This window comes from Lactuca sativa, chromosome 3, assembly GCF_002870075.4.
Source record: "Lactuca sativa cultivar Salinas chromosome 3, Lsat_Salinas_v11, whole genome shotgun sequence".
NCBI classification, from domain to species: Eukaryota; Viridiplantae; Streptophyta; class Magnoliopsida; order Asterales; family Asteraceae; genus Lactuca; species Lactuca sativa.
Genome location: NC_056625.2, coordinates 28,763,089 through 28,835,177, shown reverse-complemented (window position 1 = coordinate 28,835,177; position 72,089 = coordinate 28,763,089). Strand labels below are relative to the sequence as shown.

Here is a 72,089-nt window from a genome sequence, read left to right as displayed (position 1 = left end):
CCAATGTATTCCTTTCGACTGAGGGAGTCAGCTACCACGTTGGCCTTGCCAGGATGATAACGAATTTCGCATTCGTAGTCATTTAGTAACTCAACCCATCGTCGTTGTCGCATGTTGAGTACCTTCTGATCGAAAATGTGTTGAAGGCTCTTGTGATCGGTGAAAATAGTACTCTTTGTTCCGTATAAGTAGTGTCTCCAGATCTTCAGAGCAAACACCACTGCTCCTAACTCGAGATCGTGTGTCGTATAGTTCACTTCGTGTGTCTTAAGCTGTCGGGAGGCATAAGCGATTACCTTCCCTCTCTGCATAAGAACACAACCAAGTCCTTGATTTGACGCATCGCAATACACTACGAAGTCTTCTATCCCTTCGGGGAGGGATAGTATCGGTGCGGTGCACAAGGCCTGTTTTAGTGTCTGGAATGCCTTTTCTTGTTTCGCTTCCCAGTCAAAGGCCATGCCTTTCTGGGTTAATGTAGTAAGGGGTTTCGCAATGCTAGAGAAGTTCTTTATGAATCTGCGATAGTAGCCAGCTAGACCTAGAAATTGACGAATTTCTGTAGGTGTCTTTGGTGCCGACCAGTTCTCAATGGCCTTAATTTTGGAGGGGTCCACGTGTATACCTTTCTCGCTAACAACGTGGCCTAAAAATTCGACTCTTCGAATCCAAAATTCGCATTTAGAGAACTTCGCATAGAGTTTCTCCGTTCGCAGCATTTCTAGGACTTTTCGTAGGTGATGACTATGCTCTTCCTCACTTCGGGAGTAGATAAGTATATCATCGATAAAGACGATGACGAACTGATCCAAGTAAGGACGGCACACCCTATTCATTAGGTCCATAAATACTGCTGGTGCATTGGTTAATCCGAACGGCATCACTACAAATTCGTAGTGTCCATAACGAGTTCGGAAAGCTGTCTTTGGAATGTCCCCCTCTAGAACTCGTAATTGGTGGTATCCGGATCGTAGGTCTATCTTTGAGAACTAGTTCGCTCCTTGAAGTTGATCGAATAGGTCGTCAATACGGGGTAGAGGATAGCGGTTCTTGACAGTAAGTTTGTTCAGCTCTCTGTAGTCGATGCACATACGGAACGATCCGTCTTTCTTCTTTACAAACAAGACCGGTGCTCCCAAGGTGAGAAACTTGGTCTTATGAATCCTTTTTGAAGGAGTTCATTAAGTTGACTGGAAAGTTCCTGCATCTCTGCTGGTGCGAGACGATAAGGCGACTTCGCTACTGGGGTAGCTCCTGGAACTAAGTCGATTCTGAACTCGACTTGGCGTTGCGGTGGTAATCCTGGTAGTTCTTCTGGAAAGATATCGGGAAAGTTGCGTACTATCGAGATGTTCTTGATGTCCTCCAGTTCTTGACTTGTATCAACGATGTGCGCTAGGAATGCTTGACAATCCTTCCGCAAGCACTTTCGAGCTTGGATGCACGAAATGATGCGAAGGTTTGTACTAGATTTGTCGCCGTAGATAACTAATGTTTCGTTGTTAGGGAGGTTAAGACGAACTACTTTTTCAAAGCACATGATGTCGGCACGAAGAAGACTCAAACAATCCATGCCGACTATGACGTCGAAACTTTTAATTTGGACCGGCATGAGATTGATTGGAAAAGAATGGCCGTCTAAAGTTAACATACAGCCCATGTATATGCAGTTAGTGTTTTCGGTTTTTCCATTGGCCATCTCTACAGTGAATGATTTTTCTAACTTGCTAGGTTTAGGTTTAAGTAAATGAATAAAGTTTTGACTCACGAAGCTTCTCTCCGCTCCACTATCGAATAATATGCATGCATATGAATTATCGAGAAGGAAAGTACCAGCAACTATAGTTGGGTCAGCTACAGCTTCGTCGTGGCCTATTACCAAAACTCGCCCCACACCGCCGGTGCCTACTGCCTTAGGACAGTTCCTCTTGTAGTGGCCCACCTCGCCACAACCGTAGCAAGTATGTCCTACACCCGCACCGGGAACTTGAGTGATTGGCTTTGCGGGGTCCTTGCAGAAACGGGCTGTGTGTCCCTTCCTATTGCAGTTGGCGCACTGCATTTCCTGACAAGGTCCATGATGGTGGTAATTGCATTTGGTGCACTTTGGTAGGTTACCTACATAAGGCTTTGTTGGGTAGGTATTTGTAGGAGCTGTAGTAGGTACAGTGGCAGCATTCACGGAAACCAGTTGTTTCTTTGCGGATTCTTGGGAAGACCCACCCTTCCCTTTATTCCACACTCTCTTTCTGTTATTGCTGTTGTTGTTGTTGTTGTTGTAGTTGTTGTTGTTGTTGTTTCCTTTCTGTGGTTCTGGTACAGAAGTGGTTGAGTTCTGATGACCTCTGTAGTCAATCAGAGATTGTGCCGGTTCCTTAGCACTTTCAAAGGTGTCAGGTTTGGAAGCTAACACGCTTGATCGCATTTGGGGCGTCAGTCCCCAGATGTACCTTTCTATTTTCTTGCTCTCGGGAGCAATCATATCTGGACAAAGGATTGCCAGCTCGCAGAATCTGTTGGTATAAGTAGCGATGTCGGTACCAACCATTCCGAGAGTCCACAGTTCGTGTTCGAGCTTTTGAATCTCTCCCCGTGGGCAGTATTCTCTCATCATCATGGCTTTCAGGCTCTCCCAGCTTATGGAGTTTGCCACGATTAGGGTAAGTACTTTAACGTGGCCATTCCACCAAGTTAAAGCTTTATCAATAAGGGTGAAAGTTGCAAATTTGACTTTGCTGTGCTCGGGACAGGAGCAGATTTCAAAGACTGCCTCCGTCCTTTCAATCCACTGCCTCAGGGCCATCACACCACCAGTTCCATAAAACATCCGGGGTTTGGCAATAGTGAAGTCCTTATAGGTGCATTCTCGAGGTGGTCCATGACTCTCGCCATGGTTGGATGGGTGTGTGCCAGATCCCGAGCCATTTGTACTCGAGTTATTGATCTGTGACATAGCAGCTGCCACCGCTGCGGTGACTGCTGCTTGGAACATAACAGCATCAAATTGAGGTGGTGGAGGTGGTGGTGGTACAGGTGCTTCCCCACCGTTGTTTCGCCTTGGATTCCTACGGTGAGGCATCCTTCAACTATAGGTTGAAAAGACAAGGATAAGAATTTCATAGAATAGAAAATGTATGTGTCTCATGAACTAAATCGTTATAGCTCAACAACAGATGATAGTATGAGTCTTAAAATAGAAGAATGAAAGTTATTTGTAAGACTGAAGGTATGAAACAAGTATTTGGTTTCACAAAGACCTTTCAAGGTTTGAACGAAATACTTAACATAGTAATAATAGTGTCACTTATATTAATATAAAAGTTGTTACAACGATCATGAAAATTTGACCCCTATAAGGGTCTCTGATTACAAAGTTCGAGAAATTTCAAGACTTTTAGCCGATGTCCTAAGCTATAACAAAATTTGAGTCCTTGACAAGCACTACTTGCGATGCAGGTTGCGCTTGGAGCTTGACTCTGCATTTGATTGCTTCGACTCCATTAGACGCCTATCAAAAGCGGCTTGTTGTTCCCTCAGTTCAGCGAGGGCTGCAATCATTTGCGTTTGAAATGCTTCGGTTTGGAGTTGAGCATTGTCTTGTATCTTGTCCAGCCTACGGATGTCAGAAGTGTGAACCTGCACTTCCACGTTGACATCTCGGAGTCGGCTAGCTTGAACTCTGGACTGATAGGACTGATTGGCTAACTTACCCACCATTACCGGGAGTGCTCGATCAGCCGAACCTCCGCCGTGGACATCATAGAAGTCCCGGCACATGCCGTAGGGAGGGCGTAGGTTTTGTTGTTGGATGCAATGGTGGAGGTGACTTCCCCAGACGGGATTCGGTCCTTGAAAGTTCCTTACGAAGACGGGAGGTTGAATGGGTGGTGGATAGATAACTTCCGGCTCTGAGTCGGTACCGGAGTCATCACCCACTTCTATGGGTTCCTCATCCTCTTCGGGATCATCTTCGATCCATCCTCCGTTGCCTTGGTTGGGAAAGTAGGGGTCGCCAGGGTGGTGAAATCCAGCCATTTGACTGTACGAGAAATAGGGTTATAAGAATGGAATAAAGTTGAAACATGCAAAACATGTAAGTTAAACTAGTTTAGATAGCAAATACTCCTATAGTATTTAAATTCTTGTGTTTGATTCTAGTAATGGTTTGGTAAGTTTTGACTTGTTGCCTACTACGATCATTCCTCGATATACGTTAGTCCAATCTCGGGCAAATATAGTTGATCACGCTATATTTGTCCAAAATCTGATTACATATATCGAGTCTCAATCGTAGTGTCAACTTGTCTAAATACTTGTATAGTTAGATAACATGAAAATAATTTGTGGTATGCATGTAATTGTACTTAAATGAACTATCAATTTAAGTTGAACGCAATGCTGCTCAAGCGTAAAAAGAAAATTTGTTTTGTCAGAGAGTATTAGTCCCTTAAGCATTTATAGTTTGTATATCTTATGTGGTTCGATATACTTAGTTCACTATAAACATTGCTCTGATACCAATCTGTCACACCCCCAAACCTGAACGGCGGAAACATTCGGGGGCGGATGACTTCATGTGGTAACGTAACAAATGAATACATAGTAAAGAAAGCAATACAACCATCATATATATAATTGAAAGTTTATATTTGTCAAAAGTTACATGTTCAAAACCAATTACAATATGATGTCAAAATACGAGAATAAACTGGCGCCGCAACATCCCTTTGTCAAAAGCAAAATGAATACCTGAAATTACTGATTTCCTGGGACATACAAGAAATTTTGAAAGAGTAGACCAGCATTTAAGCTGGTGAGTTTCATAAGTATTTAAGTGACAATTTTTGTATGAAATGAAATGTTTTGTCTTTGTTTGTTTGTGTTTAGAAAATCCTATATTTTCTACTAGTATAAAAGTGACCTTCACTCAAGACCAATGTTTGTTTCTAAAAATGTATGTAAGTGTAAAATAACCAATGTGTTTGAAAACCTTGTAAATCAATGCATTTTTAATATCCCATGTGAGTTTTATAACCATACTATTGACTCGGAATGCCTATACACAACGTTCTTCAGGCGTTGGAATGTTATGACGTTTGTCATCCCAAACGGTGGATTGCAACTAATAGTCAGGGTGCGGGTTGTCAAGCCCGTATAGATCTATACACAAACACCATGCTCCCCCTCCAAGGGATTCTGGTATATAATACAGGACTTGAAATGTGTACTCGAACGTACATGAAGTTAGTGTCTCACAAAACCGTGGCATAAAAACAGATCTACTTGTTAAAATGTTACGTTTGTTCTTGTATACGAAATTGACTTCTTGAAATGTTACGTTTGTTCTTTTATACATGCATTACGACAATTTATATTTCAAAAGATAGAATGCTATTTTAACATATGTTATATATATGAAACTTCCTTATAAAGTTTGTAAATCGCATGTGATTTGGATATATAACAGCATATAAAAGAGTTCTTTATGTAACACCCGATAATACTCGTGTGTTTTACTTGTAATCCCCCCCCTTGAAAGCATATAAAAGAATTTATAAAACATTTAAAAGGTAAATTAAGGGGTATGAACTCACTTGAAAGTTTGAAGATAGCGAGATGGAAAGCCGGGCAGAGTTTCGACTCGGGAAACGGATTTTTCTCGGGATTCTCGGGAATCTCGGGAGTAAAATCGACCCTCGGGACTTGAGCAAAAAGACCAGAGCTTCGGGTTTGAACGGGCACGGAAAACGAGGCAATATCGTGAGAGAAAGGAGAGAAATGAGCAAGTTTTTCGAAAGCCTTCGCATGCTATTTATAGGGGGGTCTGAGAAGCCTCGTACGCGGGGCGTACGCTCGTACGTAGCGCGTACGCGTACGCCATGCATGACCGAAGCCTCGACTGCCTCGGCTTTGGATGGGACGGATCAGTCTGGCGGGTCGGATGGGACGGCGGGTCGGACGGGTCGTTCGGACGGGCGGGTCGGTAGCCTCGCATAGGGCGACGTGGACGATCCGAGGCCAAGGCCCTCGGGTACGCAGGGCGTACAGGGGTACGCAGCGCGTACCTCGGATGAGGACGCTGACTCCTCTTCGGATAATGCTTGATTTTTGAATTAAATAAATATAATTTTATTTAATAAATTTCAAAAATTCATATCTTCTTCATACGAACTCCGTTTTCGATGGTCTTTATATCCACGCGTAGGTGAGACTACGCTCTACAACTTTCGTTTAGACTCCGTTGGCAAATTCCGAAACTATTTTTATTATTTATTTTATAACTCATCATGTTTAAGGAATTTCTTCAAAAATTCATAACTTCTTTATCTGACGTCGGCTTTTGCCAGACTTTTTACCGCTGAAATACCATTGTCGAGACCTTCGATTCCCGTTTAGGTCATTCCGGCCAAAAGTCGCTCGATCTCCGATTCGAGTTTTTAGTTGTCTGTTGCTAAGCTGAACTTGGAAAAAATCATAACTTCAATATATGAAGTCGGATTTGGGCGTTCTTTTTACGTACGATCATGGTTTAAAAACATTTAAACATAGAAGGAATTTAAATAGAACTATTTGGACATTTTATTATGAAAGGTAATTTTATTAACTCAAAAGTGGTTACAATACTTGACCTTTTAGGTCATTACAAAGAGTTGAAATATCGGGTTGTCACAGCAGGCAATTTTTTTACGAGAAAGGTACCTGAAGCGACATCAACTTCATATTTAGCAGCTTCCTGTGTCATCTGGAATGCTCTCGCCTTCGGCTTTGGCGGATTGTTGGGTCTAGCTGCCTCCTTCTTCTTCGGGCAGTCCCTCGACATGTGTCCCTCCTCACCACAACCATAACAAACTTTCTTAGTGAGGGTACATTCATTGGCATAGTGCCCTGGTTTTCCACACTTGTAGCATGTGGCCACTACCTCACATTTCCCATGATGCTTCTTCTTACATTTGTCACACCACTTGGCTTTGCCTCCACTTCCCCTCGAACCAGACTTCGAGAACGTGTTTTTCTTGTTAGACCCTGAAGTTCCATCGAACTTCCTCTTTTCACCAACATCTATCCTTTCCAGACCCTTTTCCTTCTGCTGGGCCTCCACATTCTTAGCTGCACGAACAGCTGTTTTCAGAGTAGTTGCCATCTTGACTGTCGGACCAAAGTCGGCAGGCAGTCCATTAGCAAACCTCTCAATCTTGGAGAGTTTCGTTGGCACTAGGTACGGAAATAACTTCATTTTCTCAGTGAATGCAGTAGCATAGTCTTCTATGCTCATCCTCCCCTTCTTCAAGTTTTGGAACTCATTGTTCAGATCAATCAGATCTATCTCTGAACAATATTGTACCCTTAACTGTTCCAAGAACTCCTCCCATGACATTTTCAGGGCTTCTCCTCGTGGCATAGTATCTGCCAACAACTTCCACCAACTCAAGACTCCGGTCTTCAGTTGTCTAACTGCAAAGACGGTCTTCTGTTTGTTGCTACAGTCACAACTTTCAAATACCATCTCCATTTTGGAGATCCAATCCATTATCTCAACAGGCTTTGGGCTTCCAGAAAGACTTGGCGGCTTGGCGTCCAAGAAGTTCTTGTACATTCGCCCATCCTTGTTGTTTCTCCTTTCCGGATCGTTCCTTCATTCTCCTTGAGTCCCAACTTGACTCATAATATGACTAATGTTCCCTTCCTCTGATTGCTCGGGAATCAATTCAGGTTCCTCAATAGGTATGATAGGTTCGTCCCTATTATCATGCAACATATGTCGCATCTCATCCCTTTGTTCGACTAACATAGCCCGAATCATGGCTTGCACCCCAACCATTGTTATTGGTTCTGGTGCTGCTGCTACAACAGGTACTTGCTCAATCACTGGCGGTTGATTCCTGTTTTCATCCGCATTTCCAACACCACTCCTTGTTCTCACCATTTTTGATCTACACACCGAATAAGGTGAAATTAGATCCTCATTCACGATAGATATTCAAATCATACTTATTAATCCAAAACGTTTACATGTTAGTTCTAATATCGTAGACATACGCTTAGAATCCTACACACATAAGGTTTCCAGATCCGGTCGGCAACAGACCATAGATCCGAACAAATAATATCATATATGGCAACATATAACATTTAGCATATAAAAGCATTTTAGGCAGCTTCCTAAAATATACTAGTGCTCGTGTCTATAATATATCAGACACACATATCACAATCTCCACTTAGCATTCTAAGTTTAATGTAGAAATCCTACAAATTCCTAGTTCGCTTAAACTAATGTTCTGATACCAATTGTGACATCCCCAAAATCACGGCCAGAAAAGACCGATTTCATTTATGCTTTTTAAAATAATTTCAGAGTAAATCCTTTTGATTTAAAAGTGTTGCGAAATTTGTTCCCAAAACAAAATATGATAGAATAATATTTATCAAAGCATTTCATCAAGAGATGCCTTTTCATTATATAATCAAAACTTGGGATGTCATATTCCGATAAAGACCATAAAGCATAAACAAAAACATTACAAGTCATTCAACAAATATATACATATACAGACTTGTAAACAAAACAACTTGATGATTCAACCATCTTATGCCCTCGCTCCACTACCTGTAATATGAATAAGACTGAGTGGGTCAGGCTTGCGAGCCTGGTGAGCATATAGGGTTTTCAACCCACAATAAATTATATTTAATTTCACCAACCAATCACTATCCCGATTACCCATTCCCGTTATCCTCACTTTATGTCCCTAAAACAACATCTATCTCAAGGGACCTAATCTAGGATTTTCATCGGGACGAACATTACTGCCACTCGATCTCTATTTCGATCTTCAATTCTCATTTAGAAATTTTTGGCTAAATGTCACTCGATCTCTATTTCGAGTATTCGAGCTGCATACCGCTAAGTCGAAACTTCGAAAAATCATAACTTCCTCATACGAAGTCAGATTTGGGCGTTCTTTTCATGCACGCTCTCAGTTTAAGGAACTCTACAACATTCGCTTAGATCACTAAGGCTAAATATCGCACTAACGTAAATTTCACTTTTTACGTCATTCAGCGTTGCCGGTTCTGTCGCAAAACTTCGACAGGTCATAACTTCTTCGTTAAAACTCGGATTTCGGCATTCTTTATATATTCGGAAACCTCATTTCAACTACTACAACATTATCCATAGATATCGGCTTTATCTAAAATTTCATTTTGACGCTTATTTTTTTATTCTTAATTAAATTAAGACACAATTAAGCAATTAAGCACGAAACACATAATACACAAATAATACACTTCTATTATTTCAAAACGGGTTACAAAGGTTAACCTGAACTACTATATCAATATTAATGACGAGCCCGGAAACACAGGCGTTACAGTTTGGATGGAGGATCAGGTTAGTTGGGAGTTGGAGAAACCTTCCAACCTTGAGTTTGTGTATTCATGTCTAGCGGGTGACTGGTTCGATGTCTAGCGGGTGACTGGTTCGGGAAACCAGGTCGCAGAGCCTTCGCCAGGTGCGAGTTTAGTTGGGATATAAGACTGTGGGGTAGACGCAACATTCCCTAGTAGCGAGTAAGTGAGGGAAATGATGTAAGACTACGGGTAAGTTGTAGCGTTCCTTAGCAGATTAGTTTACAGAGCGTGGGCGAACGCCCGTATCTCCTAGTTCGCGGAGTTTGGGCGGAGGCCCGTATCTCCTAGTCAGCGATGGGGATCAGGAAAGGCTAAGTCGTTGAGGTTTAGTATGAAGTCGTCCTGCATAGCCCTTGTTAGGTGCGGCCACTCCAGTATGCAGTTGGGTGAGACCCATGGGCGAGGCCTGTATGTTAGCAGCAGTATAGGTGAGACATGGGAGCAAGATTGCTCAGTAGTATGGTTTCGGTGGGACCCGTGGGCGAGGCCCGTGCGACAGTAGTTAGGCAGGTGAGACTAGAGGGGAGGACCGCTCTAGGATATAGTCAAGTGAGACCCGTGGGCGAGGCCCGTGAGATTATAGCAGCACAGGTGGGACCTGGTAGGGACCTTAGGGTCAAGATAGGGGATCGAGGATCCCAAGACCTGTAGCGCCGGATTGGCTAGATAGATAAAGCAGTTTAATTAGCCGAAGTTTCTTCGAAAGTCGCTGGGAGCGACTAAGAGATTGTGCTAGTTATAGTGACCGGTGAGTACCCGGTAACCTAGTTACCAGCAGGAACTGTGGAGGGACCAGGGTGGTCTCGGTCCATTCGGAAGGAGAATGAGAAACAGCATGACTTTAAGGCAGGGAAGTGACGATAGAGAAGTATGGTGCAGGACAGCTAGTCGACCGGGGAGTGCTACGCCTCTCGCAGCAGGGTTGGATAATCTCAGAGGGAAGGGTTTGACCCTGTTGCACAACTCTCGTTGGAGTCTAACCATTGCAGGGATGAATCTTTTACTCGAAGGATTATCTGATCCATACGTTGGGCTGGGTGCTCAACGCTAAGTTATAGTAGCATGAAGTGTTCGATTGGTATCGGCAGTAGAGATCAGCACTAGGAGTGGCTGGAGTAATGGATACCATGAAGGATATGTCCTTCACAGTGGTAGAGGAGGTGGTTCGTGGTGGAACGTTGCCTTGGGAAGGCCAGAAAGCGCGCAAGGACAAAGGGGGTGGACCCCTAGGATTTCAACATAAGTACTCGGGGAGTACTGGAAGGATTGTCAGTTGAATGAGTTGTGTGCTCAGGATTTATGGGATTAGAGTGCACGTGTGGATCGATAACTACAAGGACTAGTTTTTCTGGGTAACCGGGCGGAAGATCCATGGAAGTGGTCGGTCGGAGTTATAATCAGCAGGCAGGAGTGATGTGAGCGGATTGCAGGACAGTAGGCCGTAGCGGACTTCGAGGACGAAGGCTAGCTTAAGTGGGGGAGAGTTGTAACACCCAGAATCAGAAAGACCAAGAAAAGAAAGGAAAAGCTCTAATTCATAAGTCAACTCGTTGAGTCTAGGGAGGAACTCGACGAGTCAGAGCAGGATCCGGGGTATAAGTAAGTGACCGACTCAGCGAGTCGGCTAGTGGACTCGGCGAGTCTAGTATGGGTGAGAAAAACCCTAATCCCGGGAGTTGTGCACTATTTAAAGAATATTACACCCTTTCCCAACCTCTTTACTCCCTTTTGAGATCCAGAAACCCTAAATCGTGAATGAGAGTCCTTGGAAGCATTTTGGAGCTTGGATAAGGGGTTTTTGTGAAGAGATATTGAAGATCCAGAAACCCCTTTCCCCAGCCTCTTTACTCCCCTTACTCTGAGTTTTATATAACTTGTAACCATTTACTACTCATAGAAAGGATTATAGAGTCATTTTTACTTATCTTTCATCAAAGTAGGAAATATAGGATTTTCCATAGGAACAGGCGAACTTTTCTAAACAGAACTTACAACTTACTACATTTTACAACAACTTTCTACAACATACTTACATCACAAAAATCTTATGAACTCATCAGCTTAATTGCTGATCAACTCTTTTAAAATAACTTGTATTCTCAGGAGACTAGTAGACAGATACTTGCGCTGGGGATTCAGAAGATGGAGCATAATAGCTTCAAGTGTTGTTTTGTTATTTGCTTGTGTATTCTATGTTTTGTGAACACACACATTGTAAACACTTTCTTTCTAATAAAATGGTTGTTCATTACTTTGATTACTATGATGCATGTCTTGTGATACTAAACATGACATCCTCCACCCCGAACGTTTTCGCCGTTTCGGTTTTCGGGTGTGACAAATAAGATATTTATATATTCATATTTATATCTTAATAAGCTAGTTACAATTTATATAAAATAAGTTTTATAAAAATAAGATATTTATATATGACTAATTTTATATATATATATATATATATATATATATATATATATATATATATATTGGGAATTCTTTATAAAAATGATTGATTTTTATAAAGATAACATGTATGTGTATAAAAACTAGCCATAAGACAACCTTTGTCTTCTTTTGGACATGCCTTTTTTCGAAAAAAAAATGGAGGAGACAAGGCATTTTGCCATGCTTGGGACAAAGTTGACTCTAATTTTGCTTTATGGTCTCCCTTTGCTTTTTGGGCATTGTATAAGGGAAGGCATGGAAGGGTTTTGGATACACTTCTCGCAAGTCTTCTTCTTCCTTTTCTTAGAGTCAAATCTGAGAGCTCCATGCTCTCTAGAGGATTGCCAAATTTTGGAATTTGAAGGCTCTTCTTCTTCTCCATTCTCTTGCATTTTGATTCTAGACAAAGCCCCTTTGTTGATTCACCTTTGAATATATATTTGATATATATTTCAAAGGCTTATGAACAATAAATTACATGTGAATACTAGCATGTTTTAATGGTTCTACTCTTTCTTGGTGGATACTTCTAGAGAACTATTGTTTTAGAGTTTCATGCCACACTTCATCAACTTCCAACCTCTTATAAGGATCAAAGTCTTCAAAGGTTTTTATGCTTTCCCTTCTATGATTGTTTTAATCTTTCTAACTCCTGCAAAATTATCCTTGGTGGGTAAAATAGTTTTAATTTTATTCAACAGTTTTAAAGCTTCCGTTGCCAATCTTATCGGTTATGAAACCGGATTTTTGAATAAAAACCCAAAAAAACAAATCCAAACCAGAATGTTCAATAGCAGAGGGTTATGTTGGAGACAAAACTTTGACATTCTGCTCTATGTATCTTGAGGGTATGCAAACTCAATTCAACCGTGCTGATAGAAATGATGATCTCATCCTTCTAAAAAGGCAATTTTCTGTGTTCTCATCACAATGTCGAACAATGTCAGCTAAGAAAATCGCTGAACTTTGTAAAGAGGCCAAAAAATCATTGCATTGGTTTGTACTAAACAATTGCGATGAGGATGAGATGGGTAGCTACAAATCGTAAGTTTCTGATATTTTAACTATATTTTCTATAGTGTTATAATATATTTTAACTATTCTAATTATTTTGTCCCACATTCAGTGAATTCAAATAAGAATTTCCCGAAAGTGATTTCAAAATGGAATTTCCTTCATGGTTCAAAGAAAAGGTAAGTATGTTATAAATTTATAATGTAAAACTAATTTATTACTTAAACATACAATCTTATATTTCCTTGTAGATTTATTATCCCCAAAAAGATATGCCTTCGGATTGTACCGATGAATTAAAGGTGTTGGCACATGGTTTGTCATCATCTAAAAGAAAAAGAAAAGAGAAAACTAAAGTCATTTTGAATTGCATGCATATTCTTACACTGCGTGCATAGTAAATGGTGTTCGATTTGTCATGAATAGTCGTGATCTCCGACGCACTACTCAAAATAGTGGTGTTGTTACATTCGGAGAAGACGGTACACCATTCTACGGTTAATTAGAGGAGATCATAGAGTTGCATTATTTATATGGTAAATCAGTTGTACTCTTTCGTGGTAAATGGTTCGATGTATCGTTACGTAATGGACGTTTAAAGACTATAAATAATATGGTTGTTATCGATACCAATCATGAATGGTATGTCAGTAAAACGTGGTATGATGATCAACAATACATCTTAGCCATAGAAGCTAAACAGGTATTTTATCTCCAATATCCTACTCAAAACAGTAACTGGAGAGTTATGGAAGAGGTTCATCATTGAAAACTTTGGAATCATCCAAGTATCGGTGTTGTGAATGAGATAGATGTCGTGAATGACACTCAATCAACTGATTTTACCTTGGTTGTCGACTTAGGCACCTTGCCTATGCAGACGACTTTAGGTGAAGTTGGTGAATCAAGTGTGGTTGCTAGGAGGAATGTTGCTCTTATTATAAATGATGACGATTTCATTAACGATGACAATGACGGTGGTGATACGTACTCTTCAGATGAAGAAATAAATAATGAAAACTATCACAGTGATGATGATGTTATACATGTATATTGTTCTAGTGGTGAATCTGATTGACGGTATGTTTAGTTATTATATATCTTGATTGCTTATAATATTTGTTAAATTTTTAAATGTTGCTTATTTATAAGTAGCTTTATTATATAATTTGAATGTTTATAATATTTGTTAAACAGATGGCAGAAGTCGTAATGGGACATGGAGGAGACGGTAGGGATAGACCTCCACACGGGATCGCACGCGGTGTACCATCGGGTTGCCAATCTTGTAAGTTACATGAAATTCTTAAGTACTACATATATTAAAGTTTTAAATTTCTAAATTTCCAATTCAATATGTAAATCTAGCACAAGCAAAGAATGTGAATTTGTGTGGCAAAGGGAGAAACTTAAATTTGTACGATGAGTTTGAAAATAACAATCGTAAGCCTTTGGTTGTGAGAATTGATACCTTCGGGCGGACGTATCGATTCGTGGGGGACAACGGGAAAAAGTTTTTCAGATTAATCTCAAATCTGGTGGGATCAGAGGTACCTTTGTATTATCATACTTGTAGTCGTGTTCCTACCAAGTATAAAGATGATTTATATCCCGAGCTAGAAGTAAGTATACAATATATTTTATATGTATTAAATTTTACACCTATTAAATATTTTTATTACTAATCAAATATTTTTTTTCCTTTTGTAGACTTATTTTGATCTTAATACGTATCGGAGCATAGACTTGTGGGAACCCGTTCGAGCGAGTATCCAAGCAAATATGCAAAGAGCTTATCGAGAGCGTAAGTATCAGATGAAAAAACATTTTGATAGAGTTGATGGATATCATAATGTGGAAAGGGCAAGAAGTTGTCCACCGACTGATTGGACTGCCGAAGCTTGGAAAAAATGATTGATTTGTTGTTTTTGACTGATGAATATAAACGCACGTCGGTCAAAAATAAAGTTACTAGGTCGAAACTTCCGCACACAAGAGCTCACGGATGTAGATCCTATGCTCAACGACGTTATTTAAAGGTAATAAAATATATTAGTATTATTCAAAATTGTTATTAACATTTGTATACATATATTTATTGTTTTTCACTTATTATATGATCAAATAGGACTCAAACCGTAGCATATTGAGTGTTGAAGACAAATGCGCTTCAAAGAAGGTCCAGGTTGGTGTACAAGTCGAGCACAACAAGATTGGGTAAGTGATAAACGAAATGAATGTGTTGTTTAAATATATTATTATTATTAATTATAATTTTTGTTTAAGGTATATTATTATTATTTTAATGTTTAAATTTAGTTGTTTGTTTTAAATAACGTATATTTATTGTTTTCTTTATTTTAGGAGAAAATTCAAGAGGAATATAAGAAAATGCAAAACGAGGTTGGGGAAGGCGGAGAAGTAAATGAGGAAGAATGTTTAGAATGTGCCCTTAGGACGAGATGCGGGCATGCTCGCGGAGTGGGTAGGAGACCAACCGCCAACTTTGGTTTAATTCTAAATGAACGACCTTCCACTTCCAAATCGTCCTGATCTCAACCCCAATCTCAATCTCAATTTGATGCACAACAAAAGCAAGAATACTTGCAACAATATAATGCATCACTGGCGGCATGTATTCCGAACTTCGAACCACCACAATTTCCTAACTTTCTATTCAACTCTAACACAAAAGGTAGTACCTCTCAACAATTTGCCGAAAGGATAGAAGAAGAAGAAGAAGAAGAAGAAGAAGAAGAAGAAGAAGATGATGATGATAATGATGATGATGATGATGATAATGATGGTAGATGTTTTTTATTATCTCGAACAATGATAACTACTTATTGTAATATTAAACTTGAATTTGATGTTTTGAATTTGAACAATGGTAGCTAGTTATTGTATTTCAATTGATATATGATGTGAAGTTTTTAGATTTGTTAAAAATACAGGAATGGTAATGTACAGAATCTATAAAAACTATTAACAAAACAGTACTTATCCTGACGAAAAATCGTCGCTAAAGGTTTCCCGATGACATATCGTCGCCACAGGTAATTAATAAAACTTTTTTTTTCTGAAAATATGCCCGACGAAAGCTGTACCAACTACATGTCGTCGGAATAGGGAAAACCTATGTTGGCGACTATACTGACCTATGCCAACAGACCTATGCTGACGACTTATTGCCGACGACAAGTCATATGTATACCTTATGGCGACGAATTGTCGTCGGTATAGGGTTAGAAGTTGTCGTCGCCATAGGGTGTTAATGTTGTAGTGAAAGCTTCTTTCTCATATTCAGTCTAATGCTGTAACACTCCAACTCAGGTACACCTTTGAAACCCTTGGAAATGAATTAATTGGCAAAAATAGTCCTTATCGTACGTTGGGCGTACCTAAGGGTACGCTTAGCGTACTATGGGAGAAGGATCGCGAAGGAGCCTTGCGTACACGGGGCGTACGTAAGGGTACGCCAGGCATACGCAACAGAGGACCAAAACCCTAATATCCAGACTTAAGAACTATATATATATATATATATATATATATATATATATATATATATATATATATATATCCTTAACTCATTTGAGCCTCACCCTAAACAGCCACATTCACCTTCAAACATCTCTAGAAACCCTAATACCATTTTTAGTGCATTTTGAGCTTTAAGAGTGCTTTTTGGTCCTTTTTAGCGTTCATTCAAGGAGGAGAAGTTGTCAAGGAATCTTGGCGTGTCATTTGGCTTCAAGAATATACATATAGTCGACCTTGAGAAGCTTCTGGAGGTATAAAGCTTGGACCTTGCCATCTTATTCATTTGATTTAGTTAGGGTTTTCTAGTTTTGTCCCTTTTGTTGATTTTGGACCTCCTCTTGTGAGTTAAGCAACTCCAGAGGATGGAAATGATAAATCTGAGGTCCCTTGGTCTTTTGTCAACATAAAAATGGAGTCTTGGTGAATGTTTTGACCTCATGCATGGGTTGAGAACCTTAGAAAGGTCTTAATGGGGGTGTTGGGAGCATATGAAGCATGCAAAGGCATAAAGTTGCCAACTTTATGCTCTAGGTCGTCTTAATAAGCTTAGATATGACTTTTGGACGTAAAAGAATCAAGTATTAAGAACTTAATGGAAAAAGTGCTTAATCTGTTTGTACGCGGAGCGTAATCCAATGTACACTGCACGTAAGTCCCCAAACCCCAATACGCTGCGGGTACCAGGGTGGTACGGTAAGCGTACACATCACATATGGGATTAGATTTGTTTTGGGCCTTTGAGCTGTTGGGCCTCATTTGGTTATTGGACTTGGTTGCATTCTGATAATAGTGGACCATTTTATATGTATTAGGCCATTGGTGTTATGGTAGGGTCTTATTGGGCCATGTGGCCCATTAATGATTTTGGACAATGGACTTTGGGCCCATTAACAAAGAAAGGATAATTGGGTCTTTTTGGAAGGACTTGGGGTTGGGTTCCCTTTTGATTAAGCAAAGTCCTAACATTGATTAATATAATTATTCAACTCGGAAGGTTACGGACTGTTAGGAGAGCAGCTTTCGCATTCATCAGACAAAGGTGAGTCTTCTCACCATACCCATGAGTCTAAGGCACCAAGGCCGGCCCATTATGTGATTATGGTTTATGTGTTAGTCATTTCTGTGATTTGATATGCTATGTGATTGTGGCTTATTGCATGGAAGACCCCAGGGGGAGCCCGTGGCATTGGATGTAAGACCATGTGGGGTAGCCCATGGCATTCCTAGGTAAAGACCTTGTGGGGTAGCCCATGACATTGGATGTAAAACCATGTAGGGTAGTCCATGACATTCCTAGGTAAAGACCATGTTGGGTAGCCCATGGCACGAAGGTGTAATACCTTGGGGGGAGCCCATGGCATCCTTACAGGTTTATGTATGTATGGCTTTATGTGTTATATGTAGTTTTTATAACTAACATAATATGTGATATGTATACTGTAGTATGCTCTGGGAAACTCACTAAGCATTTAGCTTACAGGTTGTGGATTTGTTTCAGGTACTTCAGATCCCAGAGGCAAAGGCAATGTGTGATGGCGTGGCGTGTACTCTCTCCCAGGCGTTTTTATGGACACTATGATGTTTGGAATAAAAGTTGTATTTGACATATGTTTTGAAAACAATTATGTTTGGATTTCTTAAATCATGGAAATGTATTTGACTATTCAAAAATGAAAATTTTCATTGAAAAATTGGGTCGTTACAAATGCGTATTTTTTTAGACCTTTTTTTTGCCTTCTACGATTTGGTTGTGTTTCTTCAACTCGTTCGCCGTCGTCGTCATTATCGAGGTTTATAGGTTGGGATTGAGATAATAGAACTTGAGATGGTTGTGAAGGTTGTATTGAAATTGTTGTTGTTTATAAATTTGGGGTTAAAAGACTTGAAATTGGGGTTGATTGAATTGTGGTAGTGTTTGTTGTTAGCAGTAGTTTGGGTGGTATGGAAGATTGGTGAATAGAGGTTGTTGTTGGATTGGAGATGTTATCAATTGCATGTAACAAAGATTTGGAAATGGATCATTTGGAGTGTTTGGAGTGGGTGGAGTATTTTGATTTGGATTTATAGGTAGAAGATAAAAAATGTATGAGAATATTTTGTATTGTAAAATATTAATAAAATAATGGGTATTTATAGTTATAGTCGATAGGTTTCTAAATTGAAAAAAATATTTTTTTAATGTGTAACTTTATGAATTTGGTCAAAATGATTGTTGACAACTTTCCCTTTTTCACATTGGACGTTTCCATCCGTCTTCGGATTCATGTCACAACCAGAACACCAATCCTAGTGCTAGAGCAGTTTTCACGTATCTCCACCGGTGCCAAGTCAGCATTACACATAGGTTTCCTCTCATACTCTGGACCACTGTTTTGAAAACCGGACTGGACCGGCCGGTTCAACCGGGAACCGGTCGTGGTTCCGGTTCTTTCACCCCCGAAAACCGTTCGTATCTTAAACCGTAAAAAAATGCCGGTTTTTGTCGACTCGCGGTCCAACCTCCTCCAGAACTGGTTTTATTTAATTTTTTTTTCAAAAATCATCAGGGAAAAAGCAAACACTATCTCAATTGCGCATCCAATATCAACAGAAGGGAGAACCGTTTGCAACCCAAACTCTAAACCTAATGTCGACTAACACAAGAGTACCTCCGATTTTCAGTTTCTTTGATTTTCAATCGACTGTCACACCCCCAAACCAATGATGGCGGAAACGTCCGAGGGTGGAGGACTTCATGTATAGTATCACAACAACGAGTATAATAGTGCTCAAAGTAAATACAACCATTATAAATATAATCGAGAAAGTTACATGATTTCACAAGTTTACATGTTTCAAAATCGATTACAATATAATGACAAAATATATTCTTGAAGCCGTAGCGTCCCATCCTCAAAAGATGGTAGTTACCTATTTTACTGATTACTGAGAATACAAGTAGTTTTAAAAAAATGTCAACAATTAAGTTGGTGAGTTCATAAGTTTTTGGATGTAGAGTTTGAAAACCTTTGTTTGTAAATGTAATGTATACCCAAGAAAAATCCAATATTTTCTTTAATAAATGTTATGTAGTCTTAAATCCCAAGACCAAGTGTATGTATGTTTCACACTTGTAACGAGGTGTGCAGTTTTAAATAGATAAAGCCCCTTTTTAAAGTAGAAATTCCCGTAAACTATATGTGTGTCGTTATCTCCCTATGTGAGTCGCTATAACCACACTATAATAGAGATAACCTGCACGCGATGTTCTTCAAGCGTTGAAATAAATATGACATTTGTCACCCCCGACTGGCCGGTCGGGCTGTTGCAAGCAGCAATGGGTGTGGGTTGTCAATCCCAATATAGATCGATACACAATTATAATGCTCTCCCTACAAGAGACTCTGGTTATAACTAATAGACATTTTAACCCGTACTCTAAGAGTACAATGAAGACTAGTCTCACAAATTATGATAACGAGTTTACGTGTAGTGTGAGTGTAAAACCTTTTCTGTGTTGGGATTGAACCCCCATTTCGTGTAATATACTTGTAATGTGAAAACCATAAACTATACCTATTATAGTTTATTGTGTAGTAAATGAAACCCATTTGTATTGAGTGAAAAACCTTCCTTGTGTAAGTCGTAGTTTAGCAAAACATAACTATACTTATTATGTTTCATCTTGTATTGTTTGTAATGACAAAGGACTCTTACATTTCAGTGAGTAATTTCTGTTATATAAATGTGATTCAACAGAAACACAAGTAAAATATAATTTCATCAAAAAATAAACAATTTGCTCAACATGTTACAAAGTGTTATAAAAGTTGTAAGTTGTTTAACTAGTTTTTAACTTTTCTGCACTGTTTTAGAAGAATCACAGAAAACTCATACGAAGTCAAAAACTGAATCCGTAAACTCCTAGAGTTTAGAAAATATGTCTAGTTTGTTCATAATTTTTATTATGATTTTTAGTGATCTCTAACTTGTGTGAAAACGTTCATATTCACAGACTGGTCCGAATTCATAGCTACAGTGATAGACCGTTTTGTAAAAATCACCATAAATTGTAGACAAATCGTATGAACATGTGCAAGTATTCATTTTAAAAGTATAAAACTTAACTATTTTCATATTAAACAGTTTTGAAATACTTTAAGTTTAAGTTGGTCAGAACAGTCCGTGAATGGAACTAAACTTTCCTGTTGAAACCTGATGTTTGAGTTTAGTTAGGTTTTTGGTGTTTTAACTTGTATTCCCCCCGCCCCCTAAAACTTGAAGAAAACATGAAAATGTGGGGGTATGAACTCACCTTGAGTGATTTCCTTAGATGAATGCTAAAGAAAAGAGGTTTCCAAGTCAAGAACACTTGGTAAAAGCTTAGAGAGTTGAAGATCTAAGAACAAATATTGTGATATTTGTTATGAGAGAACCATAATTTAGTGAAGGTGTGAAGAATGTTCAAAAGTAGGATGAAAATACTTACCAAAAGTGAGTGAAAAGCTTAATACCTGCCTTGGAGTCTCGAGTTCTTAGAGAGAGAAAGTGAGAGAGATGTGTTTGCTTTTTGGTGAAAGAGTGAATAAGGTGGGAGGAGAGATAAGGATTTTCCAGCCTTTGATCAAGATATCTTGTTGAAGAAGAGTGTGATAGGACAAATAGGTGAATAGCTAGAGATGAATAGTGACTGGAGGTTGCCATAGAGTGAGTATGGGAGATATCTTGTGTCATTACTTTATGGAAAAGTGTAACGACGTAAATTTTAAAAGAACTTTTCGTTTTTCAACACAAATAAACTCATATAATATTCTCAAAATCTCATGTGTATCCAATGTCATCACAATAAAACATATCCCAGAATCTCAAAAACATAATCCTATGCCAGTGTGTACAAATCATGTCGGCGCCTTCCCGCGATCCCGAGAACAACCTGAAACACATAACACATAACATGGTAAGCACGAAGCTTAGTGAGTTCCCCAAAATACCACATATAACACATATTAGCCACTCGAGGCTATAAGTCTGTGGGCCCTCTGGCCCTAACTCTGTGGACCTTCCGGCCCTAACTCTGTAAACTCTGGAGTACACACAGCATAAATCAAATAGAAATAATGCAGTGCAACACATCACATACATAGCACACAATATACTCTGTCACATAACTCTAATTACCACTCAAGGTAAAGTATAGTGAGAAGACTCACCTAGCAAGCCAGCAAATAACAGTCTCATACTTGGAAATCTTGAACTAGCCTCTGCCTATCACATAGGATGAATATCTCTAATTAATGCTCTATTAACACTCGCCTATTCAAAAGGCTACCTGCTTTCTCTGTCTAACTCTTGAAGTGGATAAAAGGCCATCCTACCTCTCCATGGTTTCCATTACTCACGTTGACTAAACCCCAAAGTCAACAAAAGTTAACTCAAGTTAATAGTCCATGTTTGACCTGACTCGTCGAGTGCACTCATGCACCTCGTCGAGTCCCCTCATTTCCTCAGAAGTCTCTAGAAGTCCAGCTCAGCTCGTCAAGTTGACCCCCAAATCGCTGAGTTATCGCATGAACAAACTCATCGGGACAAACCCTAACTGACTCGTCGAGTCAGGCCATGGACTCGGCGAGTCCCTTCAATCAGATTCCTCATTCCAACGATTTAAGGCAGATCCATCACCCCAAACACTAGATCTACCATCCTAAGGGTCGATTGACACGTAAAGCTGCAAGCTTTACATTTAAACATGGCATATAGGTCTCATAATGCCAATATAACCCGAACAAGGATGATTAACCACAATAACTCTTGTATGGCTAAATAAAGCTATCATCTTTGGACTCTCTGGACCTCACAGAGTCCAGATCTGAAATCTAGACCTCAAAAGGGACCTTATGCATTTAAAGTCCCAAGAATGGTGGAAGAAACCCTAATCTTCCATATCAACAAGATCTAAGCAAAATAACAAGAAAGGTGCAAGATTTTACCTCTTACTCAAGCCCTTGCACGGAGGTACACCAGATCTATTGATTCTCTAGCTTCCTTGTTGGATGATCTCTTATTCTCCTCAAGAGATGCACTAGTCTACTCCAAGTTTTAGCATCCAAGACTCTCATGGCTCTCTATGCATGTTTAGGGTTTTCTCTCAAGGAAGGGTAGCCACAAATGAGGCTATAAGTGCCTTTAAATAGGTACCAAACCCGCGAAATTAGGGTTTCTCTGCCCAGTACCTACTCGGCGAGTCCCACCTTTGACTCGTCGAGTCCATTCATTAAATTCACGCGAGAAACTCGATTCAACTCAGCGAGTTGGACCCTCAACTCGTCGAGTCTCTCCTTCAATATCAAGATTAACATACACAATGATATCCCTGAAAATCTGGATGTTACAAAAAGTCAACACTCCAAATCAATATCTTACATAATAGATATTATTCTTAGGTAAAGATTTCCCTCAAAATTTGATTAAAATATGAATATATAGAGCCTTATATCCCAAAATATGAGTTTGGGAGAAAATCACATGTTAAAATCATGAAAAACGGGCTTAAAACGCGAAAGTGGTCGAAATTCGGGTTTGAGAGGTGAACCCGTGAGGGTTCAGTCCTTGAGAACCGATAGAAGGCTCGGTCCAAGCAGTGTTACAGGCGAAACTCGTAGAGAAGAAGTGAAAGCGAAGACAGGAGAAGGTGCACGAGAAGCAAAGGCGAAGGCGAAGCGGAGCGAGCGGAACCGAAATTGGGTTCGATTCTAGAAGGAGTTCGGTTCTCGGGTGGTTACGGTCCTCAACAATTCAGTTCGTTAGGGCATTTCGATCCTCGGGGTTTCGATTCACTTGGAGTTGTTTCGGATCGCTAGGGTTTCAGTCCGAAAGGGACCTTCGGCTTCGGCTCATAGTCACTTTGCTTCTTAGGGTTCGACTTCTAAGGGAGGTTCGGTTCTTGAGAGGTTTCGCCCCCTTTTTGCTGATTTCTGAATAATCTTCCCGTTTTGAGCAGTTTTTGACTAAATTAAGGGTCGGGATGCCCCGAGTGATTATAAAAAGTTGAGATAGGCTATGAGAGAGATTTGGGAGAGAGAGAGAGAGAGAGATAGAGCGAGAGAGATTGAGAGAGACTTTGTTTGTGACCTTTGCGAGTGTTTAGCTTCGAAATGCAAGGTTCGTAAACCCCATTAAGCCTCGTTATGAGTGTTATACGTCCCCGGAGGGTGTGTAATAATGTTTTATCGAGTAGTTCCATCATTTACCCTGATTAGGGTTTATATTTTCCGAACACGTGAAGACTCACAGTGATACTTTGCATTAAGATAGGGTGTTTTACAATAGTAAACATAATGTAAACCTTAATATACAAGGGTTAATTGAGTTGACCGGTTTGACTTGTTGACTTTATTTGACTTTGGCTTAACCGGAAATTGACGGTTGTCACAACCGAAAGGGAAAGGATTGTTGATTTCTCCAATTTGTGCTCTACTCCACCATCAGCGACTCGGTGAGGATTTCTGATTCCTCCGATTTCCACCATAGTCGACACTTCCATAATACAAAGGTAGGTAATCACTAGTTCCTATCAGGCTATAACTGTTTCAATGTTTCTCTTTTATATAGACTCAAACCAATATTTTATGATCTGAAAATAGTCCCAACCCCAACACAGGAGCCATATATAGGCGTTTAGTTTTAGTCACTATTTTGGAGCTTTTAGACAGTTAATAACTTAACGTTGATTCCAAACTGAGTACCTGACTTGCTAGCATGTTTTAGTCACTATTTTAGTTAGAAAGTATTATTTTCATAAATAATTTGGATTGTTTAGCATGTTTACTTGTTTATGATTGCTTAGGATTGTTTAGCATGTTCATTGTTTCTCTGTTAATATCACTTTTCTTTTATGATTATTTAGGATTGTTTAACATGTTTACTTGTTTAGGATTAATAACAATTTGATATAAATGTAACATTGGTTGTTTGTGTTTCTATTATAGTATATATTATGAGCACTCCCGGTTCAAGTTCCAATCCATCCAAAGAAGCATAGTTGAATATCGTCCCATCTGGTTTGAGGTATATTACTCAACTTGATGGTGGAGGCAGAAAAAAGGCATACTTTTGTACTTTTTGTAAAAAAAACGTATAACGGTGGAGGTATCAATAGAATGAAACAACACCTTACTAGAGTGCCAGGTGCTATTTCAGCGTGTCCGAGTTGTCCAGGAGATATAAATTTTGTCTTGAAAAGTTCACTAGATGAAAATGCCAAAAAAAAAACAAAAGAGAAACATGCTAGTGTGCTTACTGATACCTCGGGGGTGAATGTAGATAACATGTATGATGTTGATGATGATGATGATGACGTTCAAGTACTGACCCAACAATCAACTCAAAAAAAGATGGAAAGAGAAAAGCTCCTCATACCTCCCAAACACAAACCATGCCACCTTTTTTCAAACGAGGTATGCATGATCCTTCTCAACCATCGATTAAGGCAACATTGCAAAGTAAGGAAAGATGGCATGATACAGATTTAGCTCTTTCTATGTGGTTTTATGATTCTTGTATACCTATGAATGTCGTGAATTCTCCCCTTTTCCAAATAACAATGAGCAAAGTCGCTAGTATGGGTCATGGATACACGGGGCCTTCATATCATGCTATGTGTGTCACGTTGTTGAAAGATGCGAAACAGTCTGTACAACTTATAGTTGATTCTTATAGACGTTACTGGGCAGAAAATGGTTGTACAACTATGGGTAATGGGTGGCGGGATAAAAGATAAAGACCCCTTATCAATTTTATGGTGTATTGTGCAAAAGGGATATCATTCATCAAATCACTTAATGCATCGGATATTGAGAGTAATGCCCAAACATTATGCAACTTGTTTAGTGAGATTGTTGGTCATCGGAATGCCGTTCATTTAGTTACTGATAATGCCGCAAACTATAAGGTTGCAGGAAGATTGTTATGTGAGAAGTATTTGTCCATTGCATGGTCTCCTTATGCAACTCACTGTATGAACTTGATTATGAAGGATATGCCGGAGATGCATGAAGTCGCTGATTTGGTTACACTTGCATCGAGGGTTATAGTTTTTGTTTATAACCACAAATGGCCATTAAATTGGTTAACAAAAGACCAGGTTGGACATAGATTATTCGTCCGGGTGCTACTCATTTTGGTACTGCATTTATAGCATTGAAGAGTTTATGTGATCACAAACATGATTTGCAAGCTATGGTCACCTCCCCGGATTATAAAAAAAGTGATTAGATTAGAAAAAGCAAAAGAAGTTAAGCTTATCATATTGAATGAGAGCTTTTGGAATAATTGTGCTATCATAGTAAAGGTGATGACTCCAATGTTGAGACTTTTACGTATTTGTGATTCGGATGAGAAGTCGGCTTTAGGTATATATATATATATATATATATATATATATATATATATATATATATATATATATATATATATATATATATATTATATAATTTAATGATGTTTACAAATATATTATCATTTTATTATTTTAATTGATGTTTTTTAGGTTATGTATACGAAGGGATGTATAGGGCAAAAAAAGGAATTAAGAAACTTTTTCGCAACAACAAAGAGTTGTACACGCCATATACTAACATCATTAAAAATCGGTGGGATAGGATGTTGTGTAAGAGTCTTCATGCTTCTGCTTATTGGTTGAATTCGGTCTTTCAATGATCAAGAAAAAATTTCTAAGAAACCAGAGGTGGTTGGGGGGGGGGGGGGGGGGGGGGGTTAATGGATATGATTAAGCGTTATAGCAGTGCTGATACTGTGGATGGTCTAACTCTTATGGACCAACTAAAGTTGTTTCGTGAGCATGAAAGTGGTTTTGGTAGAAAACTTGTTTTCTCTTCTCGCAATACTACTCGTCCAAGTAACTTTTTTTTAATAGTGAATTACAGTAAAATATTAGAATAATATTTTGTTATTTTCCATTAGATGAATGGTGGAAATTACATGGAGGAGATGCTCCGGAATTGCAAAATTTTGCAATTCAAATTTTAAGCCAAACTGCTTCTTCTTCCGGGTGTGATAGGAATTGGAGTGTCTTTGAGAGAATCCACACTAAAAGAAGGAATCGGTTGGAGCATCAAATGCTTAATGACCTTGTTTATGTTCATTATAATTTGCGTCTACAAAATAGGTAATGTATACTTTCAAACTTTTATTTTCATTTTCTTTATTTATGTGTAAAAGTATATTAATATTTTTCTGTAGCCTCAAGGATTACAAAAAATTCTTATGATCCGATCAATTATGAAAGTATTGATAAAATCGAGTTTTGGGTGGTTGATGAATACCAGAAGGTGAACTAGGTTATAATCAATGATGTTTGAATCCCAAGTTTTTTAAGGTTAATATTTTATGTTATTCTATCAATATTTTGTTATTCTTCTATTTGAGTTTAACTTTTGCTAAAATTGAATTTGCATTTGGTATTGAAGATGATGGAGTTGCGTTAGAAGAAATTGACATGGATTCCTTTAGATGAAAATTAAATTGTAATTGAAGTTTGCATTTTGATACATTTCATGGTATTTTGATGTTTATGTTGTGAACTTTGTTTTTTTTGAAGACTAGAATCAAGATGTGGTGAATGAATTTCATGGCATTTTATACGATTTGGTACTTTTATTTAATGTTGAAAACTATTGTTTGTTGATATTTTTGGTTTAAAGTTTATTTTTGTATTTATTTTGAAATATTTTAAAATTTTAAATACAATAATGATGTCATTCGGTTCATCCTATTTTTTGGACCGGTTAAACCGGTTGACCCATTGATCTGATATGAATGCCGGTTCGATTTTCGGTTCGGTTTTCAAAACTCTGGAGAGTTTTTAAGTCAAATAATTTGCATGCTCTATTTTATATGCTCTAAAGTCAATCAAAGAGGGATGAAGAAATTTTGTTGGATACTACAGAACTGTCCGGATAAAATAAGTGGCCTTCTCTCTCATACATTTATGTTACAACGTTATCATTACACACGTGTGCAGGTTCAACTTCTGACTCTTCTCCCTGTCATAGTTAACGTGTCACACATTCCGTGAATCTTTCTGGCCACCTCTGCACACACATGACACAGCCTCCTCACTCCTCTCTCTTTCTTCACGTTGTACAAGAAAAACCCCATCCGACTTCGACTTCGACTCCTCAGTTATCCCCGAGCCACCACGTTAGAAGGTACGCTCCTCTTTATCTCACTCGCTGAGAATTCCTTGTTTTGTTTTATGTTTATCCATTGGTGCAAAGCATCCGTTTGCCTCTATGTATGCAACCTGTTTGATGATTTGTCTAGCTGAAAAGTAGTATCTGACTTGTCTGATTTGCTAAAAAACAGAGATTTTGGCTCCTTCTTTTTTTCCTTATATGGAAGTGCGTATGATTTTTTTGCTGCCACAAGTTGAATTTTGATAACAAGTTAACAGTGTCGATTGCGGCTGCGGCTGTGTAGGGTCTGAATCGTGTGTCAAACCTATAAATTAGTAAAGAAAATTAGGATGAGTTGTTACTATATACACACAAATAATATGGATTATGCTATATTACTCGGTTAGGGGTATAAAGTATAAATAAGAATTGCTTTGTCTCTTTTCTTGTTCTTTCTTTGCTGAAAACTATCTGGTTATAATTAAGCAGGACATGAGGGATGATTAAATGCTTAATTGCTTTTCATTACCTTGAAAATACTTGTCAGAGTGGTATCGGTAGTTACAAGTGTCATATCTGATGCATCCGTTCTTGATTGTTATTGGCCCTTGAACCTACGAAGGAAGTGGTATAACTGCCATTGCTATGTAAGATCATCTTTTAATGCCTGGAGTCAGTAATAGCCATACCGCAGAGGATTAATTTGAAAGGATTCTATTCCTATTGACTTTGAAGGTGTAATTGTGTTGCAACTTTTCATACTTGGCTCAAACTCAATAGGCTAGTGAGTTTAATAAAGTTAATATAGGGCTATAATTGTTGAATGTAACTTGCACTTACCTAAAGCCATTTTTTGCGAAAACTGTGGAAGAAGGACAATAGCTGTTCTATTGTGAAGTAGGATGTTTAATTAGTTTATTGCAGCCATGAGTTTAGAGCTGATTTTCTTATGCATATGACATGTTTTGGCTTTTGTGGTTTCAGATTCTAAAACAATAAGGGCCAATAAGCTTCGACTCCAAAGCAAATGACAAACATGTAGCTGCTGAGGTTGGATCAATAATATCTATATATAGTCGATAAACATGATCCCTGAATTGGTGGGTGCAATCTTGATCATAGTAATAAAGCCTTTTTCACTTTTTAAACTATCTTGTATGGCTGGTGTGAGAGGAACTTGTATAGTTATAAACACTTGGGTTGACATTCTGAGTGCATCTATCTACTTCCATGTAAACATATTTTGGAGATTTATGCTTTGGACTGTATCTATCATAACTCTACCCACACGTGCTCTGGGTGCACTACACAGAGAGAAACAGGTAATTAGTATATATATATATATATATATATATATATATATATATATATATATATATATATATATATATATATATATATATATATATATATATATCATCATCATCATCATCTTCATTCGCTAATTATATCATAACTAATTAAGATATAAAAGTAGCCCCTTGATTGAGAAGCATTCTATCTTCAGCTACAAGCACAACTCAGTGAACTACAAGAAAGATTGGATTCTCTTGCATGGGATAGGAGGGAGCTTCAAGAACATATACGAGTGGCCATTAAAGAGCATGAAATGATGGAACTGGTGTTAGGTGAACTTGAAGAGGAACACGATGTAGCAATCCATAGAATCCAACTCTTGGAGACTGAGGTACAGTTTATATTAAGTTATTAACATACTTGCGAAAGATATATTTGATATAATTAATATAAAAGTATTTCTGCTTTAATTAATGTTGACAGTTGCAAAATCTCAAGGATGAAAACCTCCGTCTGAAGGAAGTTGATGGAAAATCACAGTGGGACACTGGTTCAGGGTATGGCCAAAAGCACAAGGATGCTAAAGTATCTTACACTAAAGATGGAATTTCACCATGGAAATTATCGGATCAATATTATAAAGATGTGATGAGGAAAGCAGCTAATTTTGAGGATGAAAACAAAGATGATGGTGAAGTACCCCTGAGAAGAAGTGTGTATACGGATGATGTTGTTGGTCAAAGGAGAGAAGTTGCAGTTTCACAGAGCCTTTTCAGTGCAATGTTATCAGTGTTGGTTGGAATGATCATATGGGAAGCTAAAGACCCATGCATGCCGTTAGTGACAGCTCTTTTTATGGTGGTTGGTATGTCGTTAAAAAGTGTCGTCCAGTTCTTCTCCACCATCAAGAACAAACCAGCATCTGATGCAGTTGCTCTTTTGAGTTTAAATTGGTTCATACTTGGCACTCTTACATACCCAACACTACCCAGAGTTGCTCGTTTGTTGATGCCTTTCTTTATCAAATCATCAAAACGTGCATTTGGTGGTTTCTTTCTCTTTCTTACTTAGGTTCTAAAACACAAAGTCATTTCCTTTTTTTGTTTTTTTGGTCTTAACTTCAGGACTTAACAGGATGGTTTTGCTTTCGACTTCTAATGGTAACATTATCAAACGTCTACCCGAGTTAAGCGTAAACTTTTTAACTGTTGCAAGACATTAGCTAAGCTACTTGTAAATTGTATTGTGGTTGGGTGCTAATAAGTCTTATATATATAGAACGTATTGTAACTTTGTAAGTTGTATTAGTATTTAGTGGTGCTTTTGTTATATATGTAAAAGGTTGGAGAGTTTATGACATCTTTCATGTGGATTGTATTGATACATATTGCAAATGGGACATGCATGGGGTGATGGGGGGACCAAGAAATGGTCAGGTATCTTTCATCATTGGGTATCTTGGACCATTTGTCCATTAACTGCTCTCAATAAAACATATGATGCATAAAAGGTCCATCTTGTGTCGCTTTTTGGGACAAAGCATGGATTGTGCAATTCAATTGATGAAGGACACGTGGCTATGGTGTAGGGCATCTGGCATCTGGAATTCAAAATTATTGATATCTGAAGGGATTATGTTCTGTAGCAAGGACATGCGACTTCAAACCTAAAACCCCATGTTATCCTTGAGCAATAATCATCTATGATAGATATGGATATTACTGTGCACAAACAAGTGATGGCAAACAAGGACCTAGTCGTGAAAGAAATAATTAAACAAGTGTTGCCACCAAATCTTTACATATTCAATCCACACGATTACTTTATCTCACAATCACGCAATCAGGTCTTATATATATATATATATATATATATATATATATATATATATATATATATATATATATATATATATATATATATATATACACACACACACAATCCACGAAGTTAGTCAGTTTATACATATATGTTTCATGGACTTTACTTTTTGAGCGACTAATCATGGATTCTGGAAGCCTTTTTCATCTAAAAGCCCTTCAATGGTCGACATGAAACATGCCTTCATTATGGTACAAGATGCTTTAGCACATACTTAATTGGTAGTGTCATATGGCATGGAACAAAATTATAACGACATTTGGGCTTCCCCAAAGAAAGAATACATAAATATGAAAGAATAATGACAAAATTGCAAAAATGGTCCCTATGGTATATCAAAACTAGCATGTTTGGGCCAAAACGGTTTTGGTTAGCATCAATGGTCCAAAAGTTTCATTTTTTTGCAAGTTTGGTCCAATTTGGTTTGAATTTTTTTAGAAATACGATTTTGCCCTTATTATTTAATTTTTCAATTTTGTTTTATTACCAACAATTAAAAATAAAACAAAATAAAATAAAATACCCTCTCTCTCTCCCCTCTCTCTCTCTCTCTCTCTCGTTTCTTGCTTACCACTGTCCAAAGAAGAAGAATGAGTGGTTGTCGCCGGCCTAGGCTGCCCCTCCGCCTCCCTCCGGTCAGGTAGCACTACCCCAAACACCTGATTCGATCGTTACTACCCTCCCTTTGAACCTAGACAGATGCCAACGGGAGAAAGGAGATCGAGATCTGAAGTTTGGGTTTCTTGACGATTAGGGTTTCTTGGCGGCTAGGGTTTTCAGATAGAGGGTTTCGCGACTGAATATCGAGGGGAAGACACCTCGGATCGATTTTCCTCGGTTGTTAAGCCTCCGACGAGGTGGTTGTCATCGATCAAGGGGGTCATCGATCTGGGTTACATCTGCACACCACCGCCGGATCCTCTAGCTACAGACTGAACATATCTGAAAGCAGAGAGCATGGTGATAGGGTGTAGCATTAACGAAGGTGAGGGTGTAGTAGTGTTTCCAACACTATCTCGTGTTTCCAACACCATCGGTGAAGCGAGAACGAAGCTCAAATAGTGAAGCCAAAACGACGATGACGTCTGTTCACCCTCAATGGGAAGGGTTCCACAAGAACTACGTTGAAAGGGTGAAGTATGTGGCTTGATTTTACATTGTCTTTACTTTCTCCGACGACGGCTTTAAGCTTCGAGATACAAACACAATGATGTTAGTGGTAGGTTTGTTGGAGACGCCTCTTTACCTCTCTCTCAGATTTGCAAATTCTTTCTCCAGTGGGGTCATCATCAAAGATCCGGAACACCGTCTCCATTCGTCATCATTGGAAAATTGAGCCACGATTGGAGGCAACGACCCTTGATCTGAATTCTGGCAATGAAATGGATGGCACAACAAAGTTGTCGTCGGAAAATGCTAGGGTTCAAGAAAGAGGTGGTGGTCCGACTAGTGGTGGTGGTCTGACTGGCGATGGTCGTCCGGCTGCTGTGGTGGTCCGACAACTTTGAAGAGAGAGAAAGAGAGAGAGATGATATTAGAGAGAGAGAGTGTGTGTGTGTGTGTATTTTATTTTGTTTTATTTTTAATTATTTTTAATTGTTGGTAATAAAACAAAAATGAAAAATTAAATAAAAAGGGCAAAATCGTCTTTCCAAAAAAATTCAAACCAAATTGGACCAAACTTGCAAAAAAATGAAACTTTTGGACCATTGATGCTAGCCAAAACCGTTTTGGCCCAAACATGCTAGTTTTGACATACTACAGGGACCATTTTTGCAATTTTGTCAAGAATAATTGGATTTTATGGTTGTCAAATAGTTTTGATCCAATGCTATTATTGAAAGATCTTTTGAGTTGCAATCTGTTGTATAAATGTATCAACTATTTCAAGCTTATTCAATTTTTTTAGACGATTTATAACTATATAAATGTATTTTTATTTTATGTCATTGAGTTTGATCTTATTAATTTACTCATAAATTAAATAATCGTCCTTTTTTCTCTTAAAGCATCTTCAATCTCATTCTATTTTTATCATTACATTCTATTTAGACAAAACTTCAAAAATGGTCCCTGTGATTTTCAAAAATATCAAGTTTAGTCCCTAAGTTCAAAAAACCTCACAGATGGTCCCTATGGTTTCAAAACTTTTAACAAATGGTCATTTTCGCTAACTCCGTTAACTTTTGACCGTTAAGTGAAGGGTATTTCAGTCATTTCACAACCACAGGGACCATTTATGAAGTTTTGCCTTAATTTTTTTTAAAAAAGAAAAATAAATATAATTATTTAATATTAAAGGGCCTCTCTCTCTCTCTCTCCATCTTCCATTTTCTTCTTTAATTGACTGCAACACACTTGTGTCTGAGAAGCTCCATCCGAACGCCCCTCCTGCTGCTACTTTTCTGTTGAGAATTATTGTCGGAGACGAGGCAAAAGGACTGAGGAAGGCTCACCGGAAAAAGAATTCATCCCCACCACTTTACCTCCTTAGCTTCGTTGGAGCTCAACCCCAAACACCCCACCTCAATCGTTGTTGCTGCAGCTGCTCTGATTCCCTTCCGAATCATTGCTATCGGTGACAAGGAAGAAACCACGATGAGGCTCGTCGGGGAGCAGCCTCGCCACCTCCTCCGGTCGTTCATCACATCTCCCCCCCCCCTTTGCACCTTTCCTCACCGGAGTTGCAGGCGCAGCTTACCCGTTGCCCTCGGATCTTCCTTCTCCTTCGCAGGTCAATGCTTAAGCATCCCTTGCTGCTTCAGATCTTATTCCTCCTTCATCAGTCCGATTGAGCACCTGTGACACTCCCTTTGATTGGTGATTGCAGCTGCCTCCTTCCCATGTGTGTTTTGATGCCGGATCGGGAAAAGTAACAATGAAAGAGGGCTCGTCGGAGATCGACGCCACCCCTCCTCACGATTGCCAGCCAGTGTCGGAGACTCCAATCGTCCGCCTCGCTCGTTTCTTTCCTTCCTGATCAGATGAAGGAGAAGACTAAGAATCAAAGATCCTTTTCCCCTGATAGCTTATTTTATTTCCTTATTTTATTAGTTTATTTTTACATTTTTAGATCTTTTTATCATTAATGCATTGTAATTTATTTATTTTTCTTTAGTATGGATCATATCGGGTGCTTGTTATGTTGCATGAGATATTTTGTAGGTTTTTCGATGCTTGTTGCGGTTACGGGTTGATTGAAGACGGGCTTAGTGGGCTTCCGAGGCATTATTGGGCTTGGCGGAATCAAAGAGGAAGAATTGGGCTTTGAAAGTTATTGGCTTGAATCATTTGGGCTTGTGAAGATGGATCATAAAATTCAAATTTTGGGCTTGGAGCATCCATTTGGTGGCTAAATGATGATTGGTGCATTTCAAATTACATGGACAAGGAGGGGGACCAAAGGAATCTTTGGTAGTGGAAGGGTGGAGTGGCTTGGTGGACCAATAGTATTACAGCAACATTTGCGTGAGTGGAATTTTCGTCGCGCGGGTACCCGCGCAACTGCCCAGTTTGGGCATTTTGGTCATTTGGCACACCATAACCCTTGGGGATCAGATCTAGAAGCTAATTCACGTTTTTCCACCATTAGAGACCTGCAAGAGGCGATTTTGGGAGCTAGAAACCATTTCCTTTCATCTTTCCAATTCTTAGGTAGTTTCTTTATGCAATTAGATTATTGTTCTTGTTACTTTGTTGCCATGAGTGGCTAATACTCTTATTTGGTTGACTTTGGCTGAAAACCAATGAATGTTTGTGGGTTTTGAAGGATTTATGTTGATTATCAATTTATTCCATGTTTATGATTCTAGTTCGCAATTCTTATGCTTAATTGATGCTTTGATCATGAGCTTAGTATTTGATTGAGCAATGGTTGATTTATTTCATTGATTTTGCATTGGATCATTGAATTTATCTAGAACAAAGGCTTTATGATGGTAGAAATCATCTCTAGCTTATGAATCATAACTCCTTTATGGATGTGTAAGCATTTGACATCCTCTAGGAATTGGGGATTCCTTCATTCTTAAGGCTAATTGATTTCTTGGGATTAATTGCTTCAATTGACCCTTGATCTTAATTAAGAAGGTGTGTTGTGGGCTTCCCCAACCTCCATACTACTTATGAGGAATCTTGGCATATCATGCTTCATGATTGCTATAACCAATTTGGGATGAAGGATAAGCTTTGTATTAGATCCTAATGATAAACACACAAATGTTCATTGTGTTGAATTGCCTTAGTTAACCAATTATTCCCAATCATTGAGCATCTCATCAACTTGCTTAATTGCAAGGTTTTTAGTTATTCAAGTATTTTAGTTTTCAAGTAATCAAACACCCCCCCCTTTAGTTTAATTGTAGTTAATTAGTTTAATTTCACTAGTTCTATTGAATTGCATTGGTGATTGAATACAACCATTTCCCCGAGGATCGATACCCCTTTTTACCATTATATTAAGTTTATTTAGCAATCAAAGGGTGTAATTTGCTTGGTGGACTTGACATCCCATCAAGTTTTGGCGTCGTTGCCGGGGAAATTCGTTATTGTTATTTGATTGCTTATGCCTAGGTCTACAAGAACCGGTGAACTACTCTACAATCCGGAAATTGAAAGAGAAGCAAAAAGGTTGAAAAAGTTAGCCAAACAAGCAAAGCAACAACAACTAGTTCAAGCTTCTTCCTCTTCTCCACTAATCAACATAGAAGATCAAGTTCATACTTCAAGTGATACCGACACCGAACCGAGTTCTCTAATTTTTGGTCATTCCTTTGAAGACATTCCGTTTGAAAACCAAATAGCCATGAATCACACTCCACCTCACAATCCCAACCCAAACCCAATCAATCAAGATGCCAATACTCCACCCCATCAACCAAGACAACAACCACAAGAACCTCTCATTGATATGCCACCTTGGAATCAAGCCACTCCTCAAGACCAACCCAATTATCAACCACCACCACAACTACAAAACCAACACTTCCACCAAAACAATCAACCTCAAAACAATGCTTTTCAAGTTCAACAAGTACATTACCCAAATCAACCCAATTACCAACACCCTCCAATGTACCAAAACCCAATGTACCCACAACAACAACCTCCTTACAACCAATACCCTAACTACCAACCTTATCCACCACCAATCTACAATCCCCAACAATACCCATATCCACCTTACCAACAACATCCCAATTACTTGCAACAAAATCCCAACAACCCCAATCCACCCAATCCCCCTCAAGAGTTGACACTTAGACAAATGATGGAAACGGATGTTACTCATACACCTCTTGCTATTGTTTATCCTGCAAACCGCCGAGGGATTGAATTGAAGTCAATTTTCATCCATCAACTTACCAAGTTCCATGGTTTGGATAGAGAAGACCCTCAAAAGCATTTGAAGTCCTTTCATATGATATGTGTTAGCATGTTGCCCAACAATGTGGCATTGGATGATTTCAAGTTAACCGCATTCCTGCTCACCTTGGAAGATAAAGCTAGAGAGTGGTTATTCAACTTACCACCGGGATCTATTCACACATGGGAAGAGTTACTCAAGGCATTCAATAGCAAATTATATCCCACCTCCCGCATTTCAAGTCAAAGAAGTGACATTTTGGGGATTCGTCAAGGGGAAAATGAAACATTTCATGATTTTTGGGAGCGCTTCAACAATTTGTGTACAAGTTGTCCTCAACACAATATACCCGAACAACTACTTCTTCAACAATTTTATGAGGGTATGAATGAAAAAGATCGGAGGATGATTGATGCTTCAAGTGGTGGTGACATCTTCAACAAAACCCCTCACGAAACCCGATTACTTTTTGGTACCATTTCTCAAAATCAAAGGAATTTTGGGACTGAAGAGAAATTCTACACAAGTGGTTGGTGAAGTTAGCAACACTCAACATTTGGAATCAAAGCTCTTGGACTTGACTAATGTGTTAAGTCAAATGGTGGTGGGAAGTGGTCAACAATTGATGGTATGTGGTATTTGTGCAATGACGGGCCATTATACGGATAAGTGTCCCACACTTGGAAGTGAACTGGAAGATGTGAATGCAATGGGAGGATATCAAGGTCAACCAAGACCCACGGGATTTCAAAACAATTTCAACCCAAATTGGAGGAATAACCAAAACAACCCTTATCCACCAAAGCAAAATCCACCAAATCTTTTGATGAGACCCCAACATCTACAATACCAATCCCAAAAACCTCCATATCCACAAAATTCTTATAACCCTCTAAATTATCAACAACCTCCACAACAAGGCCAATCAAGTGGTACCCATCAAATGAGCCTTCAAGAACTTGTCACTTCTCTTTCTCAAAGCCAAACCAAATTTCAACATGAAACCAAGAATACTTTCTCCAACATTCAAGCACAAATTGGAGACTTGGCAACCGCTCTCAACAAGATAGAACAAAAGGGTAAACTTCCATCACAAACCGAGAAGAACCCCCAATGTGAGTGCCATTACCTTGCGAAGTGGGAAAACACTTGGAGAAAGTCAACCTAAAAGAGTTTCAAGAGAAGACGAAGATGAAGTGATCATCGTGGAACCTCCAAAAGTTGTGGTTCCTCCAAAGGAACCAGTTGTGCCAAACGTTGATCAACCTGACTCTTCCAAAAAACCCATCAAACCATTGGTCATACCACCTCCCTTCCCTTCCCGGTTAGCCTTTTCCAAGAAGATAGAGGAAGAAAATGAATTATTTGAAACTTTTCGCAAGGTCCAAATCAACATTCCACTATTGAATGCTATTAAGCAAATTCCAAGTTATGCAAAATTTCTCAAGGATTTATGCACCAAGAAGAGAAAATTCAAGGCAAATGAAAAGATTCAAGTCAATGCAAATGTGTCTGCGGTTATCCAAAAGAAGTTACCTCCCAAATGCAAGGATCCGGGAATATTTGCTATCCCTTGTACCATTGGTGATTTGCATGTCGAAAGTGTTATGTTAGATCTTGGAGCCTCGATTAATGTGATGCCATATTCGGTTTTTCAATCTCTTAATGTTGGACCTTTGGAAGAAACTGGAGTAATCATTCAATTAGCAGACAAGTCAAGTGTGTCTCCAAGAGGAGTGTTGGAGGATGTGTTAGTACAAGTTAATCAACTTGTTTTTCCGGCGGATTTTTATGTCATTGATCTTGAAGAGAAAACTCCTTCCATATCATCTATGATCCTCCTTGGAAGACCTTTCATGCATACCACTCACACAATCATTGATGTCCATAAAGGAAAGATAACTATGGAGTTTGATGGAGAAACCATTAACTTCAACATCTTTGAAGGAATGAGGTATCCTAATAACATTTCTCCATTGTATCAGGTTGATGTGATTGAGCCAATAAACAGGATAAACCCTAATGTATGCACAGACAAGATAATCATGGAAGATGATTGTAATCCTAAGAGGGAACCTCAAAGAAGATTGGATCCTCCAATGATGGAAGTGGTCAAGAAGAAGATAATTAAAAGGTTCAAAAGGTGCAAAGAGAAGAAAAAGGCATTTCATGACAAGTACATAACCCAAAAACACTTTATTACGGGTCAAAAAGTTCTTTATCATTCAGGCTTAAAGTTATTCCCGGGAAAATTGCAATCTCGATGGCATGGACCTTTTATTGTTATAAAAGTGTTTGATCCTAGTGTGGTTGAAATCAAGAGTTTGGAAACAAACCAAATCTTCAAAGTGAATGGGAACCATTTGAAACTATTTTATGAAGGCTTTGACACGGGAGAATTCGACAACGTAACAATGGAAACACCGATTTACGAAGGTTGACGGAAGCGGGGCTATGTCTTGGCAAGGACGTTAAATAAATGCATTGTGAATAAATATTCTCCGCTTGAAGTTTTGGGTGTTTCTAAACTTGAAGTTGGCCTAAAAATAAGCATATAGAAGTCTTCCAGTGATTTTGGTGAAGTTTGAAAATTCCAAAATTTTGACTTTTGCGCGGGTTCCAGCGCAGACTTTGCGCGACCGACCCCAGTCGCGCAGGTCCCGAGTTCCAAATTACAGCAACATGGGGTGCTCTCTGATTGTTGTGCGCGGGTGCCCGCGCAGCCGTTGCGCGACCGACCCCCAGCCGCGCAGATTCCGAGTTCCAAATTACCCCAACATGGGATGTATTCTGACATGTGCGCGCGGATGCCCCCCACTCGCGCAAAGTTTGCGAGGGTACCCGCGCAAATATGTCATTTCATAAGAAAATTTCGAGCCATTTCATATGCGTCCTTTGCGCGACCAAGCTTTCATCCATGTGTATTTAGGCTGCCAAGAACTCCATCCAAGCATCATTATGCAACCCATGTGTTGCTTCCATACCGTCCACACGTGCCTCCTCCACCTTGATCCCGGTACGATCCTTCCTTAATCTCATCCTAAGCATTGAGGACAATGCTTCATTTTAAGCTTGGGGTGAGGTAATCTAATCTTTTATTTTTATTGCATTTAGGTTGTATATAGTTGCATTTAGAGTTAGTCATTTAGGGCATTCATAAAAATTGCATAAAAAAATTCAAAAAAAAATATTGCATATTTTGTTTCTTTCTTTTCTAATTTTCATACTTTTTAGATGCATTTTAGGTTAGGTTCATGCATTTTTGTTCTCTCTTGTCTTCTCATCCCTACAGGTACCATAGCGCAGAGTCATAAGGATTGAATCATAGATTGGTCCCGGGTCTTGATATGGAATTCCTTGTATTTGATGAATGGGACAAGTTTTGAGCCTCACAGACCACTTTGAGACCGCTTGTGTGGGGGTCAGATGCAGGTAGCTTGATTGGGTCTAGGTGCGGAGGGATGTGGTTGGTCATGCCAATGTGTGCGAGCAAAGACTAGCCCGGTAAGGTATTTTGAAGACATTGAAGATATTGAAGACTCGTATCTTGGTTTTGGAGGGAGTACCCCTTAGTACTCCCGAGTCTCGTCCGAGCCTTGCTTAGTTAGATTCTCACCGCCTTTTTAGGATAGGTTATCATTTTTCTAGGGCTCTAGAGTAGATAGTTAGATAGATTTTGTTTATCACACCTTGCATTGAGGTACTTGATGAACTTTGAAGTGGGTCCCCCAATTCACATCTTTTGGGACCAAGTCTTTTCGGTAACACCCATTTTTGAGTCATTCCCCACCTTTTTTAGTTGATCTTGGCACATTGTCAATGATCATTAGGTGTTCATATTAGCCTCTATCTATCACTCAATTTTCACTATTGGAGTCATATGTTACTTGGTGAAATTCCTTAGACCTTCCAAGAAGAAAACACAAAAAAAAAAAATTAAAGAAAATTGAAAAAGAAAAAAAAAAAAGAAACGATAAAAGATGATTCAAGAAAAGCAACAAAACACAAAGAAGAAAAATGAAGAAAAAGAGCAACACAAAAAAAAGAACAAGGTTCCAAGTTCAAGACTTATGTTATATATCTAGTTTGCAAAAAAAAAAAAAAAAAAAAAAAAAAAAAAAAAAAGGATGTCAAGCAGCAAATGTGATTGAAGACCCAATAACAGAAGTTCAAGATTGAAGATTTAGGTTGTTAGGTTTAGATTTAGGTTAGGTAGAGTTTTTATTATTTTATTTTATTTTATTTTTGATTTTTGGTGAGAAAAGGCCCTGTCGATGAGACGGTAGACTGTAAAGGACAGTACAAGGGAGAAGCCTCTGAAACTGGATGTTTGCCCGGAGGCCGTACTACAAAACCCTATTTCATTATTATACACTTTGGCCTGACAAATGTAGGAATCATAGTGTGTGAAGAGGCGCATTTCCTTCGTGCACTATGGTCTACATTGGTGATTTAAAGTGCCCCCACTGGGCGCATCTCTGTTTCCTTTGTCTTGCACACCGCGACCGCATCCAGCCGTGATCTATTCGCCCATCAAGTGGTTAAGAATGTGGTTTATGGTTCTAAAGCGGGGAACATTTTGAAGATGCGTAGGGTCCATTGAAGGACTAATTCTGACCATGTTGACTGATGTTGACCAAGTTCTATGGTATCTTTCTTTTTCCTTTTTAGATAGTTCATCCCGAGCTCATTTTTAGTCTTGTTCTAACTTGAGGACAAGTTAGGTTTAAGCTTGGGGTGATTTGATAGCTTATTTTTTTTCCTTATTTTATTAGTTTATTTTTAGATTTTTAGATCTTTTTATCATTAATGCATTGTAATTTATTTATTTTTCTTTAGTATGGATCATACCGGGTGCTTGTTATGTTGCATGAGATATTTTGTAGGTTTTTCGGTGCTTGTTGCGGTTGCGGGTTGATTGGAGACGGGCTTAGTGGGCTTCTGAGACATTATTGGGCTTGGCAGAATCAAAGAGGAAGAATTGGGCTTTGAAAGTTATTGGCTTGAATCATTTGGGCTTGTGAAGATGGATCATAAAATTCAAAGTTTGGGCTTGGAGCATCCATTTGGTGGCTAAATGATGATTGGTGCATTTCAAATTACATGGACAAGGAGGGGGACCAAAGGAATCTTTGGTAGTGGAAGGGTGGAGTGGCTTGGTGGACCAATAGTATTACAGCAACATTTGCGCGGGTGGAATTTTCGTCGCGCCGGTACCCGCGCAACTGCCCAGTTTGGGCATTTTGGTCATTTGGCACACCATAACCCTTAGGGATCAGATCTAGAAGCTAATTTACGTTTTTCCACCATTAGAGACCTGCAAGAGGCGATTTTGGGAGCTAGAAACCACTTCCTTTCATCTTTCCAAATCTTAGGTAGTTTCTTTATGCAATTAGATTATTGTTCTTGTTACTTTGTTGCCATGAGTGGCCAATACTCTTATTTGGTTGACTTTGGCTGAAAACCAATGAATGTTTGTGGGTTTTGAAGGATTTATGTTGATTATCAATTTATTCCATGTTTATGATTCTAGTTTGCAATTCTTATGCTTAATTGATGCTTTGATCATGAGCTTAGTATTTGATTGAGCAATGGTTGATTTATTTCATTGATTTTGCATTGGATCATTGAATTTATCTAGAACAAAGGCTTTATGATGGTAGAAATCATCTCTAGCTTATGAATCATAACTCCTTTATGGATGTGTAAGCATTTGACATCCTCTAGGAATTGGGGATTCCTTCATTCTTAAGGCTAATTGATTTCTTGGGATTAATTGCTTCAATTGACCCTTGATCTTAATTAAGAATGTGTGTTGTGGGCTTCCCCAACCTCCATACTACTTATGAGGAATCTTGGCATATCATGCTTCATGATTGCTATAACCAATTTGGGATGAAGGATAAGCTTTGTATTAGATCCTAATGATAAACACACAAATGTTCATTGTGTTGAATTGCCTTAGTTAACCAATTATTCCCAATCTTTGAGCATCTCATCAACTTGCTTAATTGCAAGGTTTTTAGTTATTCAAGTATTTTAGTTTTCAAGTAATCACACCCCCCCCCCCCCCCCTTTAGTTTAATTGTAGTTAATTAGTTTAATTTCACTAGTTCTATTGAATTGCATTGGTGATTGAATACAACCATTTCCCCGAGGATCAATACCCCTTTTTACCATTATATTACGTTTATTTAGCAATCAAAGGGTGTAATTTGCTTGGTGGGCTTGACATCCCATCATCCCCCCATTTATAGTTATTGATAATCAGCCTCTTGTTTTGCTCTTTGTGATCAATTGCCACCACCGAACCACCAATTCCCTGCCATCGAACTATCGTCCGTTCTCTTACCTATCTGATGAAGAAGACGACCCTTGTTTCATTTATCAGAATTGTCAAAAATAGTCCTTACAGTTACTGTTCATCGTCTTCTCCACCTTCTTTACCCATCTTGATCAACAACCATCACAACCAAGCACTATTACCGTTTATCGTCTTTGGAACTGAAAATCCCGTATTCTCCCATCATTTTATGGTTATGCATCATTCACAATGGATCAACTGGAAAACACGACGAACTTGACTGAACTTGTGGAGTGGTATGCGAAAAACGAGCGGCTATATTAACGGGTGAATCTGGTGGTGGTCGGCGATGACCGGAGGAAGGAATCGAAGGATCTGGAAGAGTAAGCCCATATGAGCATTCAAACATTTTTGTTTTTTTTATCAATCGGTGGTTTGGTTGGAGAGAGAGAGAGAGAGAGAGAGAGAGAGAGAGAGAGGGAGGGAGGGGCCCTTTAATATTAAATAATTATATTTATTTTTCTTTTTTAAAAAAATTAAGGCAAAACTTCATAAATGGTCCCTATGGTTGTGAAATGACTGAAATACCCTTCACTCAACGGTCAAAAGTTAACGGAGTTAACAAAAAGGACAATTTGTTAAAAGTTTGAAACCACAGGGACCATCTGTGAGGTTTTTTAAACTTAAAGACTAAACTTGATATTTTTGAAAACCATAGGGACCATTTAAGAAGTTTTGTCTTCTATTTATTATAAATTATAAAGTATAAAATAGAGTAAAAGCTTCAAACAGTAATGAATAGTTACATCTTCAATTTCGAGTCTTATTACACAATCTTCAAACACACTTTATTTTTAGAATGTAAAAGAGAGTTTAGAATGAGGTTGGAAAGAAATCACTTTGCATTCGAAAAATAAAATATAATTGGAGATGATCTTATAATTTGTTAATTGCGTAAATTTATAAAAAGTAAATTAATAATATATTAGTTGTCATTCTATATCAGTTTATATTATAAGTTTGTTGAACGATAAATAAAAAGACGCAATAAAAAGTTACGTTCACTGTTGTCAAACTTAAGCAAAGATTATTAACTACAAAAGAAAATTGTAGAATGGTAAATATGCAGACTCTTTATAATCTTACTTTTACTTCTACATATTTTTCAACGACATGAGTAGAACTTCTAACCACATAAAAGGTCACATTTCATAAAAATCTTGAGGTTCTTGATTTCACAGTTTAATTTAACCGATATACCAAAAGACTTGTAGCCCAGTGATATCACGTGCTATCCTCTTATTTTGAGATCGAGGATTCAAATCATGTGGAAGACATATATGGAATAAGTGTTTTTAGTTTAAGTATAAATTAGAATTGCAGATTCAAAAAAAATTAATTTGAGGGAGTATAATAATATAATTAATATGATTAAAGGATTTACTTATGTAACTTGATTCATAAAAATATACAAATATCAACCAAAGTAAAATAGTTCAACTCGTCTTTGAATAGTCTTTAGCCAATAAGTAATTTCTACATTTTCAAACATGTGTGTCAGAAATTCCTTTTCAATATATAATAGACTTGCGAGAAGGAAAAATCAACTTTTTGTAAAATGAAATCAAAATGGGGTCTCCCTTGGAATATATATATACATCACTAATGGAAAAAGCAAAAATCTTGATTCAAAGTTGATTGCGGAAATATATATATATATATATATATATATATATATATATATATATATATATATATATATATATATATATATATATATATATATAGGGTTAGGTTCATGTGAGACGGCCTAATTTTGTGAGACTGTGAGACACATTTTTTTATTTTTTTTAGTTAATTCAAGTTCCAAAAATAATATTTAAAAAAAGAATTTTTGGATTTTTCCATTTATTTTGCATTTTAAAATTATTTTTTAAAATATGTATAGTGTAATATTCTTTTAGATTATTTCACGTATTTTTCAAAAAAAAAAACGGGATTTTTTTTATTTTTATTTTTTTAGTTAATTCAAGTTCCGAAAATAATATTTAAAAAAATAATTTTTATAGTTTTCCATTTATTTTGCATTTTAAAATTATTTTTTAGAATATGTACAGTGTAATATTCTATTAGAATATTTCACGTATTTTTCAAAAAAAAAAAACCGGATTTTTTTTTATTTTTTATATTTTTTTTAGTTAATTCAAGTTCCGAAAATAATATTTAAAGAAATTTTTTTTGGAGTTTCCATTTATTTTGCATTTTAAAATTATTTTTAGATTTGGTCTCACGGTCTCACAAAATTAGAATGGTCTCAAATGAACCTGAACCTATATATATATATATATATATATATATATATATATATATATATATATATATATATATATATATATATATATACATATATATATATATATATATATATATATATATATATACTAGGTGTAAGACCCGTGTATTACACGGGTTGATTTAAAAAAAGATTAAACATTAAAGTGTAAACATATAATATTTTTTAATGTACAACTTTAAAATAAGAAAGCGAGAAATGTATTTATTGCAATTTAATATCATATATATGATATTTAATACTTTACCTATATAAGTATATGACTTTAATTTTAAAAAATGAAACAAACCAAAAACTGACAAGTAGATAATATTTATTTCAAAAACACCACAAAATGACAAGTGTCAAAACTAATGAAAGATTGACATGTGGCAAAAAAACATTCATTTATTAAGGAGTGTATATATATATATATATATATATATATATATATATATATATATATATATACACTTAGATTATTTTGTTTTTACTAACTATTGTGTGTCGGAATACACAGATCTAGACCAATGGATGAAATTAATCAATGGACATGATTTGAGAGTGTATGATATTACAATGGGTAACATATACCATATAATCACACAATTTTTAGCAAAATGTATTTTGGACAATTAACTACATTTATAAAAGGAAATTTTTGGATTTTTAGGGATAATTAATTCTCCTAATTTAAAAAGTCTGAATTTTTTTAATTAATTGAATTTTAATTATAACGTAATTTGTAAACATAACCGATTTTATTCTGTCGGAATATTTTTTTGTTAGAATGATGTTCTTTCACAAATTTATTCTAATAGAATATTATTGAAGAAAAACAAAATTCTTGAATCCGAGGTTGAAAAATAACAACATTTTAATATATTCTTATACATCCGAACTTAAATACAAATTCATAAATATTCTTACAGACTAAAAACCTTATACATTTTAATATAATTATACATATTCTAAAAGAATATCAACAAAAATGAATAAAATTCTTAAAAAATAACAACATTCTTAAATTGTGAGTATGATCAAACTTTATTCATTCTTCAAGTTATTCCTATTAGATCTTCAACGCATTCTTCTAACCATTCCTATCACAAATACAAATACAAAATCCAAGTACAAAAAAAAAAAACAAAACAAAACAAAAAACAAAAAACAAAACAAAACAAAAACAAAAAAAACAAAAAAAAAACTTATAATGGTAAAAAAACATGTTACTTACAATTAACTATCACTTTATATATTCTGTTAGCATACATAGAATATGACATAATACATAAAATATATTTTGGCAGAATACATAGATTTTATTCTGTCATAATACATAGAATACATTCAAAAGTATTGTATTTACTACTAATATAATTTAGATTCCAAATATACAATTACGAGGGGCAATAGAAATTGGAATTCAAAATCACAAATTGAACCAAAATAATACATAGACAAATTAATCACCTTTTTTAAACAATTACATAAAAGATGTGTTGCTAGTAATTCTAGCAGAATGCATACCAAAAGGTTAAATTCTTTAGATTTTCTTTCAGGCATTTCTACAAACACTTGTTAGGCATTATCATCAAACAAGCCAAAATTCATCTAAAACAATTAATGAAGTTAGAATAATAATGTGGGTGCTAGGTGTGTATCAACAAAGACCATGATCCTTATAAATAGACAAAGAAATCATCAAAAAAATGTTAAAAACCAATATGCGTATAACATATGCAATACAATCATGTAATCCTAAAACTGTAATGAAAAAAGATGAAGTCTTATATATAGGCATTTCATCTAACATTTAGTGGGCAGAAAAATTATGCAAAATCTCAAGAATGTTGGTTGAGTTGGACAATTCATTAAACACTTGGTGTGCAAAACTAAAATACTATTTCAAACAATAAACAATTGGTTGGTGCTATGTGTGTATCAGCAAACTAACATGGGAACGTCCAATTTGATTCTTTAAACAAAGATCAAAAGGGGCCACTGGCCTTACACGAAGGATTCCCAGTTGCTTGTAAATGTCTATTATCAGAATGGTGTAAGGCTCAATCGTACTAAGCTTCATGGTGCTATTTGAAACGTCAATGGATCTTCCCTTAACTACAACTGATTTGACACCAATAAAATAACCAAAAGAATCAGGATAACTGAGTAATGGAATATAAGAGAGAAGAATTTGAAGATCGACATCTGAGTTGGGAAGAAGATAATATGGCCTGTTCCCACTGAACATAACCCCATCAGCAGACAAGGATCTAGGAAAACATAAACCAAATGTTTTTGTGAAAGGTTGAAATTGATAAGCTGGAAATGTATACCGAGATGTGGAAAAAGCCATTACACCAGTAACATTTGCGGGGAATGACTTAAACATAGTTAGTAGAGCATATAATATTTTTGTCGTCGAAGGGGAGAGTCGTTGAAGGAAGAAAGAACCGTTGGAGGAAGATGCCAATGTTCTGTAGATGCAAATGAACGAAAGGGGTTATTTTTAGGGTTTTAAAATACTGATTTTCTTTTCTTAATTGTAGGATTAAGTTAAATGGCCTCATTAATTGTAAATACAAAAAACCAAAAATACCCTTATTTGATTTAATTAATTACTTAATATTTACTAATTTGTGATTGGTGCACACAATAGTTGCTAGAAACATTTGAACCTAGCTATATGTATATATATATATATATATATATATATATATATATATATATATATATATATATATATATATATATATATATCATCAAAAATAAAATAGAGATCTTGAGATTCAACATCAGCCACATATTTCACATATGTCAAACTAACCCTCCGGCGTACCGACATGACATACATGTTCTAATCATAAATAATTATATAGCACAGTCGTTCCTTTCTCCTCCGCCACCATCCCCACCAACACAACCGCCACCACCTCTGACACCATCCGACCCCACTACTGTCACATTCGTCACTTATATCACCGTCACCTCTGTCATCATCACCTCTTCTGCTAGCAACTGTGATAGTCATATATGATTACTCAATCTATGAATAGAGATATATTATAATCATTTATGATTAGGCATACCCCACTTATGCTGGTACGCTAGAGCGTTAGAGCGGCGAATGAGAAATATGTGCCTAAGGTTGAATCACAAGATCTCTAATATTTTTGAAATCTCAAGTGAACCGTCCCATATATATATATATATATATATATATATATATATATATATATATATATATATATATATATATATATATATATATATATATATATATATATATATATATATATATATATATATATAAGGTGAGGTTCAATAGAGAATCATTATTAATAAAGAACTTAGGAACCAATCGTTAGCGTCAAAATCTAAAATGACTAACGGTCAAGGGAAAAGGATGTACAATTATAGAGTGGACGTACAAACACCGGGTTATACCATAAAACTCACCTCTTTACCAAAAAAATTCACCTATTTTTTTCATTTAAAAAAAAAATCAGCCACGTTTTTTATCGAAAAAAGAAACGGAATATTCTGTTGTTCACGATTTTCTTCATCTTTCCAGAGAGATCCATATTGACATATAAAAAACAATATTTTTTTCGAAAAAAAACTTACTTCGTTTTGTTGTTTTTTGAATATCTAAGTTTAATTTTATAAAAAAAAAAAAAAACAATTATCCCAAAAATCTCAATTTTTCTCGATTAGTTCAGATTCACATTGTGAATCTAAACTATAAATATTTCTATTTTAACATTCACAATGTGAATCTGACTTACTATTATTCATATTGTGAATCTGCTCAGATTCACAATGAGCAGATTCGTAGTATGAATCTATACTGAAATTTCATTTTTTTTTTACATTAATATGAATCTATGTTTAAAGAGTACCAGAAAAAATATGAATTTTGATATATTATTAAATTTTTTGATAAAAAAATAGGCCTGAACTTTTCAAAAAACAAAGAAATGAAGTGGGTTTTTTTGAAAAAAAAAACATTTTTTGTATATCAATATGGATCTCTATGGAAAGAGGATGAAAAATCATGAACAATGGTATATTCAGAATTTTTTCGATAAAAATAGTTTAAAAAAATAAACGAAAACAAGTGGGTTTGTTATAATATGGTGTATATGCGTCCATTGTAAAAGTCTACAACCCTTTATTTTGTCGTTGATCGCTTTAAATATTGACGATTTAGATTGGTTCATTGATTAATAATGGTTCTCTATTGAACTTTTCCCCGATCTCGTTTCTACGCCCCCAACTCAATCCAGACAATGTCCTCGTGGCTGCCGACCACCGCTACCATCATCTCCATCGCCGGCCACTAACATCATTTGACCCTTCATTGTCGGTCGTCGTCGTCCAGTGCCAAGTAAGGTCGGTGATTGGGAAGATAAGTACAAGTTTGGATAGAGGTTTTATGTTCGATTTAGTTCCCACGCAGTTAAACAATGTCGAAGAAGCAGCTTCTTGGATCATCGAGAGCAAAGATGATAATAACAATAAGAAGAAAGGAGGATCAAAATCCAAAACGCAATCGGATTCTTCTTCGTCTTTGTTCACAGCAGACTGTCGATTGTCGATTGTGTCACTGGACGTGTTCTGTTTCACATTATTATCAAGCCTCCTTCCTCTAATGCTTCTCCGATGTCGATGAGTTCCGGATTTAAATTTTCTAAAAACTTGTGCCTCTTTTATGTTGATGAAATGGAGGCGCTTGCACAAAGGATTGTGCCTAATCCGATGCAATTGAGCTTCATAGTATCAGTTTGAGGTATGTCATTAACTTCTTCGATCCAATTGACTCCAATGCAAATTAGGGATTATTTAAAAAAATAACATGTAAAATTTGGTATATAGAACATTCTGTTGCACCTTTTAATGATCAATTTTTGTTGGTGCTAGTATCAAATCCGATTATTCAACCTAGATAAAACACTAGAAACTAGTTATTACGACATAGATAATCATACCGGATAAACATTGAATGACAAAAAATTTGAAGATGGATTTCCAAACTTATCAATACCTAATGCCCATGGAATCCAAGGAGAGCATGTAGCTTTTCTTGCATCATTTAGTTCACAAGAAATTGCAACATTTCCATGTGGTATTTGAAATAAGTTATTTATATATTTATTTTTTGTTTCTTTTTCATTGTTGGTTGCTATTGTTGTATGTGGCAGATTATTCTTGTCTTCGAGTTTATCAAGGAAAAGGACCCCAATTTGTTCTATCTTGTCACACCCCAAAACCACGAACGGCGGAAACGTTCTGGGGCGGAGGACGTCATATTCAGTATCATAACAGTTCATAGAAAGGAAAGTACACACCACCATATATATTAAAGTTTCCAAAATGTTTACATAATCGTATTCGTTACTTGTTCAAAAGATAAATACAAAAACATCCTTCAAAAGAAGTAATTAACGTCAGCACGTTAATCCCCAAAAGTTGATTTCCAAATCTGCTTAGCGGTTCCCTGAGAATACAAGTTATTTCAAAGAAAAAGTGTCAACAATTAAGTTGGTGAGTTCATAAGTAGTGTTTTGAGAAAATGTACGCCATTCGAAAGTTCGTGTATGTTTTCCAGAAAACGCACTGTTTCAAATGTAAGGAGTTATGATTTGTTGTGTTTTCCAAGAAAAACCCTTATTTTCTTATAAAAGTATGAAATGCATATGAATGTTCGTGTTATAAGTTGCAACTAATTGTACCGAGAAAATCCCTTATTTTCCTATTAGTTGTTTGGTTTGTATACAGGAAAAACCCTTATTTTCCTGACATAACTGGCAGTCTCTAAGACCGAAAATCGCAAGCAATCGACGTGCTCGAAAGGTGTGGCATAGTTTTATATAATAAAGCTATACGAAGATCGCATTTGTTAGATGAAGAATAGTTTTAATAGCTACTCTTTCATAAAAGCATAATACCATAATAATTGTATATCCGATGAGTTTTATAACCATACTAAACATAATATGCCTGTAGCGACGTTCTTCAGGCGTCGTAGCGTTATGACAACTGTCACCCCAAAAGACGGACTGTAGCTAACAGTCAGGGCGCGGGATCATGACTTCCCGTATAGATCTATACACATTTGACACGTTCTCCGAACGGGAGACTCTGGTTATAGACAGGACTTGTAGCGATACCTTTTATCAAAAAGGCAGTGTTTGAAGATGTACACGTCTCATGGATTCTCAACTAAGTCTGTATTAAAGTAGTAGTTTTGTATGCAAAGTTTATCCTTTTTCACAATGTTTGACAAAGCATAAATCATAAGTTTTTAGAATGTATAAAACGGTTTAGCAACGAAGAATACTTTGGAATTTCTAAATACTTTGTATAAATCTAGTGCATGCGAAGTATGACAAGAGTTTTCACATAGTAGTAATAAATCACAAGTGATTCATTTGATAAAAACGAGTAAAGTTAAATTTTTGATGTAGAAGACAAGTTTGTAAACAAAACATATATATGTATATGGTTATATATATGTATAAGTTTTAAAGGATGATTTGGCATGTTTCGTAATTGTTGTTCATATTCTTACGTTTTTATTAGAAACTTTGCATGAAATAATCCTTAAGTTTGATACTAAAGACCTTTTTGTACTTATTACTTTTGTAAAAATGGTCATTAAACATATTTAAATGATTGTGTTTTAACTTCCTTAATGTATAAACATTACTCAAAAATGTTAGAAGGTGTTAATAAATCTATAAACCACTTTTGACAGTTTTACCCTTTACTGTCCCTGTTTTTAGAAAACTCATAGAAAAATCATCGTAAGTCAAAAACTGAATCCGTCACCTCTGAGAGTTTATAAAATAAGTCTACTTTGCTCCTAATTTTTATTATGATTTTTAGTGGTCTCAAACTAGTGTGAAAATGAACATCTTCACAGACTGGTCCGAAATCACTTCTGAAATGACAGGCAGTTTTATAAAAATCGCCATAAATTGTAGAAAAATCGTATGAACGTGTGCGAGTAGTCATTAGAAAGGTATAAACTTGAACTATTTGCATATTGTACAGTTTTGAAAGATATTAAGTTTAAGATGGTCAAAACAGTCCGTGAACAGGACTCAACTTTTCTGTAGAAAGCTGTCATTTAAATTTGAGTTATGTTTAGTGTTCTAACTTGTATTCCCCCCCTTAAAACTTGAATAAAACATGAAAATGTAGGGGTATGAACTCACCTTATGTGAATACTTGAAGAATGGAAAGTTGAAGATGAACTTTTGGTTGTTGGTTTGATGCTCCAAAACAGCCACTCTTTTGGCTATGTTGCTGTCACGAAAATTTCACAGCAAAAGTGCAAGAAAAGGGTAGTTTACTCACTGTTTTGAATCAATAATTTTGAGTATCAAAACAAGTAACTTCCAGGGGTATTTGGTGGTAAAAATATCAAGCAAAAGGAAGGTGTAGATGGGTGAAATGGTGGCTGAAACACAAAAGGGACAGCAACCCTTTAGTTCATGGTTTTGATGGCTTTGGAAGGAAGTTCTTGTGCTTGAAAATGAGATGAAGGTTGAGAGTAATTACTTGGAGTATTGGCTGGTCAAATGAGGGTAAAATGAAGAGGAAATTTCGTGGTTATGAAGGAGGAAAGGGTGGAAGAGGATAAGGGGACAAAACCTAGACTAGCTTGTGATGGGATGTGAGTTTAAGTGATGTGATCTTGTCTAGCCACTTGCTTGGGTGGTTGCTTAGAGATAGAGTTAGTTAACTAACTAACTACTAGATATTTAGTTAGTTAGGAGTTCTAGGTAAGGAGAGGGAAGGTCTTAATCTTGAAAATTAGAAGAGGGATTAAGAAGCATTCTTAGTAAAATGTCTTAAGTGATTAAGCACTTATTAGTTAAGTTGGCACTTATCTCCACCAATTCTCTTATCTTAATTGATTTAGAAATCATATTCCTTACATGAAATCACTTTAGGTAATGACCCATAACTAGTTATTCACTAGATAATAATACATATGTATAAATACATACATGTATACTTAGTATAAAATAACAATGTAGTTTTTGTGTATTTGAACTTTAATGTTTATGTTTTATTCTTTTTATTCAAAAACACTTGGATACATTTTAATTATACCTTATAATAATTCATTTTATATTTTAATTTATTTAAATATAAAATTTATTGACCAATGTATAATTTCGTGACATTTAACCGGTTAACCATATCGTTAAACACGTTTTGTCACTTTGGTTCGTATATTTGTCGAATTTAGATCCTACACAACTATTAAGCACACGTTTTACATAGAACCTAACTTAATTATCAACTAGATACATGTTGTTACAAAAATTAAGTTTGTTGCGTTCAAATGATGTTATATGCTAATTTCACAAACCGGTGATGGTTCGTAGCCATACATCATAACGAAATTTATCAATAGCTACTTGTTTTATATTTCACAGTAACTTATTTAAATAAAAGAGGTTAAATTCCTTCAACCATTCTTAATAAAATACTCATATTGCTTAATAATCAAAAGATAGCATCGTACGATCGTTCCTATTTTTTTTTTTTTTTACCAATTGTTACATTCTCCCCCCGTTAAAAGAATTTCGCCCCGAAATTCAACTTGTAGACGGGATATCACTAAGCAATTGGGGGTGTTTTATTTATTTATTTATTTATTTATTTTTTTTTTGATTCGCGCGTTCCCTAGTGAATTCAGGTCCTCGCTTGGCGTTCCAACGGGCCTTCACTATGGGTATGCGGTTTTGTTTCGTCCTTTTGACCTCTTGATCCATGATTTCCACCGGTTCTTCGATGAAGTTTAGACTCCCGTTGATTTCAATTTCATCCAGTGGAATAACAAGAGTCTCATCAGACAAGATCTTCTTCCGATCCTGGGATGCCTTCAATCATTCACGGGTTTGAACAATCTTCTCTGTAGTTTCTCGTATGTTCTGGGGGCTGGTGAAAGTGTTGTTAGGAACTTGCCTATTAGCTATTTTTGTGTCACCTACCTCATCCCATCAAAGAGGTGATCTACACTTGCTTCTGCAGAGAGCTTCGAATGACGTGACCTTGATGTTAATGTAATAGTTGATGTTGTATAAGGATTCGATGAATGGTTCTTCCTCTTTGTCTTTCAGTTTGAGGGTGATAAAAAGGACTTCTTTAACGACTATTAAAAACACGAGGCGAATCGCCTGTCCCTTATCCAAAATGATAGACACTGGTATACTATGCAGTCTTGCAATTTTCTTTGTATATGCTCCTATTAGCTTTTCTATTTTTCTTTGTATCCTTGGTCGGTAAAAAGTGTGTGGGTTTGGTTGATTTGTCCGCGATCGCTCAAGTGGTAGCATGTCCATCCACTGTCCTGGGTAACTTGTCATGGAGTTCATGGTATGACTCATAACTGATTCACCTATCATCTCTTTGTGTTTATAAGTCGTATATAATTAAGATTGAAAAGACAATCGAATCGGTGATTCTATTCTAAGCCCACATCCAAACAAGGAAAAGGATTTAAAGCGGAATTACCAACCCTAAGTCCGTAGAATCTTAATTATATAGGGCTCCAATATATACACTTAGTAATCATAGATTCACTAGTATGGGTCCATAGTCTCTACTTGAGTGGGGTGATTAACTTGGGTGAGATGGCATTTACCCCAACCCTTTTCCGCAATTACTACACTTAGGTTGATTTTTGAACTCGGGTTACCGTATGGATGGTATTCCCAGGAGATCTTCTCGGAATATATCGAGAAGGTTACGGGCTTTTTCAACATCCATGATGTCTTTCTCTTCTTGTTTCTTATCCACAGCACAGGCTAGGACGGCGTGGTGCCTCCTGTGTAGGTACTTCTGAGTCTTGTTGCAAAAGGTGAGTCGGGGGATTGTGTCCGGTTTGTCGTTATAGACAACGAGGGCTCTATTACTGGATGGGTTTAGGCGAATGGACTTTTCGTAATATATGATATCGGTATGGTGAGGAAACTAACTAATACGTTGTTAAAATGAAAATGTCGTAAATTTTTATTGTGACCGGTTTTAGGATGATTTGAATGAATTGGTTGATTTAGTGTTAGAGTGCACCCTATGTACACGTCTCTAGTGCTTTTGATTATTCCAATTCTACTGTAAATATTTCGTTTAAGTTTTTGAGGTTTTTGGTTGAGAAATTGATTAAATCTACGACTCACAATACTCCTCTCCGCGTTGCTATTATATAGTATCCATGCATATGTGCTATCGGGAATGAACGTACCGGAATCTCAGCGGGGTCTATTACTGCTTTCCCACGCTCTGTTGCTAAAACACTTCCGATGCTCTTGACATCTTTGTTTTTAGTCTCCGGGAACTCCTTTATGAAATGCCCTACTTCTCCACATCTGTAGCAAGTCCGACTCATCCCAGCTTTTGTGTTCTGGTTGGTCTGTTGAGCCGGCACCCTACAGAACTTTGTGGTATGCCCCTTTTTCATTATAGTTCTTGCAATGCATTTCCCTGCACTTTCCTTTGTGATGAAAGCTACACTTGGTGCATTTTGGCAGGTTTCCAACATATGGTCTTGTTGGCACTGAGGTAGTAGGGATGGTGGTGGTATGGAATGTCACTGTTTGTTGTACAAGTTGAGGTATCGTGGATTGGTGAATAATAAAATCCAACCACTGAAAGAGACTTGGAAATGTCTCCGTATCTAACTTGCTATGGTCCAATGACTTAACTAAAGCAGGTTTCAGATAGACTCCAATGAGAGTATGATAAGAGTACTTGAATGATGGAAATGACACAAAAGTTAGCCGGCGGTCAATATCTTGGATATTTACGGCGTAAAGGTTCAGGAAAATGGCCTTGTAAAGGTCTTACATCATATACACAGGAGATAGTTCCTGACAGTATAAAGACCTAACTAAAGTACTTACGGTACAAGATAATTTCATAGAAAATGCCACATCAGGCATAGACAGAAGAATACGATTCCTCTTTTTGTAAGGGAAATAAAGTAAAGCGTCTACTACTGGTGACGGTAATTCCTTTGGTGAATTCTTAGTTCAACCAATTGACGTTCCATGTCAAGTAGGTGTCTCTATTACACCCTCTGGCGTACTTGGAGCTCTATGACTTTGGCTCGGGTTTTCAGCTAGTGTTTGCAGCAGGTTCTCATGGTTTCTTTATGATCTCTTGTGAGCATCTTCTAGATGAGTGGTGTGGAGGGTATTCATTCTTGCAACGGTGACAACTTCGGCAATCTGATGTTGGGCTGTCCTGCCTTGAATCTCATTTTGGGCCACTCTGCGGACCATGATTGGCAAGATTCTACCTGCTGAGCCCCCATTGCTCAGGTCGTAAAAGTTTCGGTCGCCAATAAATGGCATGGGCTGATCTTGTTCTTGGCTTCATGTTTCCAAGCATTCCACCGAATCAGGTGTCGGGCCATGAAGAGCTAGACGAGGGTTAGGAATTGGAATGGGAGTTGCTCGAGGTAGGTTCTCAACCTCTAGTTCGGGATTAGCATCGGCTGAAAGGTTTTCATCATGATGATCATCCAAAGGGATAGGATGATCATTCTCTGGTTCTTCTCCAAACTAACCAGCTATGACTTCATTCGGAAGATACTGGTTGTCAAGGGGATGGAGCCCAACTATGATTTCTATGCGAGAATTTAGGGTAAGTGGATAATTATTAGACGAACTATCTAGATAATTATTTAGAAAACCCTCATTAGTTACATCACTATTTGTGAAGTGCATACCAGCTATGTGTAATCTAAACAGGATAGACCTTCGAATAAGTGACCTTATTTCCAAATTCACACAGAATAGGGGTAAGGCAAAATTATCGCTGATTCTAAGTCTATAACATCCTAATTACATGTAGCCTTAGTGTATCCACTTAGCAACTATCAACTTAGTAATGAGGATCCCGTTTTAATTCTCAAGTATAAAGTACTTATAGTAACACCAAATACTCCTATAGTATTTTAATTTTAATGTTATGTTCTATTGTTCTCATTGTGGTAGGGTTGGTAAGATTTTAGCATTGTTGCGACTACACATTTAAACTTAGGCACATGCTAGTCAACCCTCGGATAATATAGGCGATCAGGCTATATCTTCCCAGTTTTGACCATATGTCTCTAAGCCCACTTGTGTTGCCCAACAATCGTAATTCTTTTGTACTGTCCTAGTGACACTGATTTTAGTATGAATGCAGCACGTATACTTACTTAAATATTTTATTATTTAAAGTATAAACTCTAAATCAGAGTATTTTTAATCCCATTGTATTTATAGTTAGTATATCTTTTATGGGTTGATATACTCAATTCACTATAAACAATGCTCTGATACCAATCTGTCACACCCCAAAACCACGAACGGCGGAAACGTTCTGGGGCGGAGGACGTCATATTCAGTATCATAACAGTTCATAGAAAGGAAAGTACACACCACCATATATATTAAAGTTTCCAAAATGTTTACATAATCGTATTCGTTACTTGTTCAAAAGATAAATACAAAAACATCCTTCAAAAGAAGTAATTAACGTCAGCACGTTAATCCCCAAAAGTTGATTTCCAAATCTGCTTAGCGGTTCCCTGAGAATACAAGTTATTTCAAAGAAAAAGTGTCAACAATTAAGTTGGTGAGTTCATAAGTAGTGTTTTGAGAAAATGTACGCCATTCGAAAGTTCGTGTATGTTTTCCAGAAAACGCACTGTTTCAAATGTAAGGAGTTATGATTTGTTGTGTTTTCCAAGAAAAACCCTTATTTTCTTATAAAAGTATGAAATGCATATGAATGTTCGTGTTATAAGTTGCAACTAATTGTACCGAGAAAATCCCTTATTTTCCTATTAGTTGTTTGGTTTGTATACAGGAAAAACCCTTATTTTCCTGACATAACTGGCAGTCTCTAAGACCGAAAATCGCAAGCAATCGACGTGCTCGAAAGGTGTGGCATAGTTTTATATAATAAAGCTATACGAAGATCGCATTTGTTAGATGAAGAATAGTTTTAATAGCTACTCTTTCATAAAAGCATAATACCATAATAATTGTATATCCGATGAGTTTTATAACCATACTAAACATAATATGCCTGTAGCGACGTTCTTCAGGCGTCGTAGCGTTATGACAACTGTCACCCCAAAAGGCGGACTGTAGCTAACAGTCAGGGCGCGGGATCATGACTTCCCGTATAGATCTATACACATTTGACACGTTCTCCGAACGGGAGACTCTGGTTATAGACAGGACTTGTAGCGATACCTTTTATCAAAAAGGCAGTGTTTGAAGATGTACACGTCTCATGGATTCTCAACTAAGTCTGTATTAAAGTAGTAGTTTTGTATGCAAAGTTTATCCTTTTTCACAATGTTTGACAAAGCATAAATCATAAGTTTTTAGAATGTATAAAACGGTTTAGCAACGAAGAATACTTTGGAATTTCTAAATACTTTGTATAAATCTAGTGCATGCGAAGTATGACAAGAGTTTTCACATAGTAGTAATAAATCACAAGTGATTCATTTGATAAAAACGAGTAAAGTTAAATTTTTGATGTAGAAGACAAGTTTGTAAACAAAACATATATATGTATATGGTTATATATATGTATAAGTTTTAAAGGATAATTTGGCATGTTTCGTAATTGTTGTTCATATTCTTACGTTTTTATTAGAAACTTTGCATGAAATAATCCTTAAGTTTGATACTAAAGACCTTTTTGTACTTATTACTTTTGTAAAAATGGTCATTAAACATATTTAAATGATTGTGTTTTAACTTCCTTAATGTATAAACATTACTCAAAAATGTTAGAAGGTGTTAATAAATCTATAAACCACTTTTGACAGTTTTACCCTTTACTGTCCCTGTTTTTAGAAAACTCATAGAAAAATCATCGTAAGTCAAAAACTGAATCCGTCACCTCTGAGAGTTTATAAAATAAGTCTACTTTGCTCCTAATTTTTATTATGATTTTTAGTGGTCTCAAACTAGTGTGAAAATGAACATCTTCACAGACTGGTCCGAAATCACTTCTGAAATGACAGGCAGTTTTATAAAAATCGCCATAAATTGTAGAAAAATCGTATGAACGTGTGCGAGTAGTCATTAGAAAGGTATAAACTTGAACTATTTGCATATTGTACAGTTTTGAAAGATATTAAGTTTAAGATGGTCAAAACAGTCCGTGAACAGGACTCAACTTTTCTGTAGAAAGCTGTCATTTAAATTTGAGTTATGTTTAGTGTTCTAACTTGTATTCCCCCCCTTAAAACTTGAATAAAACATGAAAATGTAGGGGTATGAACTCACCTTATGTGAATACTTGAAGAATGGAAAGTTGAAGATGAACTTTTGGTTGTTGGTTTGATGCTCCAAAACAGCCACTCTTTTGGCTATGTTGCTGTCACGAAAATTTCACAGCAAAAGTGCAAGAAAAGGGTAGTTTACTCACTGTTTTGAATCAATAATTTTGAGTATCAAAACAAGTAACTTCCAGGGGTATTTGGTGGTAAAAATATCAAGCAAAAGGAAGGTGTAGATGGGTGAAATGGTGGCTGAAACACAAAAGGGACAGCAACCCTTTAGTTCATGGTTTTGATGGCTTTGGAAGGAAGTTCTTGTGCTTGAAAATGAGATGAAGGTTGAGAGTAATTACTTGGAGTATTGGCTGGTCAAATGAGGGTAAAATGAAGAGGAAATTTCGTGGTTATGAAGGAGGAAAGGGTGGAAGAGGATAAGGGGACAAAACCTAGACTAGCTTGTGATGGGATGTGAGTTTAAGTGATGTGATCTTGTCTAGCCACTTGCTTGGGTGGTTGCTTAGAGATAGAGTTAGTTAACTAACTAACTACTAGATATTTAGTTAGTTAGGAGTTCTAGGTAAGGAGAGGGAAGGTCTTAATCTTGAAAATTAGAAGAGGGATTAAGAAGCATTCTTAGTAAAATGTCTTAAGTGATTAAGCACTTATTAGTTAAGTTGGCACTTATCTCCACCAATTCTCTTATCTTAATTGATTTAGAAATCATATTCCTTACATGAAATCACTTTAGGTAATGACCCATAACTAGTTATTCACTAGATAATAATACATATGTATAAATACATACATGTATACTTAGTATAAAATAACAATGTAGTTTTTGTGTATTTGAACTTTAATGTTTATGTTTTATTCTTTTTATTCAAAAACACTTGGATACATTTTAATTATACCTTATAATAATTCATTTTATATTTTAATTTATTTAAATATAAAATTTATTGACCAATGTATAATTTCGTGACATTTAACCGGTTAACCATATCGTTAAACACGTTTTGTCACTTTGGTTCGTATATTTGTCGAATTTAGATCCTACACAACTATTAAGCACACGTTTTACATAGAACCTAACTTAATTATCAACTAGATACATGTTGTTACAAAAATTAAGTTTGTTGCGTTCAAATGATGTTATATGCTAATTTCACAAACCGGTGATGGTTCGTAGCCATACATCATAACGAAATTTATCAATAGCTACTTGTTTTATATTTCACAGTAACTTATTTAAATAAAAGAGGTTAAATTCCTTCAACCATTCTTAATAAAATACTCATATTGCTTAATAATCAAAAGATAGCATCGTACGATCGTTCCTATTTTTTTTTTTTTTTACCAATTGTTACATATCTTAAGGTACTCTCTTTTTTCAATTATAGTAACTTTTTATGGTTTTCTTTTCCTGTAATAGGCAATTACAAGATCCATGTCTTAAGTTACGGATGGACACGTCTATTTTGTCAGTTGGTATGTAGTGTTTTCTATCAGAATGTTTGTTATAAATGTATTCCATCAGAATGTGTTTATATGTATATAAATAATTTGTTAGTTATAATATTCTAATTCTAAACAAATTGGTTCGCTTGTTCAGGATTCTTAAAGAAGATCAAGTCATGTGGACTTTTTCTATTATGGTTGGAATCAAATGACATTGCAAAAATAATTTTTCTCAAGTGTATTTTGTATTTGAAAAGAAGATCAAATGTATTTTCGATTCTGAAAGAAGATTTAAGTGTATTTTGGATTCCGGTAGAAGATGAAGTCGTTACAAGAAGAAGATGATGATTCTTACAACAATTTCAAGAATGTTCTAGTGATAATCAACAATTTCAGAATAAATGTAATTAATATTCATAGTTGTATTCTTTAAGAATGAATGTAATAACTGATTTTAGTAGTATTGATAACATTAGAATAAAATGTTTTTTTTCAAGATAACCATAATCAAATTCTATTATAATGTCCAAATTAATAGAATTATTATCCAAAAAGAGAAAATCAAACTTTTAAGTTAAAAGAACTAGTTATTCCATAAAATCTGCAATTTTCCTTTTTTAAATTGGTGTTAGTTAGTCTAAAATACCCTTATTATGAAATTACATGTTATTTTTCAATTATCTTTAATTCAATCTTATTTATTAATCATTTTCTTAAAATAAATAAAATGATTGGTCTACATGCAATCAATCCTACATCCATACAATAAATAGTTATAATACAATAACCTAAGCCAATATATATATATATATATATATATATATATATATATATATATATATATATATATATATATATATATATATTGTTAGGTGCATTTCATGTACCCATTTTGTAGTTTTATTTCATAAAAGTACATTGCATATTGGCTTAAACTCATGCATTTTGCATGTTTTTCGGGATTTTTCATAAGACAATTTCATTCAAATACTTTTGTGATATTTCAGGGACTTTTGGAGGTAGGATATTGTTGGAGGAGGTAAATAAAAGTTGTGGACAAAATTTCAGGACTTGCGGAGCACCGAGGAGCAAGATATCAAAGAAATGAAGATTTTGGCTTTACATAGATTTACACGGTCGTGTAAATGCAAGCCTTGCGTTTACGCGGGCCATGTAAACGTAGATTTCTGCGCAGTATATTTTTGCGTTTACGCTGGCCATGTAAACGTAAACGTGGGTTTTAAAGCAGTTTTTCACCATTCTTAAAGGGGGGAACCGACTTTTTACTTAGGGGGGTCGACTTTTGGAGTGGAGAAGGCGAATTTCTTGAGGATTTTGAAGTTTATTAACACTTGGAAACATTTGATTTCATTTTGTAAGAACTTTAATTTCATTTTCTAGATTTGTGATCTTGTTCTAGTCATGAGTGGCTAGAACCCTAGATTCTCCAACTTTATGTCTTGACTTCTAGTTGTGATTTCAATCATATGACTTGATGTTTTCTTTCAATTTTCTATCTAGTGAATTTGATTTTGTTTCAATTGAATGTTTGATTCTAATTGTGATTCTTATTGGCCATTTGAATTAGGGTTAGATCATTCAAGTTATCTAATTGCAAAATCCGTAATTGTTTTGTAAATTGGACTAGGTAACAAGCACTAAACTGATTTCTATTGAATGAATTTAGTGTAAATCTTATTCACACATTCTTATGCTCCCGAGCTTATGAGGAGTATTGAGTGTTGTTGGGAACATTCACATAAAGTTTAATGCAATCTTTCAACCTAATTATAAGAGCTTGTTTAGATTAGATTGGTAAGGTTAGGATTAATGAAAGAGTTTATTTTGGTTAATCAGTGTGGTGAATGGGAGGTGCTAGATCTTGTTAGCATTTCCATGTACCAATTTAGATAGAATTGAACAAATATCATTTCATCCTTGGAATCACATTGCTAATTTGTCTTGCATGGAGTTGGAGTCCTAACAAATCTTGAATCTACTTCATTAAATCAATCATTTACTTATTGCTTTATTCTATAGTTTAAATCATTGCTTATAAATTCCCCCCATTTTATGACCATTTCTGTACCTTACGCAAAAAGGTATAAAAACTTGTCACGTGTCTCTGTGGATCGACCCTACTTACCTTGTACTACATTATTAGTGCATAGTAGTAGTGTTTAAGGAGTCATTTGTACCCTTTATTTGTTGGGTTTGACACGCTCAACAAATTGGCGCCGTTGTCGGGGACACGGTGTTACTAATTATTTATGTCAAGATTTTTGTGAGCAGGTTCATCTCTATCAAAAAAAAAAAGAAAAAAAAACAAAAAGTGTCACTCATAATTGAATACCCCTTACATTGAAGACCAACTTTCTGAGCTAGCTTAGTTAGTTATGATGATTGGAAATGACCAAAGTCCGCAACCTACACCTATTCCATGTGATTTTTACACTCAAAATGGACATCATTCCAACATGTGTCCATATTTACAAGGGGAATGGGAAGAAGTGCAGGAAAGAGGAAACGACTACTGTTCAAACCAATGGAGTTATGATCAACCTCAACATAGTCAATGGTGGGAAAGCAACCAAGCTTGGGGAGACAACCAATTCCAAAACCCATACCAAGCTTGGGGAAATGACCAATACCAACTAACTCCACAGTTCCAACAACCATACTCTCCACCTCCCCAACAAACTGAAACTTCAAGCATGTCCTTGGAAGAAATTGTCAAAAGCATAGCCACTACTACCCAAATATTCCAAGAAACAACCAAAGTTAGCCTCAAAAGCTTAGAGCAACAAATTGCACAACTTAATCAATATGTGAGTATAATGGAAGCTCAAGGCAGATTACCATTACAAACTGAAGAGGACACAAGGCATATTGTTTCTACCGTTACCTTGAACGATAGGAAATTTTTTGATGATCCAAGATTGCAATTTGAAGACGAGGAAGAAGAGGAAAAAGTAGAAGTGGAGAAGGATGTCAAAGAATCTATAGAGGAGGTGTTGGAGGTTGAGTCACCCATTACCAATGAGAAACTTCTTTCACTGGTAGACCAACCACAAGAGTCGGGAATGAAAAATCTGCCAAACCTTCAAAGGACATGTATCTCAAGAAAGAAGATACCCAACCGGTCACCAACCCGACCACCGTATCAAAGAAGGAAGAGTTGATGACCTTACAGGACAAGTACAAAAAAAGGGTTGGTTGGACGCTTATGGACATTAAGGGTCTAAGTCCAGTATGGTTCCCACGCAAAAAGAAAGTCAAGTATAAGATAAGTGTTCCATTGAAGGAAGTGGCGAGAAGGTTGATGTATTTGAGAGCCCCATATACTTAGATTGATGCATATTCAGGTGCTATGTCGAGCCAACGACTTTAAACAAGGGCGGCTAACCGGGAGGCAACCCGGGGGTATTTTTGTCCTTCCTTTAAAACTTTTTAGTCCTTGGTAAATTTCAATTTTTTTATGTCCCAAATGGTGTTAACTTATTTTTTATGCCTAGAAAATGAATCTCCGGCTCCAAAAATACTTCACATATAGCTTAGGGAGGATGAAGAGGAGATTCATACCACAATTGCGAGGCTCCAAGAACGATTCGGTAAATTCGTTCCATATCTTTAACCGTTCATATTTTACTTAAGTTTCAATGAGTGTGCATTTGTGACTGTTTTGGACCCATTCCCAACCAGCTACCATCCTCCACCATCCGACTATTAATAGGCCGACTATGCCTCTCTCCAAGCATCGAGGAAGATGCTATATTTTAAGCTTGGGGAGGGGCATCAATCCATGCATAAATCTCGTTGCATGTACGTTGCATGTAGTTTTGTACATATTGCATTAATTTTCATTTCATTTTCTTTTTCATTTTTTTTCTGCATGGAAAATTTTTCAAAAACTAAAAAGATTTTCTTCTATTCTAATTTTTATTATTATTATTTTTTTTTTGCATTTTGCATCTAAATTTTTGCATTACATTCAAAAAAAAAAATTGATCCAATCCCAAGCAACCAAATTTTCTCAAAACAGTTGAGATGGTAAGTGAGTTGTGTGCCTTGAGATTTAACCTGCTCTTTTTATTGAAAATTTGAAAGCAAGTTAATCACACATGAGCACATCTCCCGAAGCTACTTGTGCAAAACAGAAAATGAGAAGATTGTCAACACTGGAGCATAACAGCAGGTATGAGTCGATTCTTTAGGACATATGACCGGTCTTATGAGTAGTAATGCTCAATTGAACTTAAAATGCCAAATTCAAAAGTTCATAAAAAGAACACAAAATCTCAATGTTCCGAGCCTTCCAACGCTCTAAAAAGTCATTTCTACTCATTCCCTTTTCTATACCTTGCTTGGGGACATAGCTTCCAACTATACATACGGGTCTTTGCATGTTGACATTTAGTCCCCCGAAAAATGTCTAGAAGTCCCTCACGGTAATAGACCGTGAGATGTCCGACAATAGAAAAGTCAAGGACGAAAATATAAAGAAATAGGCCTAGAAAATAAATTAATAAGAGTGTTATATGTTATCTTATTTATATGAATAATAATAATAATAATAATAATAATAATAATAATAATAATAATAATAATAATAATAATAAATATATATATATTATTAAGTTAATCTGTGACCTTTGGGACTCGAACAAGTAAACTCTGAGGGGTGTTTTACACCTAATTGCCTAAAGCAAAATTGTTTGGGACTGATTAAGTTGAAAATTCGCGACACGGGTTCCATAGAAAGTCATGAACTTAATAACCAAATAAAGCTAATATGTGGCCTTTGAGGTTCGGGCAAGTAAACCCGAGGGATCCTTTTAAATCTAGCACACTAAGGTCATTTGATTTGGATGTGTTGGTTGGAAGCCCGTTACACGGATTTCAAAGAAAGCCATGAGCTTTATTTGTAAAAAAAATGTAATTAGGAAGCTTGTATATAGTTGTGTTTATAGTTTAATTGAATATTATGTTTAGGAAAAATATTTGGCTGCCAAAAGATTCCCTTGGACTTGGATTTGAACTTATGACATTGGGACTGAATGTTAATTACTTTGACTGGAGTAAGTGGTTTGAATCTTGTAACCAATTTGGGTAAATATTAGGGAATTTTTAGAAAAGATTTTTCAGAAAAAGATTGTTGTTGATCAACAAATAGCTGGGGTCGATCATTGTTATAATTTGTGAAACAAAGATGATTGAGCATGTTTTGTCACATATAATTTCACGAGAATAAGACCATAATTTGTTCTATTAATTGACTTGCTAATATTGAGAGGGAACAAGTGTGGTGATCTTTGATTCTGTTGAGTTGTATTAGGGAGTGGCTAAGGTCTTATTTCTATTGTTATATAATATTTTGAGACTAAAGCCAAGTTGACTCAATGCGTGACAGGTATATTCTCAACTATGATACAAAACAGGGTTAATTGGTTTGGATATATTTTTTCATGTTTGTTTTGATTTCTTGCATCAAGTTTCAAAAAAAAAGTTTAAATTTGATTTTCTTTTCTTCACTTTTATTTTATTTTCTCCGGTTTAAATTTTCTTGTTCTTTCTTGCGGACAAGAAAGGTTTAAGCTTGGGGAGATTTGTTAGGTGCATTTCATGTACCTATTTTGTAGCTTTATTTCATAAAAGTACATTGCATATAGGATTAAACTCATGCATTTTGCATGTTTTTCGGGATTTTTCATGAGGCAATTTCATTCAAATACTTTTGTGATATTTCAGGGACTTTTGGAGGTAGGATATTGTTGGAGGAGGTAAATAAAAGTTGCGGACAAAATTTCAGGACTTGCGGAGCACCGAGGAGCAAGATATCAAAGAAATGAAGATTTTGGCTTTACAGAGATTTACACGGCCGTGTAAATGCAAGCCTTGCGTTTACGCGGTATAGCACCTGGTTCCTGGTATGTACTCCTTGTGATTAATATTTTAATTTTATGCAGTTTTCCCTTGGACTCGGCGAGTTGAAGGACCAACTCGCCGAGTAGAAGCGGGATAAGGCACGGGGTTTGAACTTTGTACTCGGCGAGTAGACCCTATTTGGAAAAACCCTAATCCGGGCATTTGCACCCTATTTAAACACTCTAACTTGGCCTCCTTAGTCCCTAACACTTCTAGAGAACTGTAGAAAGAAACCCTAGCCCCCATATTGTTCTTGAGGGTGATTTTGGCCTTGTGGAGAAGGTTTGGAGCTTAGAGGAAGGAAGAGGAGGTTGAAGTGTGCAAGGAGGGGAGGTAGATTCAGAATCTACACTGTGAGAAGCTTCCATTCAGGTAGAAAAGTTCTTACCTTAATCATTAGTTCATTAGATCCCCTTTTTGTCCCAAATTAGTGGTTTCAAGCCCTAAAACCTCAAATTCCATGTATTGATGCTTTAAGTTCTGAAAGGACTTCAAATTGGGATCTTATGGACGTCCTAGAAGTATAAAGTCTCTGTGGTTGGAGTTATTGAGGTCCCTATTGAGTGTATGACCCCTTAAAGAGCTTGGAATTGCCTTCTTGAGCTTATAGGGCCATGCATACACGTAAAGTTTGCAACTTTACATGATAAGCATGCCCTAGGAGCATAGATCTATGGGTTAGAAGCGTTTCATGTCTTAGTTTTGGTCTGTATGGGAAGTGGTTCGAAGGGACTCAGCGAGTCCCAAAGTGGAACTCGACGAGTTCTATAAGGATGGTCTTAGACTCGACGAGTTGGATGAACAACTTGGCGAGTCCAGTCAACTGGGAGTTGACCTTGACCAAGGAGTTGACCATGGACCAAGGATGGGTCAGTCAATTGACCTAAGGATATTTATGAGTGGCTAATTTATGTTTATGGGTTTGTAGCCGGAGGATTACCGGTGCAGCAGCCAGATGTCTAGCAGTCGGACTTTCGGTAGCTACTCTTCGATGTGAGTGTCCTTCCAGTAGTAACGGGTATAAGGCACCAAGGCCGGCCCAAATACATGATATGTTAGTGTCGGAGTGTGGGCAGAGCCCGTATCTCATGGTTGAGTTTGATTATGATATATGCCAGTATGATAGAATTGTCTATACTCGTTGTCTGTGTGATACTTGTATGTTATGGTTAGCAGCTGAGTGTGGGAGAGGCCCGTATCTCTCTGATAGTGGAGTATGGGCGAGGCCTGTATCTCTCGGATAAGGGAGTGTGGGCGAGGCCCGTATCTCCCAGCTAGCGGAGTGTGGGCGAGGCCCGTATCTTCATGAGTGTGGGCGAGGCCCGTATCTCCTAGTTGTTCATTGTATGTTTGTATGGTATGAGGTATTATGGGGGAACTCACTAAGCTTCGTGCTTACAGTTTTCAGTTTTGGTTTCAGGTACCTCTTCTTCGAAGGGGAAGAAGTTGGCGCGGTAGCGGCCCATCACACACATGCCTCGTTTTTTGCACTATGAGATCTTCCTGGGGATTTGTACTCTGACATTATTATGTTTATGAAAATGTTTTCCAGATATGTGATATCTTTTATGAAATGTTATGATCGGTGAACGTTTTTATTTCTAATGCTTTACTAAGTATATGTTTTTAAAATGAAATTTTTGGCTCGTATTTTTGGGACGTTACAAGTTGGTATCAAAGCCTTGGTTTGAGGGATTCGGACACACCTTCGGGGGTGTCTAAACTCAAATCGAGGGATTAAAAGATTTTAAGGAAGAAAATGTTTTCTAAAAGCTAAGTAAAGAGTTTTAAGAAGGAACAAAGTGTGTGATGTGCGCGATCGGCCGAGCTCAAGTAAGTATTCCCCAAAGTAACCATACAAGCTTATGTTATGTTTATCAGTTTCAGTAGAATAGCATGCTAGAATAGGACTAAGGATCTAGGAGCGATGCCTTATGTGCCTGCTTTATGTGTCTCAGTGTATGAAAAAAAAATTGCATGCTAGAATTGAGTAGACAGCAGTAGGATAGCCTGACTAGGTTATGCCTGATAGTATGAGCTTAGCATCGTATGCTAGTACAGTTCCTATTATGAGGATAGAGTTGCTTGAGATTGTTTCCTTTTTGTCCGAATGTTGTTGCTTTGTGCTATGGGGCCTTGAGTGATGGGATTTAGCTGTTAGGTGAATACGTTAAAGTCACAGGTGATCGGGGTTGAATAATCTCAGAGTGTTGGATTCGACCCTATTGCGTAGCCCTTGTTTGAATCCTAACCGTGGTAGGGATGAGTCCCTTACTCAAAGGATTATCCGAGCCTCATTGCATGTGATTGTATTAAGCTAATGGCTAATTGGCATTACAAAGAGACCTTCAGTAGCTAAGGACTGGGTTGGGTGGAGTCAGAGGTTTCCTAGGGTAAGCCTAGGATGAGTATAGCAGTGATCAGTGATAGTGAAAGGGACCTGGTGGAGTCAAGGCAGTCCTTGGAGAAGGTACGAATAGATGTGGAAGGTAGTATGGGCCCGTACTACTGAAAGCAGAGGATCCGTACCCGAACCAAGGAAGGCCAAGATAAGACCAAGGAACTTGTAGTAGCTGTGATCCCTCCAGAGGTATCAGTACCGCTAACAATTATTATTTATGTATTTCAGAATGGTGGTACTACGCTCGAGGCCAGCAGTTGGCAGTACAGGAGAGGGATCAGGTTCGGGATCATGTTCCGAGACAGTAGATGAGAGGCTACGTGAGTTCATCGCGTCAGAGATCACCAGAGGCATCCTTGATTCGACTCCCATCATTTTCGGGTCGATCAAGGAAGGGATAGTTGAGCTGATGGAGGACCGCCTTAGGGTGTTCAGGAGTGACATGGCATCTGGCCAGTCCAGATCTCGCACACTGTCCTTTAAGGACTTCAGGGGCAGTGGTGCATCAGATTTCCATGGGGCGAAGGACCCCATTGTTGCCAGACGATGGATAGCAGACATTGAGTCCGCACAGCTGACCAACTTCTGCCCCGAAGGGTCGAAGGTGAGATATGCAGCAAGATGTTTACAAGACCGAGATAGAGATTGGTGGGAGTCCGTCGATGACTCAATGGGAGCCTCAGCTATTGAGGCTCTGACCTGGTCGGACTTTGTGACAAGGTTCAGGGCAGAGTTTGCACCAGCTGTCGAGCTTCAACAGCTGGCCAGAGAGTTTTTAGACATGAGGCAGACTACGGAGACTGTGGCGGAGATCACCGCCTAGTTCCGGGAGAGAGCATTGCTGGTGCCCCAGTATGCGGGAGATGAGGATATGAGGAGGACCCGCTATCATGACATGCTACGGGCTGACATCCGGGAGCATGTTAGCTTTTCAGCTTGCCCTACCCTAGAGTCCATGATTGCCAGGGCGAGGGAAAGGGAGATTGATTTGGAGCACATTCGAAAGAGAAAGGCAGAGACGGGACAGGTGGTTGGGGCTTCGGGGAAGAAGCCCAAGGGATCAGATGGTAGGCCGAAAGACCAAGGAGGGTCGGGCCGCTGCGGAAAATGTGGCAGGTCGCATGAGGGAGCATGTAGATTGGGATCATTAGGCTGCTACAAGTGCTGCAAGGTGGGGCACTTTAGCAGGGATTGTACTGCCCTTGTCTCGGTCGTTCAGACATCTGAGTTGCTGTGTTTCCACTACAACCAGAGGGGCCACAAGAGGGCCAATTGCCCCTATTTGACAGCATCGGCGCCGATTATGGCTCCGGCTCCAGCTACCCTGCGGATTACAGATGACCGGCAGGGCAAGGCAGAGGCTCCAGTGGTGAGGAGTCGGGCGTTTCAGTTGACGACAGAGGAGGCATGCGCCGCACCCGATGTGGTGACGGGATTGTTCCATGTGAACGGTATTCCTGTTCAGGTGTTGTTTGATTCGGGTTCCACCCGGTCATTTGTTTCCCTTGCGCTTAGCAAGAGGTTTACTGAGTCTTCGGGCATGTTGGATTGCCCTTTAGAGGTGGAAATTACCAATCATCGATCAGTGCGAGCATCAGCAGTGTTCAGGGATTGTGTGTTGGATTAGTGTCTAAGTCCATAACTATTTTGGTATGTACTTGACCCGATGGTGCATGGTCCTTTTGGGTTGCCTTCACCAAAGCAGCTTGATAGGATGAATAATGGAGAGAAAGGATTAAATATGATTTATTAATATATTATGAGAATAATATATTAAAGGAGAAATCATATTGTTTAATTAATATTAGTCAAGAATTAATAAGAATTAAGTTTGTGACTAAAAGACATTAATTGAACTTAAGGGACTAGAACTGTCAATTGTATGATAGTTGAATATTGAGCTAATGGACTCCATATTAAAGGGGTTGACGAATTCTATGGGGAAACCCATTAGAAATCGTCCAAAGGCCTTCAAGGAGGGAGCCCATGGGTTGCTTAGGGCTTAAGCATCCTTGTTAGATAACCCTAATAGCCTCACTATTTAAAGAACCCTTATGCCAAAAAACGTGGACAAGACTTCTTATAGGGTTTCCACACGTTTTGGGCAGCCTCCTTCTCTTCTCCTCTTCATCCTCTTGCTCTTGGTGTTTGTGAACCATTAGAGGAGTGACATTTGTGACTCTAAGCTTTCTAAAGTCAATACAAGGAGGATTCGGGATTGTTATTGCTACATAACAATCAAGGTAATAACTTAAACCCATTCTTATGTTAATATGATTACTTCTATGCTAAAACTAGGGTTTATAGTCTTGGATGAATTGCATGTACAATAGAGAAACCTAGATCCAAACATTAGGGTTTGTATGAGCACATAGGATGTTCTTATTGCCAAAACCCATCAGTGGTATCAGAGCCTTGATTGGTTTCTATTGTATTGATGCATATTTGATCGAAATCAGCACTGAAAATCGATTTTTTTAGCTTCTGAATGTTTGACTCGCCGAGTCACTTGGTAAACTCGCCGAGTCAGCTGTACTCGACGAGTCCAGGTCCAGACTCGACGAGTCAAAGGGTCTGACAACTCAGATTCGCGATTTTCTTCCTGTTTTGGCTTTGGATAATTACCATAAACATGTTTTTGTTATAAAATCCGAATTTTATCAATATTTGGTGATTATCCTTACCAAAATAGAAGATAATTATCAAAATTTAGATAATCACTTGTTTTATTAGATAAAATTTGATTATTTGTAATTTAGATTTGAATTATCTTGTATGAAAAGTTTCAATTTCCCCCTTTAGGTTTTATAGTTTAAATTTAAACTTAAAAGTTTTGTTTTGAAATTTAAATAGTTGAAACCCTAATGTTTTGAAAAGGTTTCAAAACATGCCCTCAAGTTTTGGAATTTAAATTTTGATTAAAAGTTTAATTTTGATGTATATTTAAATTCTAAACCCTAATGTTTTGAAATGTTTCAAAACTTTCCCTTAAGTTTTAGGATTTAAAAGTTGATTAAAAGGTTTAATTTAGGAATGTTAAATTCTAAAACCCTAGTGATGTTTTGTAAAGTTCATATCACACCCTTATGGTTTTATTAATTAATTAAGGTGTATAATTAAAAGAGGTTTAATAAATCCATAAAGTTTTGGTTTACAATTTAATTGAATTAAAAGTATAATTATTAAACTTGACCACCTAGTATTTTAAAAGTGTAAAATA

The 72,089-nt window shown here is 37.0% G+C and overlaps 2 protein-coding genes and 2 long non-coding RNA genes across 6 annotated transcripts; 2 read left to right on the top strand and 2 right to left on the bottom strand.

Annotated features, from left to right (window-relative positions):
- Nucleotides 1-24,826: 24,826 nt before the first annotated feature.
- On the top strand, nt 24,827-26,109 carry LOC128132732 (uncharacterized). Its single transcript, XM_052769654.1, has 4 exons — nt 24,827-25,145; nt 25,209-25,534; nt 25,628-25,802; nt 25,940-26,109. Exons 1-4 carry the CDS (start codon nt 24,827-24,829, stop codon nt 26,107-26,109), a joined length of 990 nt encoding a protein of 329 aa, XP_052625614.1.
- Nucleotides 26,110-27,361: 1,252 nt separating this feature from the next.
- LOC111898515 (uncharacterized) lies at nt 27,362-30,268 on the top strand. Of its 3 annotated transcripts, XM_042900021.2 has the most exons (5): nt 27,362-27,620; nt 28,572-28,909; nt 29,095-29,274; nt 29,367-29,836; nt 30,008-30,268. In XM_042900021.2, exons 2-5 carry the CDS (start codon nt 28,673-28,675, stop codon nt 30,012-30,014), a joined length of 894 nt encoding a protein of 297 aa, XP_042755955.1. In that variant the 5' UTR covers nt 27,362-27,620; nt 28,572-28,672; the 3' UTR covers nt 30,015-30,268. The 3 variants fall into 3 exon arrangements, with proteins under 3 accessions (XP_042755955.1, XP_023750191.1, XP_023750192.1); XM_023894423.3 differs by having other exon boundaries at nt 29,367-30,268; XM_023894424.3 differs by lacking the exon at nt 27,362-27,620 and adding an exon at nt 27,635-27,706 and having other exon boundaries at nt 29,367-30,268.
- A 19,834-nt stretch (nt 30,269-50,102) lies between these two features.
- LOC128132586 (uncharacterized) lies at nt 50,103-52,809 on the bottom strand. Its single transcript, XR_008230681.1, has 2 exons — nt 51,992-52,809; nt 50,103-50,268 (listed from the first exon to the last, which is right to left on the bottom strand). It is a non-coding gene; the product is annotated as an uncharacterized LOC128132586 (long non-coding RNA).
- A 4,394-nt stretch (nt 52,810-57,203) lies between these two features.
- LOC128132585 (uncharacterized) lies at nt 57,204-59,910 on the bottom strand. Its single transcript, XR_008230680.1, has 2 exons — nt 59,093-59,910; nt 57,204-57,369 (listed from the first exon to the last, which is right to left on the bottom strand). It is a non-coding gene; the product is annotated as an uncharacterized LOC128132585 (long non-coding RNA).
- Between the last annotated feature and the right edge of the window lie 12,179 nt (nt 59,911-72,089).

What these genes read in the sequence shown, in the direction of transcription:
- LOC111898515 (XM_023894423.3), top strand. Translation starts at nt 28,673, where the DNA reads ATGATCCCTGAATTGGTGGGTGCAATCTTGATCATAGTAATAAAGCCT. An exon ending in CACTACACAGAGAGAAACAG is followed by an intron (nt 28,910 to 29,094) that starts GTAATTAGTATA and finishes TTCTATCTTCAG; the next exon opens with CTACAAGCACAACTCAGTGA. An exon ending in TCCAACTCTTGGAGACTGAG is followed by an intron (nt 29,275 to 29,366) that starts GTACAGTTTATA and finishes TAATGTTGACAG; the next exon opens with TTGCAAAATCTCAAGGATGA.
- LOC128132732 (XM_052769654.1), top strand. Translation starts at nt 24,827, where the DNA reads ATGCCACCTTTTTTCAAACGAGGTATGCATGATCCTTCTCAACCATCG. An exon ending in ATTGGTTAACAAAAGACCAG is followed by an intron (nt 25,535 to 25,627) that starts GTTGGACATAGA and finishes ATGATTTGCAAG; the next exon opens with CTATGGTCACCTCCCCGGAT. An exon ending in GGATGAGAAGTCGGCTTTAG is followed by an intron (nt 25,803 to 25,939) that starts GTATATATATAT and finishes GATGTTTTTTAG; the next exon opens with GTTATGTATACGAAGGGATG.